The 72,089-nt window shown below is 46.3% G+C and overlaps 1 protein-coding gene across 1 annotated transcript; it reads left to right on the forward strand.

The window, feature by feature from the left end:
- The first annotated feature begins 17,283 nt into the window (after positions 1 to 17,283).
- On the forward strand, positions 17,284 to 59,143 carry LOC309554837 (endonuclease domain-containing 1 protein-like). The gene is made up of 2 exons (XM_082256557.1): positions 17,284 to 17,590; positions 58,481 to 59,143. Exons 1-2 carry the CDS (start codon positions 17,291 to 17,293, stop codon positions 59,018 to 59,020), a joined length of 840 nt encoding a protein of 279 aa, XP_082112683.1. The 5' UTR covers positions 17,284 to 17,290; the 3' UTR covers positions 59,021 to 59,143.
- Positions 59,144 to 72,089: the final 12,946 nt, after the last annotated feature.

The following is a 72,089-nucleotide window of genomic DNA, read 5'->3' on the forward strand; positions in this document are numbered from 1 at the left end:
CCCCTGTCAGGTTAGGACCTGCGGCTGTGTTCATACAGATCCCCGTACACCTGCACCCCCATGTCTGTCAGATTAGGACCTGCGGCTGTGTTCATACAGATCCCGTACACCTGCAGCCCACACCTGTCAGATTAGGACCTGCGGCTGTGTTCATACAGATCCCTGTACACCTGCACCCCCACGTCTGTCAGATTAGGACCTGCGGCTGTGTTCATACAGATCCCCGTACACCTGCACCCCCACCCCTGTCAGATTAGGACCTGCAGCTGTGTTCATACAGATCCCCGTACACCTGCACCCCCACCCCTGTCAGATTAGGACCTGCGGCTGTGTTCATACAGATCCCCGTACACCTGCACCCCCACGTCTGTCAGATTAGGACCTGCGGCTGTGTTCATACAGATCCCCGTACACCTGCACCCCCACCCCTGTCAGGTTAGGACCTGCGGCTGTGTTCATACAGATCCCAGTACACCTGCAGCCCACACCTGTCAGATTAGGACCTGTGGCTGTGTTCATACAGATCTCCATACACCTGCACCCCCACCCCTGTCAGGTTAGGACCTGCGGCTGTGTTCATACAGATCCCCGTACACCTGCACCCCCATGTCTGTCAGATTAGGACCTGCGGCTGTGTTCATACAGATCCCCGTATACCTGCACCCCCACCCCTGTCAGATTAGGACCTGCGGCTGTGTTCATACAGATCCCCGTACACCTGCACCCCCACCCCTGTCAGATTAGGACCTGCGGCTGTGTTCATACAGATCCCTGTACACCTGCACCCCCACCCCTGTCAGATTAGGACCTGCAGCTGTGTTCATACAGATCCCCGTATACCTGCACCCCCACCCCTGTCAGATTAGGACCTGCGGCTGTGTTCATACAGATCCCCGTATACCTGCACCCCCACCCCTGTCAGGTTAGGACCTGCGGCTGTGTTCATACAGATCCCCGTATACCTGCACCCCCACCCCTGTCAGGTTAGGACCTGCGGCTGTGTTCATACAGATCCCTGTACACCTGCACCCCCACCCCTGTCAGATTAGGACCTGCGGCTGTGTTCATACAGATCCCCGTACACCTGCACCCCCACCCCTGTCAGATTAGGACCTGCAGCTGTGTTCATACAGATCCCCGTATACCTGCACCCCACACCTGTCAGATTAGGACCTGTGGCTGTGTTCATACAGATCTCAATACACCTGCACCCCCACCCCTGTCAGATTAGGACCTGCGGCTGTGTTCATACAGATCCCTGTACACCTGCACCCCACACCTGTCAGATTAGGACCTGCGGCTGTGTTCATACAGATCCCCGTACACCTGCACCCCCACGCCTGTCAGATTAGGACCTGCGGCTGTGTTTGTACAGATCCAGGGGGCTCAAACCACATAAATGTACCACTGAGTTGAGACCACAGCACCCATGTGCATGACCCCAACCCCTCCCCCTCACACAGAGTTTTATTTATCAATTCAGTGTCATCTTTTAGATTTAGCAGGGATTCTGTGATTTATGTTGCCTTTGTGTCTGCTAATAATGATTTAATGTATTTTTATTGAAATATAGCTTTAATGTTTTCTTGGTAAGAGGGGCCCTGTCAGGCAGTCTGTGCGGGGCCCCGCAATTTCTATCAGCAGCCCTGATCACCACATGGCAAATGACGACTCTGCTTGTCCACAGCTTCTATTTACAGATACTTCCCAACAGCGCCATCTAGTGGATTTTAAACAGAATGTTTTTACTTTCAGATTGAAGAAATCCCTCCCTCTCCCCATTTTCAGCGTTACCCATTCTATATTTGTACCACTTTTATCACCTTCTAAATGATAATTCCTGTGAGTCACCATTAAAGGTCTACACACATCTATTACCAAATCACTATATAGATCATTTGCAGATGCAATCAAGAACTATTCTCCCACAAGGTAGGTAAAACCTTCATTTATTCCCTGTGGGGTCGGTGATCCCAACCGAAAGATCCATTTACTTCTTATTTTAGTATATTCTTATCTGGATCTCCTTTCCTCTGACCCAATTTCATTTCTTGGACCACCCAGAAGGACCGCCCACCAGCTTTTCCATCATCCTTTTGTATCACATGTCTTGCTATTGGTCTGTCCTTTATATATACCGCATCATTGATGTGTTCCAGAACCCTGCGTCTCAGTTGGCGGAACGTCTTACCAACATAGAGAAGGGGGTGGGGCATTCGGCTACATAGATTGCACCCTCCATACAGTTATAGAAAGGTGTAACATCAATTGTTTCTCCATTGTTTGGATTGATGAAGTTTCTGACTGTTGGTTTATATCTTCAGGCTTTACAGTGACCACATTTATACCTTCCTTTAGGTTTTTCTGGTGTAGCACCCTCCTAGGTTGGTGCCAGAAGAGAGAGTATAGCTTTGGGTCCAGTCTACTTACCAGAGAGACTGCAGGTAAATCTATATTGTTCTTTGCCTACCAGAGAGCGGGATCTGCTAGTGAGGTCTTCTTATGGGGCTCAGGAGCAACTCAGTTTGTCTGAATGTCTCACATGGTCCAATACAGAGGCATGTTGGACAGTGGGAGGAAACCTGACAAATGAGTCCACAGGCATTTAGTACAGCACTGGTGATTGGCAGAGGAAAGTGCATCGGTGCATGCTGGGATACTGTATAAATGCCAAGGGTATTTGTGCTTGGGGTCTTTCAGCAGGAGTGCGGGGTCCTGGAGGGAGGGGGCAGCTGCCCCTCCTCTATAGAAGCTGCTATGCAGCCTCAAGTGGCAGAGGTGTAACTAGAACCTTCAGGGCCCCGGTGCAAGAAACCATGAAGGGCCCTCCGGACCCCTGGCTGGGGCCCTTTCCTTCACGCCTGGGGCTCTTCCCACTGATCCCGGGGCCCTTTGCTCTCGTTGCGGTACCCTTTATTACTGTCCTGCAGTGGGACCCTTTCACAAGTTCTGCAGTGGGCTCTCTTCCTGCCATCTTGGGGCCTCCGCACGGTGATGGAACGCCAGGGCCCGGTTGCAAGTGTGACCTTTGCGATCCTGGAAGTTCACCCACTGATGTCAGAAGTTTTTATTTTTTGGTATTTTAATTGTATTATATTTTATAATTTTATTTTATTTTTTTACAATGTCACTGACTATGACTCTGAATGATTGATGATTGAGGAGATCCAAAGGAAAGAGCCTATAGAAACATCCGGTTACAGAGATATCCTAACCATACCGCCCAAAATATGGAGAGAGTAAATCCCACCTTGCCGCAGAGTGTCTCCAATGTATGCTGTCTCGCTAAGCCACTGTGCGGCAAGGTGGGATTTACTCTCTCCATATTTTGGGCGGTATGGTTAGGATATCTCTGTAACCGGATGTTTCTATAGGCTCTTTCCTTTGGATCTCATGGCTCCATGGATGCAGTAGTGTGAGGCAACAGAGTCTTTGGTGGATGATATACTTATATCCTTAACCGGTTGCCGACCGCCACACGACTATATACTGCGGCGGTCAGCCCCGGCCAGGCAGAGTGACGTATGGGTACGTCACTCGCCTGTCACTGACTTGAGAGCCAATTGCGGGCGGGCGTGCGCCCGCCGCGGCTCGTTCACTGACAAGTCAGTGCGTGTGACCTGCGGACCCGATCGTCTGCCGGTCACACTACGATCGCTCCTGTGAAGGGAGAAAGGCGGAGCTGCTTATGTCAACAAACCGCCCGTCATTCTCCCTGGTGTAAAAATGAAGATCAGACGGTTCTACTATGTAGGACCATTGATCTCTGTTTTTACACCAATAGGCATGTCCCTTTACAGTTAGAAACACGCCCCTAGGACACACTTAACCCCTCCCTCTCCAATACAGTTAACCCCTTCCCTGCCAGTGTCATTTTTACAGTAACAGTGCATATTTATAGCACTGATTACTGTAGTAATGTCACTGGTCCCCCCAAAAGTGTCAAAAATGTCAGTCAAGGGTCCGATCTGTCCGCCGCAATGTCGCAGTCCCGCAAAAAAATGGCAGATCGCCGCCATTACGCGTTAAAAAAAAAACACCAAAAATGACAAAAATCTTTCCCTTTGTTAGTAAACGTGATAACTTTTGCGCAAACCAATCAAAATACGCTTTTTGTGATTTTTTTTACCAAACATAGGTAGCAGAAAACAAATTGGCCGAAAATGTTAAAACATTTTGATTTTTAAATTTTTTTTGGGGGGAATTTCATATAAAAAAAAGTGAAAAATATTGTTATTTTTGCAAAATTGACGCTCTTTTTTTGTTTATAGCGCATGATCAAAAAATCGCACAGGGGATAAAATACCACCAAAAGAAAGCTCTGTTTGTGGGGAAAAAAGGACGTTAAATTCGTTTAGGTACAGCGTCGCACGACCGCGCAATTGTCCGTTAAAATCACGCAGTAAAAAATCGCAAAAAACCCCCTGGTCTTTTAGCAGCCAAATCCTCCGGGGCTTAAGTGGTTAATCAGGGGACTTAAGCCATTACCAACCAACAGATATTTTCGGAGATACCTAACTTTGTTACCATGTAATATAAATAGTCCCTATTTCTTGATAAGAGGCCCATGTGACCCATAAGATGAAATATACATCCCACCATCACTATTGATCCACTTAAATGGGCTCCCGATACCTGCAATATAAGTGTTCCTTCATCCCGCCTGTCTTATTCTAAGCGCAGTATCTACTCAGTCTTTGTAATGCCCTGATGAAGCATTAATTGCGAAACGCGTTGGCTTATCCAGGGACCGTTAGACTGCATTATACATTGGGATCCGTTGGTGTGGTATTTTGTTATCGATTTCAAGCAATCTTTACACACACGGACCTATGTATTACTCTTTTAGTCTTTATATGAGTGTTGTTATGTGATGTCATAATTGTTTTTTATCCTTTTGTACAATAAAATGATTATGTTTTTTACATAGTGGTGTTGCGTTTGTATCCCTACAACCATATACATGCTGATATAGTCCCGCTTTTTGGGACCTCCCTTGGTCCTTAGTCTTGTTTTGTTCGGTAATCGTAGCCGGATTAGTGCACAGAGATAAATTGAGTTCTGTCCGTGATACTTTTTTTATTTGCACTAACATACAATTTTTCAGGACAAGGTTTCGGGGGAAGTCCCCTTCTTCAAGATCTTTTCCTGCCTGGGGGTCCGAGGTTCCGGAGGAGCTGTGCGGATCAGTACTGCTTGGATCTTGAAGAAGGGGACTTCCCCTGAAAGCTTGTCCTAAAAAATTGTATGTTAGTGCAAATAAAAAAAGTATCACGGACAGAACTCAATTGTCCTTATCCATTGTGAATAGTTCCAGTTGGAGGATCCCACTATTCCCTTCCCCCATCCAACTTCCACAATAAATACCAAATCCCCTGGACTGTATATTGAGTGAGGAGCCATCGGGAGTAAGGAGGGATGTGTGACCTGTCCCGGAAGGGACCATGTGCTGGTAATCAGAGGAGGTCCTAGAAGTCATCATACAGCAAGCCCTACGGGGACAGCGCTACACCAAGTCATGGAAGCTCGTGGTCTGGGAGTTTTTTTCTCATAATGGCTGTGAGTCAGCCAATCCTGGAGGTTACTCCCTTTCCTACAGGGGATCTGAGGATCTACTGGTAAAGCTTGTGATAAATCCCTATCTTCATGTAGAACGTGCCAATATCTTTTGATAATGTTGTGGACAATTGGGTTGATCTGCTACCCTGGGCGGAGTTTGCCAGGAACTCTGCCATCAACTCGTCTTCTGGGACATCTCCATTCATGGCCATTTATAGTTACATAGTTACATAGTAGGTGAGGTTGAATAAAGACAATAGTCCATCCAGTTCAACCTGTGTAGATGTGTGTGGCTGTAATCATCTCTCATACCCCTGAATGTTCTGATCCTTGAGATGTACGTCCAAGAGTCTCTTAAAAGTAGCCATACTTCCCGCAGAAACCACCATTTGTGGTAGAGAGTTCCACAATCTTGTAGCCCTTACTGTGAAAAACCCCCTGCATAGTCTGAGGTTAAATCGCTTCTCCTCTAATCGCATTGTATGGCCTTGTGTCCTCATGCATTAGTTGCGACTGAATCGTTTTTTTTCTATGCTGAGATCACCGTTGAGGTATCTGTAAATTGCTATCATGTCCCCTCTCAGGCGTCTCCTTTCCAGGGAGAAAAGGTTCCAACCCACTGTATTGCCCGAGTCGTTCTCGCCACAGGACATCCCGGCTGTGGAGGATCATCTTCGTGCCCTCCGTTCCTCTTGGGTGCAGATTCAAGAGTTTTTACGGGTCTCTGAACAGCGCCAGAAGCTCCAAGCAGACCGAAGATGTTTATCTGCTCCTTCGTACCAGGTCGGGGGGAGGGTGTGGTTGTCGGCCCGTAATCTCAACCTCAGGGTGCCCACTCCAAAACTGGCACTCCGTTTTGTTGGGCCTTTTTGCATCCTTCGTAAGGTGAACCCCATGGCCTATGCCCTTGGTCTTCCTCCTGGCATGCCTATGTCCAATTTCTTTCACGTGTCACTTTTGAAGCCACTGGTTTGCATTTGCTATACTTCTTCACTTCCCCGCTCTCATCCCATTCCTGTGGGCAATCATGAGGGGTATGAGGTTAGCAGCATCTTGGATTCTCATCTGTTCTGAGGTCAGGTTTAATATCTGGTGCACTGGAAGGGTTTTGGTCCTGAGGAGCGCTCCTGGGTTCCCTCCGCTGATGTTCATCCTCCTGCCCTTCTCCCTGCTTTCCATGCTCGCTTTCCTCAGAAACCGTTTTTTGCTCCGCGGAGGAGGGGCCTGTTGAGAGGAGGGTACTGTCAAGGTCTTACCCTCCTGTTGGCAGCCATCTTTGACATGTGCAGACTGCTGTCTCTTATAAACTATGATTGCATCATCACTTCCTGCTGCCTGGGTGTCGCACAGTGATGATGCTGCACACCTGATTATATCTATCACCTGATGATTTTCAGTCCTTGCCCTTGTGCTCTAATGTGCATCTCTGCTAGCAGTCTTCTGTTCTCCATGCTCCTCTGTGTATGACCTGGCTTGGCTGCCGACTCTCCTGTCTCTTGACCCCGCACCAGCAGACGACCCAACATCAGCAGACGAACCAGCATCGGTAGACTACACGCTTCTGGACTTGACCCCGGCTTGGATGATTACCTGCATCTGGACTTGACCCAGGCATGTTCCTCCGTGTACGACCTGGCTTGGCTGACGACTCTCCTGTCTCTTGACCCGGCATCAGCAGACGACCCAGCATCGGTAGACTACACGCTTCTGGACTTTACCCCGGCTTGTTCCTGCTCTCACTTCCTCACACTTGTTGTGTGTTTATTGTTGTTTGCTCCAATAAACTGCTTAATTTTACTTGCACCCCTGTGTGCTCTGGTTTCCTGGCACCCTGACAGTAGCTGGACCGTATCACTTAGTGGACCCACTTGTCTTGCACCAGGGAAGTCCACGGGTCCGGAAACCAACAAAGACTTCCCCCAACCCCAGGCACAGGTGAGGGCGCACCTTCATGCAGAAGGAGCCTTGTCTTGCGGGTCTGGAGAAGCCCGCTTTGGACTTGCCAGACCAAGGTCGCTTGGATCCTCCCCAAGAGGTCTTGAAAGGCTTTGAACCCCTGTTCAGCCGACCCTGAGGGATGAAAAAACTTCCTGTTAGCCAAGAAGGATGGGCCATGTCTGCGACAAGGTTCCTTACCCTTATTAGCCTGTGGAAGAAAGGCGCTCTTCCCCCCTGTGAGACTCTTAATGATGTCATCCAGGGTAGCTCCAAACAGGCGATCCCCTTGAAAAGGAAGATGAGTTAATGCTTTTTTAAAGGTCTGGTCCGCAGACCAACATTAGAGCCACAAAACACGCCTAAGGACCACTGCCAAGACAGGCAGTCTAGAAATCAGGGGAGCCGCATCCAAAGAGGAATTACAGAAAAACTACAGCCCCTGGACCAACTGGTCCGCCAGCTCAGCAAAGGCGGGGGGGGGGGGAGCGGCTCACCCTACAGGTCATGGCGTAAAAGCTTAGCCCACTCAGAGTTTGTGACACCAGGGCAATGGTGAAGACCGGTCTGAGTGCCGAGCCGGCCACAGTGAACATACTGCAGGCCACCGCCTCCACCTTCCTGTTAGCCATTCATCTACCAGAATCATGGTTGCCTTATTCAACCTGGAAACTGGGGGATCCACCACCAGTGGAACAGTCCACTTCTTAAGGAGGAACTCTTCAAATGGTTCCCACTCTTTAGCGACAAATCTATCAAAATAGCTCTAGACGGCTTGTGGGTGCCAAAGGGAACCGGTGCCTTCACTGCAGCTTCAGCTGCGCCCTCCATTTTTAAAGTGTCATGCAAAGACACAATCAGTGCGTCCACCAGAAACTTTCGTGCGTGGCTACAAGAGTGGAGGAATCATCCTCACTATCTGAAAACTCAGGGTGGGCCCCATCCATGGTGGCTAGATCAGATTCAGGAAATGAGGAGACAGATGAATCAAGGTAAGGTGGGGGTGCTTTTTACTACCCCCACCACCCAAAATCCACCTCCACCCGGGACAGGACTCCAGGATCGCCATCAGTGCATCAATGGATGGTTGGGACCTGGAGGGCCCCGCAGGCTCTGAGAGGGGGTCAGGTGGGGAAATGTGCTACAAAGACTCTATGAGGAATAAGGGTACCCCACTAAAGTGCAAAAATACACTGCCAAAAGACACCCCCACCGCGCCGGTAACAATACCGGGTCACCAGCAACAGAGCACCTCACGATCCTGCAGCAGAGAGAGGGAGAGGATCCCACCAGATTTACCACCCCACCAGGCAGTCCCCAGCAGCACCAGGATCAAAGCACTCCATGTGCGGCATCCAGGAAAGAAAGAGACCCAGGAGTCAGAACCAGGGGATAAGGAGGGGCTCCCACAGCTAAAATCGCCATCCAGAAGTAATGGCGGCCATCGATTTCAGTGCCAGACTACCGCAAAATTGCAAAATTGCACCTGCGGCTACACAAACATGACCGCCAGCCTATACAGCATTTAGGCTACAACAAAATGGCAGCCCTGCATGGCTCCACGAGGCTCCCAGGGACCCAGGAGGGATCCCTGGGGCCAGGGCAAGACACAGATCAGGAAGGGAGGCCATGGCAGGCGAGCCCCCACCAGGAATAGCCCCCTGTCCCAGCCCCAGGAGGTAGCTAGACCACCATACAACCCCTGTACAGGTGGAGGGGGGATGGGGGTGTAGATAGGGGGAATAGATGACCCACAGAGCCATCAGACTCAAGGGGTGGCCTAAAGGGAAGGAGGGGAACTCTGAGGACCGACTGTCCCAGGGAGGGGCCCGCGTCCATCCCAAAACCCTCCAGGGGAGAAGGGGGCAGTTACTCGCCATACCAGGAACCAGGCGGGCTGTCGGCCAGGAGGAATGCTGTGACACAGGCCGAGACCCGGTTGTATGCAACCTCGCGAGGCGTTAAACTCGCAGGCCAGCCCCCGTCCAGTGAGGCTATGTCGCAGGGACCCAGCGCAGACCTAAGGTCTCGCTGGCCAGACTGGGGTGACCACTGTATCAAGATTATCCAGCCCGTCACCCTTCTTTTTGTCAATCAATTTCTTTTTAACAACATACACCAATGGATATGAATACAGACTAAATAGGGAATATATATTTATTCACAATAAAGTCTTAGATTGGTGACAAAAACAAAATCTTACAGAAAATACAAACCTAATTATAACACTAATTATTGGGTTTTGCTCAGCAATATAAAGGAAATGAAAGCATTAATTTCTCCCAGAATAAGTAAAAAACATTTAATAAATAATAAATTATCAGACCAAAGTGTCTGCGATTTGCGTAGCCAACAGTTATTCCTTTGCAGTTGGAGTGAAGGTTAAACTACATAGAATGTGAAACTGGTTCACTAATATAGCGCCAAACAAAGATGGTAAAATTTAGAAAAATGAAAATAAAGTTATAGGAAAATCTAGGATGGTTGTTACATCTGGGGAATATAATCGAAATATTCTGAGCACTCAATATCCAGTATACCAATAAAAATTAAGGGCGGCGGCGGGACTCGGGAGAGGGGGACTGAGTAGGGAAACAAGCGTCAGGGCGCCCCTAGATGGCAGTGCACCCTAGGCGGCTGCCTAATCTGTCTTACTAGTAGCACCGGCCCTGCTTGTAGGTAAACCTTCCCCCAAGGTTGTCTCGTCTGGGTTAAGCAATTTAGTTGGCTGTGTTTCCAGAGTATTATATTCAAGGCTCTTCAAATACAATCTATTTGGTAACCATAGAATATAGCCGTCCTTGGCTTTTATCTCCAGTTTCAGCAAACAGCCAGTTTACAACCCTTCAATATGATGATAAAACACAAGATTTTCTGTCTGAAGACCTTTTTGAATGTCCTGAGTTTAAACCTGTTTTGGGGCTTATTTAGTCTTGAACCTCCAAATGCAATTGATGAAAATATGTCTATTTCTTCATAATAGTTCTGACATTGCTGGGGGGATGTTTTTCAGTGGCAGGAACTGGGAGACTAGTCAGGATGGAGGGAAAGATGAATGCAGCAATGTACAGAGACATCCTTGATGAAAACCTTCTCCAGAGCACTCTGGACCTCAGACTGGGGTGAAGGTTCATCTTCCAACAGGACAACGACCCTCAGCACACAGCCAAGAAAACAAAGGAGTGGCTATGGGACAACTCTGTGAATTTCTCTGAGTGGCCCAGACAGAGCCCAGACTTGAACCCTATGAAGATTTAATACCACCTTACACATTCCATGTATTCCATGCTTGGCTGTGAGAGAGACACAAAGACCGTCATTCGCAGACTTCCCTATTGTTTGTGTATTGGAAGGGAATGTGGATTGTGTTAAAGTTTACCTGTCTGTTCCATGGTTAAATACCTCACATTGTTCTGTCTGTCTACCTTAAGAGAAACTCATAGTGACGGTTAGTACCGTCACAAACCCAATTAAACATCGCTGGAGAGATCTGAATATGGCTGTTCATCGACACTCTCCATCCAACCTGATGGAGCTTGAGAGGTCCTGCAAAGAAGAATGGGAGAAACTGCCCAAAAATTGGAGAACCAAGCTTGTAGCATCATACTCAGAAATACCGGAGGCTGGAATTGGGGCCAAAGGAGCTTCACCAAAGTATTGAGCAAAGGGGGTGAATATTTTTTAAAAATTTGCAAAGATTTCAAATCTCGTATTGTCATTATGGGGGAGGGGTTTGTAGAGTTTTGAGGAAAATAATGAATTTAATCCATTTTGGAATAAGGCTGTAACATAAAATGTGGAAGAAGTGAAGCGTTTCGGGATTCACGGTATCTGCTGGCGTTTTCCATTAGGTTGTTATTTCCTGGGTGTGCAGCTATCAGAGGGTGGTAATCCATCCTGTGTTCAAATTCCTCTTTTGGTAGGACACCCCTTTCTTTTTCTTCCATAAGGATGTGTTTCAGTTCATGTAAATACTTTGAGGTGGATCTCTCTCTAGGGTCTCATATTTCCCCCATTACTGAGAATATTATAACATATCCTTATATAAAAGGGTTTGTCCATGAGGAGAATATTCCTTCCCTTATCTGCTGCTTTTATATTCAGCTCCTCATTGTTCTTTAATTCCACCAGCGCTTTCCATTCAGGATAAGTGAGATTAAATTGTTTATTTCTCTTATTCCTCCGTGTCTTATCCCACGGGGCATTACGATCGCTCTGTGACGGGAGTCACTTTGGGCGCGGGGTGACCAGGAAACTGGGGGGCACTGGGGTTGGGATGGCTCCAAATGGGGCAATAATATTCAGGAATGATGTCTCTCTTGTAATATGAAGATTTTATCCCCTGTACATTGTGGGGTCCATGACCAGGAAGTATAACTCCTAATATGGGCATTCCTGGAAGTTTAATGTGGAGTCTGACTGTCTAACGATGTTGCCTTTGTCTGAATAAGTAAATTGTGATATTCTTGTCTGAGGTGGCTTTCCATTCACCTATTGTTAAGTGTGCTAATGAACTCCCCTGTTGTCTGCTAAGGGATGTATTGACACTAAGGCCCCTTTCACACAGGCGGACCGTTCAGATCTGCCTGTCAGTTTTTTTGGCGGATCTGAGCGGTCCCCCCATGTATCCCTATGGGGCATCGGATGTCAGCGGAGACATGTCCACTGACATCCGATCCGATCTGATCCGTCAAATCTGGAAGGATGGAAACCCTATTTTCCATCCGTCCAGCGGATCGGATTGGATGAGAACGGACCGACGGTCCGTTCCCATCCGATTCCCCCATAGGGTTGTTTGGGATACTGACAGCTGTGTCTCCGCACACAGCGCGGAGACACAGGCACAGCTATCATCCGTCTGCTCAGCGGGGGATCGGCGGCTCGATCCCCCGCTGAGATAAACGCAATCCGTCCGACGGACGGACTGTATGAAAGGGGCCTCAGAGTAATGTGTATTGGGGGCTCCTTATGTAACCATTGTGTGATGTTGGGGGCTGGATTTGGGTCATTGTTCATGTAGTGACTGCATTACTTCTAACGTGTATATAAAGCGTGTATTCCTTTTCAATAAACAGTCTGATTCCATGCTTGACCCTCAATACAGAGCCTCGTCTCGTACTTGGGGGGGGGGATTATTCGTATGGGTTTCTTGTTCGGCGGAGTGGAGTGTTCGGTAGCTGCCTTTGTGTTCGGGAATGAAATGTCCTAAACGACTGTAACCCCTTTCATACCCGGGGTGTCGTTACAGGCTCTCTACCAGCTTTACACAAAGCTGTACTTGTCTACCTTGGGGATTGGAGGGCTATGATTTGATTTTGGTCTGAAGGTTGTAAAGGACCATTCATTTCTATCTCTCCTCCTTCACTTTCTTCTTGTAAAGATTCCAAGAGTCTCCACATTTCCATGTCCTTAGTGTCGGTCACTGGGCTTGTCTTTCTATTCTATTTAAGTGCTAGCTTTCTAGCAAACAAATTTATGTCCTTCACTCAAAAAGGGTTTAAATCTTGAGTGGGAACAAGGGACAAACCTTTTCTGAGAACTGCAATGTGCTCAGGGGACAGCGATGTTTTTGACAGATTAAAAATCTCCTAATCGCTGTTCTCATCTTGCACTTATTCATTCTTCAGGAGATATCTGTTATGTTTTCCCTCTCCTGGCTCCTGTATATCCCCATTGCTCCCTGTTCCTCAGTTATTAGGTAGACCCCCCATAAAATGTATTGGCTCTGCCTCTTGGGGCATTCCCTGACTTGCCTCTCCTTCCACGGCCTCTACCTTGTTGTGGTTTGGGAATTCATGTTATAAGGACTGGGACCACTCATACAAAGTCTCAGATAAGCTGACTATCTTTTTTTACCTCCAGTACAAAGCTACTACTAAAGGATGTATCCTCTTATATCCCTTTGTGTTTTGGTGGATCCTGCCCCCTCATCCCTCTATCCTGCTCAAATTTCTGCAATAAATCTACAAAAACGACATCCCTGGATGGAGCCCGTGCATGTCAGTGGCCTTGGAACTGGCGTCTGAGCCTGGCAGCCTCTAAACAGGTAAGGAGACCTCTGGGTTATTCTCAGCGGGCCCTTCGGGGGGTAAGAGCTGCACTACACTATCCAGAAAACACTGCAGAATACAGACAGTATCCAATCAGGGCTCCCCCTTTTATATTCCAGGAAACAGCTAGGACTATTGACAATATGGACAAGAAATTATTATTAAATAATTGGTATAGATGGGATCACCAGAGAGGTCCGGGCCCACTTGTGTTCCTCTCCTTTTCTTAGGATGCTCTTTATGCTATGTCCTGTGGTTGGTAAGATCTGGGGTTGGATCTGAGCTCTTCATGCAGTGTCCTGTGGTTGGTAAGATCTGGGGTTGGATCTGAGCTCTTCAGGCCATGTCCCATGGTTGGTAAGATCTGGGGTTGGATCTGAGCTCTTCAGGCCATGTCCCATGGTTGGTAAGATCTGGGGTTGGAACTTAGGTCTTAATGCCCTGTACCTGTGGTTTGTAAGATATGAGGTTGGATCTGAGCTCCTCATGCCATGTCCTATGGTTGCTAAGATCTGGGATTGGATCTGAGCTTCTCATGCTGTGTCCTGTGGTTGGTAAGGTATGGGGTTGGATCTGAACTCTTCCTGCCGTGTCCTGTGGTTGGTAGGATCTTACATAGTTACATAGTTAGTCAGGTTGAAAAAAGACACAAGTCCATCTAGCTCAACCAATAAACACTTGGTTTTGGATCTGAGTTCTTCATGCCATGTCCCGTGGTTGGTAAGATCTGGGGTTGGATCTGAGCTGCTCATGCCATGCCCTGTGGTTTGTAAGATCTGGGGTTTGGATCTGAGCTCTTCATGCAGTGTCCTGTGGTTTGTAGGAACTGGGGTTGGATCTGAGCTGCTCGTGCCATGTCCCGTGGTTGGTAAGATCTGGGGTTTGATCTGAGCTCTTCATGCAGTGTCCTGTGGTTGTAAGATCTGGGGTTGGATCTGAGCTCTTCATGCAGTGTCCCGTGGTTGTAAGATCTGGGGTTGGATCTGAGCTGCTCGTGCCATGTCCCGTGGTTGGTAAGATCTGGGGTTTGATCTGAGCTCTTCATGCAGTGTCCCGTGGTTGTAAGATCTGGGGTTGGATCTGAGCTCTTCATGCCATGTCCCGTGGTTGGTAAGATCTGGGGTTGGATCTGAGCTCTTCATGCAGTGTCCCGTGGTTGTAAGATCTGGGGTTGGATCTGAGCTCTTCATGCAGTGTCCCGTGGTTGTAAGATCTGGGGTTGGATCTGAGCTCTTCATGCCATGTCCCATGGTTGGTAAGATCTGGGGTTGGATCTGAGCTCTTCATGCAGTGTCCCGTGGTTGTAAGATCTGGGGTTGGATCTGAGCTCTTCATGCAGTGTCCCGTGGTTATAAGATCTGGGGTTGGATCTGAGCTGCTCATGCCATGTCCCGTGGTTGGTAAGATCTGGGGTTGGATCTGAGCTCTTCATGCTGTGTCCCGTGGTTGTAAGATCTGGGGTTGGATCTGAGCTCTTTATGCAGTGTCCCGTGGTTGTAAGATCTGGGGTTGGATCTGAGCTCTTCATGCCATGTCCCATGGTTGGTAAGATCTGGGGTTGGATCTGAGCTCTTCATGCTGTGTCCCGTGGTTGTAAGATCTGGGGTTGGTAACTTGTGCAATAGGCTCTGTCATGCACCTAACTGTGGAGTCCAAGATGATTTAAATGGCCTCTTCTACAATCCCTATCAAAACACCCCTGGTGGTGGAAACAGAGACTGCTAGGGCAGCAGAAGGGTGCAGGTGCCAGGAAGATGGAAAAATGAACTGGAACTTGGGAACACAGGAGTCCTTACAGTGGCAGTATGCAGTCAGGTCACAAGCTATGTTCAGCAGCAGCCATGGAAGACAGGTGCAGTGTTGTGAAAGACCCAACCAGGACAGGGGCTTTTGGAGAGGACTAGGTGCAAGCCTCCAACCCACTGATAATGGCCCATGGAGAAACCAGATCATTCTATGATAGACAACCAATTAATGGACGATGAGAGCGTGGTTTGGATTACTTCTCAAAATAAGGACAATAAAGCATCCTTGTGGAGTGGATGGAAAGGTGTAATATTAATGGTCAGAGGTAATATGGTGACCCTCCGGCAGACTAGGTTGAGGAGGTTCCCTCACTTGGGACATAAATATATATCAACAATATCCCTCAAGAAATCTAATAAAATAAATGAATTCCACCTTTTCAGACTGTTGGAAAATTGTAGGAGTTTGTCTCATAGGCTATTTCCGGATAGTCTGAGGTGGGGTGGGGTTTGTTATGTGTTTATTGTTAAGTAGGTCTTTCCCATTGTAATATTGTTTCTGTCTGATGGCTAACTCTTGGAGATATCTATGATGGGATTAGCCCTTTGTCAGCTCTACCTCGTTATCTAAACCATTGTGTGATGTTTTGGGCAGTATTTGGTTTTATTGTTCATGTGGTGACTGACCTACTTTTGAAGGGTATAAAAACTTGTATTTCTGTTCAATAAAGAGTTTTTCCTTTAGTTCCATCCCAAAATCCTGTCTGTGTACGATGATTGGGGTAAAAAGGACTGGTATTAGCTCTCGGTCTGTTCGAAACAGTTTGAAGGGCAGGGGGTAATGTTTGGCGGGAGGAAGCACCCAAGCGGGGTGCCAATGCGGTTCCATCACAAGGGTCAGGATCAAGTTCAATATCAGTAACAGGCAGAAGTCAGTAACGTGCTGGCAGAGAAGTACCAAATCAGGAGGCCGAATCGTGGTCAGAAGTCCAAGCCGAGGTTGGTAATCCAGGGGCGAACCAAGAGAGATGTCAGGTATAGCCAGGTCAGGAACAAGGTAAGAAGACTTTCAGAAACTAGTAATACAGAAACCAGAGCTGAAGACAATCCAGCACTGAGGCCAGGCAGACCAGGGTTTAAATAGGCCTCCGGGCTCCAAGACCTGTAGTTACATGCATGTGCACATTCATATCTAGGTAGGCTTCTATGCTCATGACATGTGCATGAAAATAAGCACCTGCTGCAAGGGAATGGTAATGATCACTTGCTGCATGAGATCCCTGATAGCCTCCCTATGAGTGCTATTACCATGAGTGCTATTACCAAGACGGCCTCATTGGTGACAGCCAATTGTTAGAGAGGCTCGTATCCAGCCAGGTGGAGTCAGTACCTGAGACTGGGCCAAACATGTTTTAACAATTTTAAAAAGAGCCAAATGTAAAAACCAGAGCCAGGAAAGCTGTAATCAGGAAAAAGAGGGCAGGCTCAGTACTAGAAAGTCCAAAGTCCAAAATGGCACCAACCAAGCAAACTCTGCAATGGGCAACAAGCTTGCATGGCAAAGCCGGCTCATGTCATGCCGTCATGATTGGCCACAATCCTGCTGGATACAGGAGGCCTGAGCCTATTAGGGGACGTTGATTTGGGCATGGAGACCCTGAAGGGAAGTCCTTAGTGGAGTAGAATTCAGAAGAAAAAAAGTCACCAAGCAGCAGAACCTGAGAACCGTAGCAGAGAGATTCTGAGGAGAGAAGGAAGACATTGAGGGCTGAGTGCCACGTGGCAGAACGAGAGGTCACACAGGTGAGTCCCTGAGATTGTATTTTCTGATAGATAGGACTTGTTGTGTTTTTCTCCACTGTATACACTTTGAAGGAGGTCAGTGATGGTGGGAACCATTTCTGTTTGTTCATCTGTTGTTTGACCTCCACGGCGCATTCATATATTTCCTTCACACTGTGAATGAAGTGACCACCAGACTTCGCTCCTTCACGTAGAACGATGACTTGTCTGAACCTGTCTCTGGTTCTCCTGCTCTTCTGCTGTGGGGCATCTTGTGAGGTTCTCCAGCACTTCACTGATGTACCCAGCTGCCGGAATTTCTTCTACCAGGGACAGGAGCCACTGGGGCTGTCCTCCAATGCCACTGCCAATATCTGCCAGCGCCTGGGAGGGAACTATTATTATGCCACCCTATACCATCGCTTAGCTCGAGTACCCATCTACTCAGCCTATATCCTGGAGGTCTCCACCACGTCCCGGCCTGACATCTCCTCCAGCAGCTGGTACCTGGAGCCCATGGTAAGAATGGGGACACCATAAGCAGATCGGAAGTATTGATGGGGGAGGAATGTCCACTTTTAGATGACTTTGAATGTAAGTAGAGTCAGGATAAGGTTGTCTGTAGACAGTGACAGATGGAGACCCATCCATCCATCCATCCATCCATCCTCAGAACATCTACCAGTACTCCTGGGACTTACCTCCTCTCCACAGAGACAGAAGGGAACTGTTACTCATCCATCACAAAAATCTTCCAGCATGATGGATATCTAATAAAAGAAAAGTCCAGGATACAGAATAGAGGGGGATGGAGGAGAGAGCATCTGGCTGAGGACTTCATGGACCAGTAATAGTGGGATCTAATTGTGGAGTAATAATGGGGGGCTTCATGGAAAATAGTAATAGAGGGATCTAATTGTGGAGTAATAATGGCGGGCTTCATGGAAAATAGTAATAGTGGGATCTAATTGTGGAGTAATAATGGGGGGCTTCATGGAAAATAGTAATAGGGGGATCTAATTGTGGAGTAATAATGGGGAGCTTCATGGAAAATAGTAATAGTGGGATCTAATTGTGGAGTAATAATGGCGGGCTTTATGGAAAATAGTAATAGTGGGATCTAATTGTGGAGTAATAACGGGGGGCTTCATGGAAAATAGTAATAGGGGGATCTAATTGTGGAGTAATAATGGGGGGCTTCATGGAAAATAGTAATAGGGGGATCTAATTGTGGAGTAAAAATGGGGGCTTCATTGAAAATAGTAATAGTGGGATCTAATTGTGGAGTAATAATGGGGAGCTTCATGGAAAATAGTAATAGGGGGATCTAATTGTGGAGTAATAATGGGGGGCTTCATGGAAAATAGTAATAGTGGGATCTAATTGTGGAGTAATAATGGGGGGCTTCATGGAAAATAGTAATAGAGGGATCTAATTGTGGAGTAAAATGGGGGGCTTCATGGAAAATAGTAATAGAGGGATCTAATTGTGGAGTAATAATGGGGGGCTTCATGGAAAATAGTAATAGGGGGATCTAATTGTGGAGTAATAATGGGGGGCTTCATGGAAAATAGTAATAGAGGGATCTAATTGTGGAGTAAAATGGGGGGCTTCATGGAAAATAGTAATAATGAGATCTAATTGTGGAGTAATAATGGGGGGCTTCATGGAAAATAGTGATAGTGGGATCTAATTGTGGAGTAATAATGGGGGGCTTCATGGAAAATAGTAATAGGGGGATCTAATTGTGGAGTAATAATGGGGGGCTTCATGGAAAATAGTAATAGAGGGATCTAATTGTGGAGTAATAATGGGGGGCTTCATGGAAAATAGTAATAGGGGGATCTAATTGTGGAGTAATAATGGGGGGCTTCATGGAAAATAGTAATAGAGGGATCTAATTGTGGAGTAAAATGGGGGGCTTCATGGAAAATAGTAATAATGAGATCTAATTGTGGAGTAATAATGGGGGGCTTCATGGAAAATAGTGATAGTGGGATCTAATTGTGGAGTAATAATGGGGGGCTTCATGGAAAATAGTAATAGGGGGATCTAATTGTGGAGTAATAATGGGGGGCTTCATGGAAAATAGTAATAGTGGGATCTAATTGTGGAGTAATAATGGGGGGCTTCATGGAAAATAGTAATAGAGGGATCTAATTGTGGAGTAAAATGGGGGGCTTCATGGAAAATAGTAATAGAGGGATCTAATTGTGGAGTAAAATGGGGGGCTTCATGGAAAATAGTAATAATGAGATCTAATTGTGGAGTAATAATGGGGGGCTTCATGGAAAATAGTGATAGTGGGATCTAATTGTGGAGTAATAATGGGGGGCTTCATGGAAAATAGTAATAGGGGGATCTAATTGTGGAGTAATAATGGGGGGCTTCATGGAAAATAGTAATAGTGGGATCTAATTGTGGAGTAATAATGGGGGGCTTCATGGAAAATAGTAATAGTGGGATCTAATTGTGGAGTAATAATGGGGGGCTTCATGGAAAATAGTAATAGAGGGATCTAATTGTGGAGTAATAATGGGGGGGGCTTCATGGAAAATAGTAATAGAGGGATCTAATTGTGGAGTAATAATGGGGGGCTTCATTGAAAATAGTAATAAAGGGATCTAATTGTGGAGTAATAATGGGGGGGCTTCATGGAAAATAGTAATAGTGGGATCTAATTGTGGAGTAATAATGGGGGGGGCTTCATGGAAAATAGAAATAGAGGGATCTAATTGTGGAGTAATAATGGGGGGGGGGGGGGTTATGGAAAATAGTAATAGAGGGATCTAATTGTGGAGTAATAATGGGGGGGGGGGGGGTTATGGAAAATAGTACTAGTGAGATCTAATTGTGGAGTAATAATGGGGGGGGGGCTTTATGGAAAATACTAATAGAGGTATTTATTTGGGGAGTAACAATGGCGGGCTTCATGGAAAATAGTACTAGTGAGATCTAATTGTGGAGTAATAATGGGGGGGGGGGGGGGGGGGTTATGGAAAATAGTAATAGAGGGATCTAATTGTGGAGTAATAATGGGGGGGGGTTATGGAAAATAGTACTAGTGGGATCTAATTGTGGAGTAATATTGGGGGGCTTCATGGAAAATAGTAATAGAGGGATCTAATTGTGGAGTAATAATGGGGGGGGGGGGTTATGGAAAATAGTAATAGAGGGATCTAATTGTGGAGTAATAATGGGGGGCTTCATGGAAAATAGTGATAGTGGGATCTACGGTAATTGTGGAGTAATATTGGGGGGCTTCATGGAAAATAGTGGGTGATAGTTGAATATTGTAGAATAAAAGTGGAGGACCCATAGAAAACAGTAATGGAGGGGTATTTTAGAGTAACAGAGTATTTTAGGGACAACAATGGTAACATTTTGGAAACCAGTATTAGAAATGAAATGCTGTAACAGGATTGGAGAAGGGCTCAAGGAAAGTAGTCATAGATGAGCATGGGCGTCCGGCTGTCCGCAGAATTTTTTCATGGGGGGCATCATTTTAAGGTTACCAATGCTCCGCCCCTTTTTAACAATGTCATGAAGGGGAGAGGCTTAGTCATTATACCTATTTCAAGTATTTATTTTTAAAGGGCAAAAGGCAGCATTTATTTTTTAAGCATTTGTTAACCTAAAAATAATAAATTGATCCCGTTCCCTTAAAGCATGTTATACAGCACAGTGACTTGCTGTGTAATTTGGCTCCCAGGCTGATCCTGCCTGGCTATTTCCTCCTATCTGTAAACTGACCACAGTATACGATGGCTGCTGAGTCCTGACACTGTGGTCAGTTTACGTGTCTCCGTCATCTGCAGCCCTCCTGTCCTTCTCTGTCCTCTTTCCCCCCTCCCTCCCATGCCTGTCTGCTCCTCTGTCAGTGCCCCTCCTGCTGCTGTAGTTTCATTTAAAGTTTCCCATCCTGTCTACAGTTCGTTTAATAATCCTGTGTGCCCCTGTGTCTGTGTTTTATAAACATAAGCCATTCTTTACAAGATTTCAGAGCGCCAATCACGCTCACATGACCGGCCGCCTCTCCCCTCCTCCTCCCCTCCCAACTGACAACAGCGAGGAATCCTCGGCCCCACCCACTGCAGGCAGCTGTCAGACAGGGATAGGAGAGAGCCAACGGGTCACGTGAGCGGTGCTCGGCACTCTGAAAACTGGTAAAGAACGCCTTATTTTTTTAAAACACATACACAGACACAGGAGCACACAGGATTATTAAACAGACCATGGTATAAAGTGGCTTAACAACCACTTTAAAGGGGAAGTTCAGATTCCAGGGGAGCATTTGCCCCCCCCCCCCCTTTGCCCTTACCTGCGGAGGCCCATGTAGATGAATGCAGTATTAGTGGAGGGATCATGGAAAATGGTAATGTTGAAGTATTATAGAGTAACATTGGAGGGGTTCAGGGAACCTAGTTATAGTATTAGAGGATTGTAGAGTAATAGCGGAGGAATAAGGTATACTGATAAGAATACTGCACTATTATAGAGTAATAGAGGAAGGATGAAGAATACTTGTTGTAATGATGGAGTGTGGTAGAGTAATAGGGAGGGGATCATGAATGGTGGTAGAAAGAGTATTGTGGATGTGACGGTGTTCACCACCACTGGGAGTGAAAAACAGATAATTAATGGTTTGAATTGCTTCAGATAGGACAGTAATATTTGTCAGCAATATCTTCATATAGAAATATGAAGATTTATTCCCACTTTACATTGGGAGACTTAACTGTTGTAGACCATTTCCATGAAGTCTGTGACTCCTAAATAATGTGTGTATTCCATGTCCCTCCATGTCAGACAGGCTTCCCTGTTGTTTGTGTATTGAGATAATGTGTATTCCATTGTTCTAGTGTGTCTGTCTGCCTTGAGATAAACTTATTATGGGATGTATATGTGAATGTGGATTGTGACGTCCCATTGTTAAATGTTAATGACCTCACATTGTTCTGTCCAGATGGCTAGATAATTAGTTTAGGTTAATTTTGTTCCTGTATACACTTTCATCTGCATATGATAATGTAATCAGGCAGAGGGGAGGGATTGTGTATCCATCTATCTATCTATCTATCTATCTATCTATCTATCTATCTATCTATCTATCTATCTATCTATCTATCTATCTATCTATCTATCTATCTATCTATCTATCTATCTATCTATCTATCTATCTATCTATCTATCCATCCATGAGATTTATCTATGTGTTCTTTACTAACCTTAGCCGGCATATTTTTTCCATTCCACATATCCATGACTTCAGAGGTGTGGAAGTAATGCACTCTCAGGTAAGTATAGTGAATGGGTTCCTTGGTTTTATTTTCATTCTTTGCCTCTTATATTGGATATATTTCCAGTCTATACATCTCAGAAAACACTTAGAAATATACTTTCACATACAGGAAATAAGGGGGTATATTACAGCATCCCAGAATAACAAAATACAATTCCCCAGACTTCAGAAACAATGGGAGGAAATTTACAGCAAGAATATCTCAGATACAGAGACTTTCAATACAACAAAAAATGAGGTTTAACGTGGAGAAGTGTAAGGTTTTGCACTTGGGGATTAGAAACATAAAAACACAATACACGTTAGGAGGGGAACCCTTGGGGGAATCAAAAATGGAGAAAGATCTGGGAGTCTTGGTTGATGATAGATTAGGCAACAGCATGCAATGTCAAGCGGCAGCTGCCAAAGCCAGCAGAATATTAGCATGTATAAAGAAAGGGATGTATTCCAGAGATAAGACTATAATCCTTCCACTTTATAAAACTCTGGTCCGACCGCATCTGGAGTATTCTGTACAGTTCTGGTCGCCAGTCCTCAGGAGGGATGTGTTGGAGCTGGAGAGAGTCCAGAGAAGGGCAACTAAACTAATTAGGGGATTGGAGGACCTAAATTATGAGGAACGTCTGCAATCGCTCAATTTATTCTCCCTGGAGAAGAGACGTCTGAGGGGGGACATGATAGCAATTTTTAAATATCTTAATGGGGATCTCAGCTTAAAAAAAAAGCTTTTCAGTCGCAGGGACTGCATGAGGACTCGAGGACATACAATGCGATTAGAGGAGAAGCGTTTTAACCTCAGGCAACGCGGGGGGTTCTTTACTGTTAGGGCTACAAGATTGTGGAATTCTCTACCACAAGAGGTGGTTTCTGCGGGTAGTATGGTGGCTTTCAAAAGACTCTTAGACGTACATCTCAAGGATCAGAACATTCAGGGGTATGAGAGATGATTACGGCCACACACACCTACACAGGGGGAACTCCGCCCACACACACCTACACAGGGGGAACTCCGCCCACACACATCTACACAGGGGGAACTCCGCCCACACACACCTACACAGGTTTAACTGGATGGACTATTGTCTTTATTCAACCTCACCTACTATGTAACTATGTAACTATATGTAACTATGTAACTGTCCGTAACTATATAACTATATAACTATATAACTATGTAACTATGTAGCTTATTGGGATTTTTTTTTTACCAAAAATATGTAGCAGAAAACAAATTGGCCTAAAATGTTAAAACATTTTTTTGGGGAATGTTATAGAGCAGAAAGTGAAAAATATTGTTTTTTTTTTTTTTCAGAATTGTTGCTCTTTTTTTGTTTATAGCGCAAAAAAATAAAAATGGCAGAAGTGATGAAATATCACCAAAAGAAATCTCTGTTTGTGGGAAAAAAAGGACATCAATTTCATTTAGGTACAGCGTCGCACGACCGCGCAATTGTCTGTTAAAGTGAAGTTCCACCCTAAAATGATACTTACCTCCATCTTCTCGCTCCGGGTCACCTGAGAAACAAATAGATAATCGCATTTTTTTTTTTACTTACCTCGTAGAGAAGAAGAAGATATACTTACCTTACTTCCTCTTCCTCCCCTCTGCGGCCGTGGCGATTCCTCACTTCCTGGCATGCAATGATTTCTGGGAGCTGAACGTCATCGCTCCCTGGAATCAATGCGCCTGCCCCGCCCCCGACGTCAGTTCCGGGGTGCGCGTGTCATTCCCTTCTAAACAACTTCTGGGCACGCCCACTGTGCAGGGATGACGCTGCGGCACCGGAAGTGAGGGCGGGGCGGTGCAGTGCATCGTGGGACCGAAGAAGAAGGAAGAGGACACAGAAGAGGACGCTCCGGCTTCAGCTGCCCACACCTGAGATGGCAGCACTGGACAATACATTTCCAAGGTAAGTATTTCTCCTAAAAGGTAAGTGCAACCCGGGACAGATCAGAGGCTATCCATTGTGGAATGTACTAACCCTGACTGTCCCGGGGGGATTTTTATTAAAAAAAAACTTTCCCAGGGTGGAACTCCGCTTTAAAGTCACGCAGTGCCGAATCACAAAATAAGGCCTGGTCATTAAGGGGGTAAATCTTCCGGTCCAGAAGTGGTTAAACATGACCCAGACCTATGTTGGATGCAATATAACATTATCTTACAGGATTGTATGAAATCAAGGATCCCTCCAGTCTGTAATCACCTCTCATTCCTTCATTCATTTACAGATTCCATAAAGCATTGTTTATGAATGTCTTACATTCTTCACCATATATTACATACATACAGTATCTGACAAAAGTAAGTACACCCCCTCCCATGTGACAACACTGAAGAAATGAGACTTTGCTACAATGTAAAGTAGTGAGTGTACAGCTTGTATAACAGTGTAAATTTACTGTACCCTCAAAATAACTCAACACACAGCCATTAATGTCTAAACCGCTGGCAACAAAAGTCAGTACACCCCTAAGTGACAATCTCCAAATTAGGCCCAAAGTGTCAATATTTTGTGTGGCCGCCATTATTTTCCAGCACTGCCTTAACCCTCTTGGGCATGGAGGTCACCAGAGCTTCACAGGTTGCCACTGGAGTCCTCTTCCCCTCCTCCATGATGACATCACAGAGCTGGTGGATGTTAGAGACCTTCCCCTCCTCCACCTTCTGTTTGAGGATCCCCCACAGATGCTTAATAGGGTTTAGGTCTGGAGATGCTTGGCCAGTCCATCACCTTTACCCTCAGCTTCTTTAGCCAGGCAGCGGTCATCTTGGAGGTGTTTGGGGTCGTTATGTTGGAATATTGCCCTGCCCCCCAGTCTCTGAAGGGAGGGGATCATGCTCTGCTTCAGTATGTCACAGTACATGTTGGCATTCATGGTTCCCTCAATGATCTGTAGCTCCCCAGTGCCGGCAGCACTCATGCAGCCCCAGACCATGACACTCCCACCACCATGCCTGACTGTAGGAAGACACACTTGTCTTTGTACTCCTCACCAACAGGACTGAAAACCATCATGAAGGGTAAGACGGCATAACATTCTGTAAAAGTATACACAAACCGTAGGAAGGCAGGACCGTATAATTATATCCCTTGAACATGAATAATTAGTACTTTATATTGTTAGCATGCAAAACATTAGCAGGAAAGAAAAAAAAATAACCCTCCAAATAACACCGCATATACTATAGAAGAAACCATTAAAAATGATCCAAACCTCTCATACTAAACTGGTGGTGTAAGAAGAGATAAAGCAATATCTGCAAGGGTAATAACAAGCATTGGAAAGAAAAGAAAAAGAGACATAATACCAACATGTCACTAGGGATGATCGAACTTTTGAAAAGTTCGGTTAGACAAGAACACCCGAACTTCCCGAAAGTTCGGCCCGGATTTCAGAACCCCATTGAAATCAATGGGACCCGAACTTCAGTAATCAAAAAACACCATTTTGAAGCCCTAAAACCCAATAAATGCCCCTAAAAAGTGCCTAGGGTTCTGGGTCATACCCCAGGGACTATTAATCACACAAAAAAAGTTCTTAAAAATTGTCATTTTTGATAGAGAGCCAATTATTGAAAAAAAAAAAACATGAGATTTTTTTGGATTTAGTGTCTGTGGGGTCTAAAAAGTGTCCCTGTGAAGTTTCAGCTTTGTAGCATGTCCAGAACCAGAAAGAAAGTTTGTTTGTATTAGAATTAATATAGAACAGGGATATGGATCCGCTATTTTCACACCTTGCTGGTTTTGTAGCAGGCGTTTTTTTGGGCATTTTTTGGGGGGTTATTGGAGGCAGGTATAACATCAGAACTTCTGTGTAGGGGTATATATACACACACACTTATATGTATATATACACATACACATATATAGGTGTGAAACTAGCAGAACACTATGCTTGCGCTAATGAAATAATTAACACTAATATGGCTCCGCTCCCATCACACCTATATGTGTGTATGTGTATGTGTATATATACATATAAGTGTGTGTGTATATATACCCCTATACAGAAGTTCAGATGTTTTGCCTGCCTCCAAAGACCCACAAAAAATGCCCAAAAAATGGGTCTTTGGAGGCAGGCAAAACATCTGAACTTCTTTATAGGGATATATATACACACACGCACACACACACACACACACACACTTATATGTATTTATACACTTACACATATATTATAGGTGTGATAGGAGCGGAGACATATTGGTGTTAATTATTTCATTAGCGCAAGCATAGTGTTCTGCTACTTTCACACCTATATATGTCTAGGTGTATATATACATATAAGTTTGTGTGTATATATACCCCTACACAGAAGTTCAGATGTTTTGCCTGCCTCCAAAGACCCCAAAAAAATGCCCAAAAAAAACGTCTGCGCCAAAAAAAAATGCCCAGGTGTGTTATTGCAGGCGTTTTTTTTTGGGCATTTTTTTGGAGTATTTGGAGGCAGGTTCTGTTCACCTTCCCCTGCGATCCCCCGCCTTCCTCCCCCGCCGTCCTCCAGCAGTCCTCCCCCGCTGTCCTCGAGCCATCCTCCCCCGCTGTCCTCCCCCGCCGTCCTCCCCCGCCATCCTCCCCCGCTGTCCTCCCCCGCTGTCCTCCCGCGCCATCCTCCAGCCATCCTCCCCCGCCGTCCTCCCACCGCTGTCCTCCTCCGCTGTCCTCCCCTGCCGTCCTCCCCCGATGTCCTCCCCCGCTGTCCTCCCCCCCGAGGTCCCCCCTGCCGTCCTCCCCCGCCGTCCTCCCCTGCCGTCCTCCAGCCATCCTCCCCGCCGTCCTCCCCTGCCGTCCTCCAGCCATCCTCCCCCACCGTCCTCCCCTGCTGTCCTCCTCCGCTGTCCTCCCACTGTCCTCCCAGCCGATGCCGGCACCTGTCTTCCGGCTCCCTTCCCTGCGAGCGTTGCGACGCAGGGGGGGTGGAACTGGCGGCAATTTAAAAATTGTAAATCCACCAAATGAGATGATAGCAAGCTGTGATTGGATTACACTGTATCATCCCATCTCACCACAGGATTTCACCTGGAGACTTTTCCAGTGCCCTGCCTGTGCTTTTCCAGTTCTTTGTGCCTGGAAAATAGAGAACAACCATGGAGTCCAAAAACCGTTCTTTTTGCGCAAAAGCGCTTTTAGACAAACTGGAAAACAGCGACAGCAAAACGGAGTTACTTGAAGAACTGAGCGATAGCGATTGGTGGGAAAATTGGTCATCAGGCACGGAAAGTGAGTACAGCAACGATTCTCTTTCTGGCACATCGCTCCGTTGGAAATTCTGAAGAATCATTTGATAAATTTCCCAAATTCCACAACTATGTGCCAGAAAGAGACATCAGAATCGTCGCGGTCGTCACTTCCTGTACCTGATGACCAATTTTCATTCTAGGGGGGTTAAAGGCTCTAGGACTTAACGGATATCAATAGCCTCCAGTATATGGAAGTGATCCTCATCTATCAGGGTTTGGGGTACTTGTAGAAGTCCCTTTTTGTCAAGAACCTTAGATTATTGAGGTGAGGCACAAATCGGGCTGTGATACTGCGGAGCACTGAAATTTGGAGACAAAAGCCAACGAGAAGTAGGATAAGATGAACAATTACGCTGCACAGGTTCCAGCATTGTTAGCTGGTGAGGGACATATGCAGTATTCCCAAACTCAACACCATCTAAATTTAGTGAGGGGGCAACAAAACTTCCCATGCCTGGAGTGATGGGTAAATCAGCCTGGGGTAAATTCACAAAAGTAGGTGGGAGGGCTTCTAATTTGTCAAAGTATCCTTTACACTGGGCAAGGGTGTCCCTGATTGCATTCATGGTGACAACTTTTAATCTGTCTATCTATCTATCTATCTATCTATCTATCTATCTATCTATCTATCTATCTATCTATCTATCTATCTATCTATCTATCTATCTATCTATCTATCTATCTATCTATCTATCTATCTTATTCTATCTATCTATCTATCTATCTATCTATCTATCTATCTATCTATCTATCTATCTATCTATCTATCTATCTATCTATCTATCTATCTATCTATCTATCTATCTATCTATCTATCTATCTATCTATCTATCTATCTATCTATCTATCTTATTCTATCTATCTATCTATCTATCTATCTATCTATCTATCTATCTATCTATCTATCTATCTATCTATCTATCTATCTATCTATCTATCTATCTATCTATCTATCTATCTATCTATCTATCTATCTATCTATCTATCTATCTATCTATCTATCTATCTATCTATCTATCAGATTTATCTATGTGTTCTTTACTAACCTTAGCCAGCATATTTTTTCCATTCCATATATCCATGACTTCAAAGGTGTGGAAGTAAAGCACTCTCAGGTAAATATAGTGAATGGGTTCCTTGGTTTTATTTCCATTCTTTGCGTCCTTTATTGGATATATTTCCAGTCTATACACCTCAGAAAACACTTACAAATATACTTTCACATACAGTGTGACAGTATTCACCATCACTGGAAGTTAAAAACAGATAAGTAATGGATTGGATTGCTTCATATTTGCCAGCAATATCTCCATATAGAAATATAAAGATTTATTCCCATTTGCCATGAAATCTGTAATTCCTAAATGCTGTGTATTTTACATATCTTTCAATGTCAGACAGGTTTTCCTTTTGTTGTGTATTGGGAGGGAATGTGGATTGCCCTGTCTCATTGTTAAGTGTTAATGACCTCCCATTGTTCTGTCTGTCTGCCTTAAGAGAAACTTATTATGGGATGTATATAGGAATGTGGATTGGATGCTAAGGGGGGGGGGGGGATTGTCCCACATTTTATATTTTTATGTACACTGTATGAGAGAGTAAAGCTCTGTTCCTATTGGATGGTGAATGTTACCTCCAGTCCACCTAGGCGGTAACCTTGTGGGTGAAAACTGTATATAAGTCGGTTTCTTGTTCAATAAAGTTGTTTTAGAGTTACTTCACCCTCAATCTAGAGTCCTGTCTCTCATTGGGGGAATCGGCTACAAGGGATTGCTATGGTCTTCCATACTCCCATGGATAATCACTAAGCTCTTGTAAGAGCTTGTGTAAGAGCTTGTTCTGCTACACTCTCTGGGGAAAGAGAGGTTCACCCACAGGAACCTGGAGCCTTATCGTAGGTCCAGGGTGGGTAGGAGATTGCAAAACCCTAACCAAGCTGTGGCGGTTCGTGGGGTCTGAAGTGGTTACGGTGTCTGGTGGAGTGCTTGGAGCCCTCGGGAAGCACTAGGAGCATCTGTCAATGGAGGTACCCGGTCAGGGGTGCCCTGTTCGGTTACATTGGTGGCAAGCGGTGGGATGGCGTCCTAGTGTGAGGAGAAGCAGCTCGGAGACACCGGTAACGTTATGGAGCGAGCTAACACCCGTGCAGCGTCCCCATATGAGGAGGAGTTTATCTGGAGGTTACAGCAACACTTGGTCCAACAGGATGGGCCTGTATCAGAGGAAGCCATACTGGACTGGAGAGATTTCACCTCAAAAGGAAATGTGGTATGAGGCCTTAGAGGATGTGCAGTGGAGGCGGAGAGAGAACCTTCCCAGCGAAGAACAGCGGTTCCAGGTATACGTTGCCCTGCGGTTACCTTTCCTTGGAGAGAAACCCCTGGATGAGTGGGTGACGGAGCTGTGGAACCTAAATTTGGAAGACGTTGTGGCTGGATGAAGCTTACTGGGCACTAAAGTGGTACGCCACCCGGCACGACCATTGGATGGCTGATGACAATATGCCGGAAGGTGAGGACTATAGTGGCCCGGGCTTGCTGTGGGAGGCCTTTGAGGAGAGGGACTTTGGATGTTCAGCAGAGTTTCGGTGCTGGGAAATCCAGGACACCCGGGAAGCCCTACTGGGTCTCCCCAAAGCAAAAGACCTGGGGTCAGACCTGATTCATCTGGCCAGAATGGAGTGGGAACTGGAGCAGGACTACCAACGCCTACTCTGCTCCATTCCACCCCAATCTACCCTGCAAGGAGTCCTGGGTGGCAGATCCAGACCCGCAACCCTTCAGTTGGAGAGACATTACAGACCGGTGGTACTGTGAAGACCCACCAATGGCAGGTGGAGATGAGACCGAGGTCTCTCTACCGGCCCTACAGGGAGACTGGGCAGCCGGCCCAGATCCCCAGCTACAGAAGGAGTTACAGGTAGCTGAAGGTGTCGTCCTTCCTTCCCAGCAGCAGTGTACCTTCCAGGGAGAGGAGACAACTAATCCTTCTCCCCAACCACAGGGAGACAACAGACCTGACCCCAATGATTTTTTTTTTTCTGTTCAAAGACTGTGATTTGATTGTGACTTAAGACTGTGACTGAGGGTGTAGGGTAGTACTTGAGAGTCAGTGAGTATTGTATTGTGTAGCTGAGTATCAGTGGGTGCTGTACGACTGGCTGTGCGACTGTGCTGTGGGACTGACGTGCTCTGCGACTGTCTGTGTGACTGACGTGCTCTGCGACTGTCTGTGTGACTGACGTGCTCTGCGACTGTCTGTGCGACTGACGTGCTCTGCGACTGTCTGTGCGACTGACGTACTCTGCGACTGTCTGTGCGACTGACGTGCTCTGCGACTGTCTGTGCGACTGACGCGCTCTGCGACTGACGTGCCCTGCGACTGTCTGTGTGACTGACATGCTCTGCAACTGACGTGCTCTACGACTGTCTGTGCGACTGACGTGCTCTGCGACTGTGCGACTGACGTGCTCTGCGACTGTCTGTGCGACTGACGTGCTCTGCGACTGACGTGCTCTGTGACTGTCTGTCTGTGCGACTGACGTGCTCTGCGACTGTCTGCCTGTGCGACTGATGTGCTCTGCGACTGTCTGTCTGTGCGACTGATGTGCTTTGCGACTGACTGTCTGTGCGACTGACGTGCTCTGTGACTGTCTGTGAAACTGACGTGCACTGCGACTGACGTGCCCTGCGACTGTCTGTGCGACTGACATGCCCTGCGACTGCCTGTGCGACTGACGTGCTCTGCGACTGATGTGCTCTGCGACTGCCTGTGCGACTGACGTGCTCTGTGACTAACGTGCTCTGCCACTGTCTGTGCGACTGACGTGCTCTGCGACTGACGTGCCATGCGACTGTCTGTGCGACTGATGTGCCCTGCGACTGTCTGTGCGACTGACGTGCTCTGCGACTGACGTGCCCTGCGACTAACGTGCTCTGCGACTGACGTGCTCTGCGACTGACTGTACTGTGAAACTGACTGTGCTGTGCGACTGACGTGCTCTGCGACTGACTGTACTGTGCGACTGACGTGCCCTGCGACTGACGTGCCCTGCGACTGACCGTGCTCTGCGACCGTGAGTGTCAGTAAGTATTGGTGAGTAAACAGAGTACCAGAGGGTGCAAAAGCAGAGCTAGGAAGCTAGGAAACAGCCACACAGGACAGACTTAAATCGCTGAATCCCCATTAGATTAGATAGTAGGTACAATGCCCGGCGGGTGTGGAGATGCGACTCGGTGTACATCTTGTGATATGTATGCGTTCCTCAGACATGTGATCGAGGGCGAATACAAATGCGCAAAGTGTAAGCACGTTGTTTCCCTGGAAGCTCAGGTCCTGAATCTAGGGAAGCAGCTGGCAACACTGAGACGAATGTCCATACCAGAGGAGAGCCAGGATTGTACCAATCAGGTGCAGGCAGGGGTCTGCACAGAGGTGGGCGGAGTATCGGAGGGGCAGGCATCAGAGCAGAGTAGAGGGGTGACAGTTAGGAGGGGTAGAAGGGGACAAGGCAAGGAGGCTGATCCTGGGCTGGAGCACCCCAATAGATACGCCCCGTTGTGTGATGTTGGGGAAACCAGTCAGGGACCAGCATTGCTGGAGCAGAGCGACGCCCCTAGCTGCCAGGGGAAGAACTCCTCCAGTGAGGCCGGGAGAAAGGGAAAGGAAAGACAGGTGCTGGTGGTAGGGGACTCAATTATTAGAAGGGCAGACAGTGTAATCTGTGACAAAGACCGTGTGTGCCGAACAGTCTGTTGTTTGCCGGGCGCTCGGGTTCGGCACATCGCGGATCGGGTGAACAGATTATTGGGTGGGGCTGGGGAAGACCCAGCTGTCATGGTACACGTGGGTACCAATGACATAGGCAGAGGAAGATGGAGAGTCCTAAATGATTTCAGGGACTTAGGCACTAAGTTGAGGACTAGGACCTCCAAGGTAGTATTTTCCGAAATACTACCTGTACCTCGAGCCACACCAGAGAGGCAGCGGGAGATTAGGGAAGTTAACGAGTGGCTGAGGAGCTGGTGTAGTAAGGAGGGTTTCGGGTTCCTGGAGAACTGGGCCGACTTCTCAGTCGGCCACCGGCTCTTTGGTAGGGACGGATTGCACCTAAATGGGGTGGGTGCAGCCGTACTGGGTGAGAAGATGGCCGAAAAGTTAGAGGGGCTTTTAAACTAGGGAATGGGGGGGAGGGTACAGATGTAGAATTAGCCAGTGGAAAGCAAGTTTCAGAGGGCAGAAATGGGGGCATTAGCGGTAGGGTGTTCGGAGCTCCTATACCCAGGGTGGGTACGGGGAAAAATCAAGAGAGCAGCCTAAAAACATCAAAATTACGAGGTTTGTATACCAATGCCAGAAGCCTGGCCAACAAGATGGGAGAGCTGGAGCTGCTGATGTTTGAGGAGGACTTAGATTTTGTGGGGATAACTGAGACTTGGTTTGACAGCTCTCATGACTGGATGGCGACCATTCAGGGGTATTCCCTTTATCGCAGAGATAGAGAAGGTAAAAAAGGGGGAGGGGTATGTTTGTATATTAAGAACAGTATACAGGTAAATATGAGGGATGATATTAATAATGGAGCTATGGACGAGGCAGAATCCCTATGGGGTAGAGCTTCAAAGGGAAGGCACGGTGGGGAAGGTAATATTGGGCGTATGCTTTAGGCCCCCCAACCAGAGGGAGGAGGGGGAGGCGGACCTCATGTTACAGATAGGATTGGCAGCAAGGACGGGAAACGTCATTATAATGGGGGACTTTAATTATCCAGATATAGACTGGGCAGAAGGAACCGCGCACTCAGCCAAGGCTCAGCAGTTCCTAAATGTTTTGCAGGACAATTTCATGGGTCAGATGGTGAATGCACCGACAAGAAACAATGCGGTACTTGACCTACTGATTACCAACAATACAGACCTGATCACGGATATAGAAATACGGGACAACTTAGGAAACCGTGACCATAGGTCAATAAGTTTCAGTATTAATCATAGTAATAGGAAACACAAGGGTAATATAAGGACACTGAATTTCAAAAGAGCCAATTTCCCAAAACTGCGCTCACTGCTAGAAAATATCAATTGGGATAGAACCCTGGGAACAAAGAACACGGAGGAAAAATGGGAGTGCTTCAAGAGCATACTAAACAAGGGGGTGGGCCAGTGCATTCCACAGGGAAATAAATTTAACCACTTGCCTTCTGTGCACTTAAACACCCTTCCCATCCAGGCCAATTTTCAGCTTTCAGCGCTGTCACACTTTGAATGACAATTGCGCGGTCATGCTACACTGTACCCATATGAAATTTTTATCATTTTTTTCACACAAATAGAGCTTTCTTTTGGTGGTATTTAATCATCTCTGGGTTTTTTATTTTTTACAAAAAAAAAGAATAAAGACAAAAAATTTTGAAAAAAAAAAAAAGTTTTTCTTATTTTCTGCGAGTAAATTTTGAAAATAAATTTTTCTCCTTCACTGATGTGCGCTGATGAGGCGGCACTGATGGGCACTGATAGGCTGCACTGATGGGCACTGATGAGGTGGCACTTATGGGCACTGATGAGGTGGCACTTATGGGCACTGATGAGGAGGTACTAATATGCCGCACTGATGAGCACTGAGAGGCGGCACTGAGAGGCAGCACTGAGAGGCGGCACTGATGAGCACTGATAGGCGGCACTGCTGGGCACTGATAGGCGGCACTGCTGGGCACTGATAGGCGGCACTGCTGGGCACTGAGAGGCGGCACTGCTGGGCACTGAGAGGCGGCACTGCTGGGCACTGACAGGTGGCACTGCTGGGCACTGAGAGGCGGCACTGATGGGCACTGATAGGCAGCACTGATGGGCACTGGCGGATGGCACTGGACACTGACGGGTGGCACTGATGAGCGGCACTGATGGGCAGCACCATCAGTGCCCACACTCAGTGTCCATAGTGCTGCCAGTCAGTGCTCATCAGTGCCTAGATGAGCAGGCACTGATGGGCACTGACTAGCAGCACTATGGGCACTGATTGTGGGCATTGATGGGGGGCACTGATGGCGGGCACTGTGGGCACTGATGTGGGGGCACTGTGTGTGTGTTTTTACCTTTTAGTAATCAGGGCACTGGTGATCGGTGCCCTGATTACATTGCTGTGTGTCCCCAGCGGCTGTCGGCTCCCCCTCCTTCCTCACACTGCAGGCTCCGTGTGAGGAAGGAGCGCCGGCGATGAGAGATGATCTCATATGTTTACATATGAGATCATCGCTCATTGGACGGCCAGATCACGTGGTGAATGGCCGCTGTGATTGGCCATTCACCACGATCTGTGATCGGCCGTGTCCAAGGGACACGGCCGACACAGATTTTCCCCGCAGCGCGCTCGCGGGAGCGCGCTGGGGGCGTGTCACTGGGAGGCTGTTTAAAAACGGCCTCCCGAAAATTCGAGTCCGCGCTGCAGCCGTATATAGGCTGTAGCGCGGACGGGGGGAGGTTAAAAGAGCAAAACTAAACCCTGGGTGGCTAAACTCCAACATAAAAATGTATATTAGTGCTAAGGAAAAGGCCTTCAAAAAATACAAGACTGAGGGGTCATTGGCAGCATTTAAGCATTACAAAGAGTGTAATAAGAAATGTAAAGATGAAATCAGTGCGGCTAAAATAGAACACGAGAGACATATAGCGGAGGAGAGTAAAAAGAACCCCAAGAAGTTCTTTAAGTATATAAACAGTAAGAAAGCGAGGCCAGAACACATTGGCCCCGTAAAAGATGATAAAGGAAATATGGCCACTGAGGACAGAGAAAAGGCGGAAGTGTTAAATAATTTCTTCTCTTCAGTCTTCACAAAAGAATCGGGGGGCTACACGAACCCAGCTTGTAAGGCCGAACTAAATAATACACCTCAGGAAGTGCCGCCATGGCTAACAGAAGATAGACTTAGAGCTAAACTAGAGAAACTTAACATAAATAAATCCCCGGGACCGGATGGCTTGCACCCGAGGGTTCTTAAAGAGCTCAGCCAGGTGATTGCCAGACCATTATTCTTGATCTTTAAGGATAGTTTACAGACAGGTATGGTGCCAGCTGATTGGAAAAAAGCCAACGTGGTACCAATATTTAAGAAGGGGCCGAGATATATCCCGGGTAACTATAGGCCGGTCAGCCTAACATCTGTAGTCTGCAAAATTTTGGAGGGGATGATAAGGGACCACATACAAGACTTTAGTAATGGAAACGGTATTATTAGTAGTAATCAGCATGGATTCATGAAAAATCGTTCTTGCCAAACCAATCTATTAACCTTCTACGATGAAGTGAGCTGCCACCTAGATAAAGGAAAGCCTGTGGATGTGGTGTATCTGGATAAAGGAAGGTCTGTGGATGTGGTGTATCTGGATAAAGGAAGGTCTGTGGATGTGGTGTATCTGGATAAAGGAAGGTCTGTGGATGTGGTGTATCTGGATAAAGGAAAGCCTGTGGATGTGGTGTATCTGGATAAAGGAAGGTCTGTGGATGTGGTGTATCTGGATAAAGGAAGGCCTGTGGATGTGGTGTATCTGGATAAAGGAAGGCCTGTGGATGTGGTGTATCTGGATAAAGGAAGGTCTGTGGATGTGGTGTATCTGGATAAAGGAAGGTCTGTAGATGTGGTGTATCTGGATAAAGGAAGGCCTGTGGATGTGGTGTATCTGGATAAAGGAAGGTCTGTGGATGTGGTGTATCTGGATGAAGGAAGGCCTGTGGATGTGGTGTATCTGGATAAAGGAAGGCCTGTGGATGTGGTGTATCTGGATAAAGGAAGGTCTGTGGATGTGGTGTATCTGGATGAAGGAAGGTCTGTGGATGTGGTGTATCTGGATAAAGGAAGGCCTGTGGATGTGGTGTATCTGGATAAAGGAAGGCCTGTGGATGTGGTGTATCTGGATAAAGGAAGGCCTGTGGATGTGGTGTATCTGGATAAAGGAAGGTCTGTGGATGTGGTGTATCTGGATAAAGGAAGGCCTGTGGATGTGGTGTATCTGGATAAAGGAAAGCATGTGGATGTGGTGTATCTGGATAAAGGAAGGTCTGTGGATGTGGTGTATCTGGATAAAGGAAGGTCTGTGGATGTGGTGTATCTGGATAAAGGTAAGCCTGTGGATGTGGTGTATCTGGATAAAGGAAGGTCTGTGGATGTGGTGTATCTGGATAAAGGAAGGTCTGTGGATGAGGTGTATCTGGATAAAGGAAGGTCTGTGGATGTGGTGTATCTGGATAAAGGAAGGTCTGTGGATGGGGTGTATCTGGATAAAGGAAGGTCTGTGGATGTGGTGTATCTGGATAAAGGAAGGTCTGTGGATGTGGTGTATCTGGATAAAGGAAGGTCTGTGGATGGGGTGTATCTGGATAAAGGAAGGCCTATGGATGTGGTGTATCTGGATAAAGGAAGGCCTGTGGATGTGGTGTATCTGGATAAAGGAAGGTCTGTGGATGTGGTGTATCTGGATAAAGGAAGGCATGTGGATGTGGTGTATCTGGATAAAGGAAGGCCTGTGGATGTGGTGTATCTGGATAAAGGAAGGTCTGTGGATGTGGTGTATCTGGATAAAGGAAGGCCTGTGGATGTGGTGTATCTGGATATAGGAAGGTCTGTGGATGTGGTGTATCTGGATAAAGGAAGGTCAGTGGATGTGGTGTATCTGGATAAAGGAAGGCCTGTGGATGTGGTGTATCTGGATAAAGGAAGGCCTGTGGATGTGGTGTATCTGGATAAAGGAAGGCCTGTGGATGTGGTGTATCTGGATAAAGGAAGGCCTGTGGATGTGGTGTATCTGGATAAAGGAAGGATGGATGTGGTGTATCTGGATAAAGGAAGGTCTGTGGATGTGGTGTATCTGGATAAAGGAAGGTCTGTGGATGTGGTGTATCTGGATAAAGGAAGGTCTGTGGATGTGGTGTATCTGGATAAAGGAAGGCCTGTGGATGTGGTGTATCTGGATAAAGGAAGGTCTGTGGATGTGGTGTATCTGGATGAAGGAAGGCCTGTGGATGGGGTGTATCTGGATAAAGGAAGGTCTGTGGATGTGGTGTATCTGGATATAGGAAGGTCTGTGGATGTGGTGTATCTGTATAAAGGAAAGCCTGTGGATGGGGTGTATCTGGATAAAGGAAGGCCTGTGGATGTGGTGTATCTGGATAAAGGAAGGTCTGTGGATGTGGTGTATCTGGATAAAGGAAGGTCTGTGGATGTGGTGTATCTGTATAAAGGAAAGCCTGTGGATGGGGTGTATCTGGATAAAGGAAGGCCTGTGGATGTGGTGTATCTGGATAAAGGAAGGTCTGTGGATGTGGTCTATCTGGATAAAGGAAGGCCTGTGGATGTGGTGTATCTGGATAAAGGAAGGTCTGTGGATGTGGTGTATCTGGATGAAGGAAGGTCTGTGGATGTGGTGTATCTGGATAAAGGAAGGTCTGTGGATGTGGTGTATCTGGATAAAGGTAAGCCTGTGGATATGGTGTATCTGGATAAAGGAAGGTCTGTGGATGTGGTGTATCTGGATAAAGGAAGGCCTGTGGATGTGGTGTATCTGGATAAAGGAAGGTCTGTGGATGTGGTGTATCTGGATAAAGGATGGTCTGTGGATGTGGTGTATCTGGATAAAGGAAGGCCTGTGGATGTGGTGTATCTGGATAAAGGAAGGTCTGTGGATGTGGTGTATCTGGATAAAGGAAGGTCTGTGGATGGGGTGTATCTGGATAAAGGAAGGTCTGTGGATGTGGTGTATCTGGATAAAGGAAGGCCTGTGGATGTGGTGTATCTGGATAAAGGAAGGTCTGTGGATGTGGTGTATCTGGATAAAGGAAGGTCTGTGGATGGGGTGTATCTGGATAAAGGAAGGTCTGTGGATGTGGTGTATCTGGATAAAGGAAGGCCTGTGGATGTGGTGTATCTGGATAAAGGAAGGTCTGTGGATGTGGTGTATCTGGATAAAGGAAGGTCTGTGGATGTGGTGTATCTGGATAAAGGAAGGTCTGTGGATGGGGTGTATCTGGATAAAGGAAGGTCTGTGGATGTGGTGTATCTGGATAAAGGAAGGCCTGTGGATGCGGTGTATCTGGATAAAGAAAGACCTGTGGATGTGGTGTATCTGGATAAAGGAAGACCTGTGGATGTGGTGTATCTGGATAAAGGAAGGTCTGTGGATGTGGTGTATCTGGATAAAGAAAGACCTGTGGATGTGGTGTATCTGGATAAAGGAAGGTCTGTGGATGTGGTGTATCTGGATAAAGAAAGACCTGTGGATGGGGTGTATCTGGATAAAGGAAGGTCTGTGGATGTGGCGTATCTGGATAAAGGAAGGTCTGTGGATGTGGTGTATCTGGATAAAGGAAGGTCTGTGGATGTGGTGTATCTGGATAAAGGAAGGTCTGTGGATGTGGTGTATCTGGATAAAGGAAGGGCTGTGGATGCGGTGTATCTGGATAAAGGAAGGCCCGTGGATGTGGTGTATCTAGATAAAGGAAGGCCCGTGGATGTGGTGTATCTGGATGAAGGAAGGCCTGTGGATGCGGTGTATCTGGATAAAGGAAGGCCTGTGGATGTGGTGTATCTGGATAAAGGAAGGTCTGTGGATGTGGTGTATCTGGATAAAGGAAGGTCTGTGGATGTGGTGTATCTGGATAAAGGAAGGTCTGTGGATGTGGTGTATCTGGATAAAGGAAGGTCTGTGGATGTGGTGTATCTGGATAAAGGAAGGTCTGTGGATGCGGTGTATCTGGATAAAGGAAGGTCTGTGGATGTGGTGTATCTGGATAAAGGAAGGTCTGTGGATGTGGTGTATCTGGATAAAGGAAGGCCTGTGGATGTGGTGTATCTGGACTTTGCAAAGGCCTTTGACACCGTTCCCCACAAACGCTTACTGTACAAACTAAGGAAGGTAGGTATGGACCATAAGGTGAGTACCTGGATAGAGAACTGGCTCCAGGGGAGAGTACAGAGGGTGATGATTAATGGGGAGTACTCGGATTGGGCAGTGTGACGGAACAGGACACCACCGACTGGGTATCTCCGCCAGTAACCTGCTTCCTAAGCTCTGGAACACGGGATCCGTGATTCTGGCTATAGTTACCCAATAACTCGACAGTACAAGTTTTGGAGTCAAACCAGAATGAACTGTTTATTGAACCAACTTTCAGACTTTTATATACACTTTGAGAATACAACATGATTTAATTACACAGATCCACCCCCCACATCACACAATGGTTTCTATACGATCCCCAATGCACATTACTCTGTGTAATTAAATCCCCTAGCAGTCAGACAGGTGGGCTCATTACCACACTTAACAATAGGTGAATGGAAAAACTGTCTCAGACCCTATTTTAGACAAAAGCAGTTCAATGATTAGCAGACATGGTGTCTCTCCTAGTTCCTGGACACCCAAATTAGGAGCTGCACTTCCTGTGCCTGACAGTGTAAAGAAATAAGATAGATCTCCATACTTCCTGAGAGATATTGTTAATGCATATTATTGTCCCATTTGAAGTAGTCCAAACCATATTCTCAGTGTTCACTACCCTCTTGGTCACCCTGCATCCATAATAGACGCAGGGTGACTTAAACATAAGAGAGCCCCATAAGGCTGGGCATGGTGCCCCCCAACCTCTCTAAAGGAATTTGGGGTCCACAACCCCCATGCTCAAAGTGACTGCTGTCACAGGTGGGTGTGGAAAGTGGGGTCCCCCAGGGTTCTGTCCTGGGGCCAATCCTGTTTAATTTATTCATAAATGATCTAGAGGAGGGGATATCTAGTACAATCTCAGTATTTGCGGATGATACTAAACTAAGCATGCCAATATCTTCTATGCAGGATGTGGAAACCTTACAAGCAGATCTGAACAAAATAACGGGGTGGGCAACTACATGGCAGATGAGGTTTAATGTTGAAAAATGTAAAGTAATGCACTTGGGGGCCAGAAACCAGAAAGCAAGCTACTCACTAGGGGGGGAACCTCTGGGTGAGTCTAGGATGGAAAGGGACCTGGGGGTACTGGTAGACAACAGGCTTGGCAGTGGCATGCAATGCCAATCCGCTGCAAGCAAAGCCAACAGAATACTGGGATGTATAAAAAAGGGGATTCACTCCAGAAATAAAGAGATTATTCTTCCTCTCTACAAGACTCTGGTCCGGCCACATCTGGAGTATGCTGTCCAGTTCTGGGCACCGGTCCTCAGGAAGGATATGCTGGAACTGGAGAGAGTCCAGAGAAGGGCAACAAAAATATAATTAGGGGAATGGAGGACATCAGCTATGAGGAAAGACTACAAGCACTGAACCTATTCTCTCTGGAGAAGAGACGATTGAGGGGGGATATGATATCAATGTACAAATACTGTACTGGTGACCCGAGCATAAGGAACAAACTATTCAGAGTAAGGGAATACAATAAGACACGTGGCCACTCACTAAAACTAGAGGAAAGGCGGTTTAACCTTAAAGTGCGTAAGGGGTTCTTCACTGTCAGAGCGGTAAGGATGTGGAATTCTCTTCCACAAGCAGTGGTATCAGCGGGGAGCATCGATAGTTTCAAAAAAATATTAGATGGGCACCTTAGAGACCACAACATACAGGGGTATACAATGTACAACATACAGGGGGTATACAATGTACAACATACAGAGGTATACAATGTACAACATACAGGGGGTATACAATGTACAACATACAGGGGGTATACAATATACAACATACAGGGGGTATACAATGTACAACATACAGGGGGTATACAATGTACATCATACAGGGGGTATAAAATGTACAACATACAGGGGGTATACAATGTACAACATACAGGGGTATACAATGTACAACATACAGGGGTATACAATGTACATCATACAGGGGGTATACAATGTACAACATACAGGGGGTATACAATGTACAACATACAGTGGTATACAATGTACAACATACAGGGGTATACAATGTACATCATACAGGGGGTATACAATGTACAACATACAGGGATATACAATGTACAACATACAGGGGGTATACAATGTACAACATACAGGGGTATACAATGTACATCATACAGGGGGTATACAATGTACAACATACAGGGATATACAATGTACATCATACAGGGGTATACAATGTACAACATACAGGGGGTATACAATGTACAACATACAGGGGTATACAATGTACAACATACAGGGGTATACAATGTACAACATACAGGGGGTATACAATGTACAACATACAGGGGTATACAATGTACAACATGCAGGGGTATACAATGTACAACATACAGGGGGTATACAATGTACAACATACAGGGGTATACAATGTACAACATACAGGGGTATACAATGTACAACATACAGGGGGCATACAATGTACAACATACAGGGGGTATACAATGTACAACATACAGGGGGTATACAATGTACAACATACAGGGGTATACAATGTACAACATACAGGGGGTATACAATGTACAACATACAGGGGTATACAATGTACAACATACAGGGGTATACAATGTACAACATACAGGGGGTATACAATGTACAACATACAGGGGTATACAATGTACAACATACAGGGGTATACAATGTATAACATACAGGGGTATACAATGTACAACATACAGGGGTATACAATGTATAACATACAGGGGTATACAATGTACAACATACAGGGGTATACAATGTACAACATACAGAGGTATACAATGTACAACATACAGGGGTATACAATGTACAACATACAGGGATATACAATGTACATCATACAGGGGGTATACAATGTACAACATACAGGGGTATACAATGTACAACATACAGGGGGTATACAATGTACAACATACAGGGGTATACAATGTACAACATACAGGGGTATACAATGTACAACATACAGGGGTATACAATGTACAACATACAGGGGGTATACAATGTACAACATACAGGGGTATACAATGTACAACATGCAGGGGTATACAATGTACAACATACAGGGGGTATACAATGTACAACATACAGGGGTATACAATGTACAACATACAGGGGTATACAATGTACAACATACAGGGGGTATACAATGTACAACATACAGGGGGTATACAATGTACAACATACAGGGGGTATACAATGTACAACATACAGGGGTATACAATGTACAACATACAGGGGGTATACAATGTACAACATACAGGGGTATACAATGTACAACATACAGGGGGTATACAATGTACAACATACAGGGGTATACAACGTACAACATACAGGGGTATACAATGTATAACATACAGAGGTATACAATGTACAACATACAGGGGTATACAATGTATAACATACAGGGGTATACAATGTACAACATACAGGGGGTATACAATGTACAACATACAGGGGTATACAATATACAACATACAGGGGTATACAATGTATAACATACAGGGGTATACAATGTACATCATACAGGGGTATACAATGTACAACATACAGGGGTATACAATGTACAACATACAGGGGTATACAATATACAACATACAGGGGTATACAATGTATAACATACAGGGGTATACAATGTACAACATACAGGGGTATACAATGTACAACATACAGGGGTATACAATGTACAACATACAGGGGTATACGATGTACAACACACAGGGGTATACAATGTACAACATACAGGGGTATACAATGTACAACATACAGGAGTATACAATGTACAACATACAGGGGGTATACAATGTATAACATACAGGGGTATACAATGTACAACATACAGGGGGTATACAATGTACAACATACAGGGGTATACAATGTACAACATACAGGGGTATACAATGTACGGTTAGCAGCAAACACACACACATCATAGGTTGAACTGGATGGACTGATGTCTTTTTTCAACCTCACTAACTATGTAACTATGTAACTAAGACCTACAGGGATGCTGGACGGTTGGTCCGGGTCCCCAACCTACCCCGCAGGAATACCAGGAGGAGGAAGTAGGCGATCCCTCCTCTCTACAGTAGACCCCCAACCAGGTTCTGGGGGTAGTATTCACCAACCTAGCAGAAGCGCTGGCGACAGGGCAGAGTGCTACCAACCACTGCCCAGCACCCGCAAAAGCTACAGTCTTCATCTGTACACCCCAGGGATGCTGGACAGTCGGCCCAGATTCCCAACAGCCTGACGAAGTGACCCCACCACCCTGTCTTCTCTCCAGCGACTGAAAGGACTTCCAGGAGAAGGGCCAGTCCACACTTATCCCCAGCAGCGGGTATGTTCTGCAAGAGGGGCAGAGGTTGGCTGGGTGAGTAACACTGTTTTCCGGACAATTTGTTTGGGGTACTGGGTGGGTGCAGACATTGGGAGGGCCTGTGGAACACAGCCTACCTTAGAGAGGTTGGAAAGTTCTTCTCTCAGCCTACTAGGCTCCTCTTATGTCTAAATCACCCTGTGTCTTTTAGGGACACAGGGTGCCCAAGAAGCCCAGTCTGGCCTGCCCAAACCAGACTTTCACAGACTGATTGGCTATGAGAGCTCCATGCGCCTTGCCAAGACAAACTTACAAACTATGTGGAACTTTGTCAAGGAAGCTGCCATGATGGATGGACTCTTTGGGACTTGTTACCCGACTAACTCAGGCACAGACCGATTGGAGGTCTGGTACCTGGTTCGTCTACCTTTGGGGGGAAGGTATGTGACAGTATTCACCGTCACTGGAATTTAAAGACAGATAAGTAATGGTTTGGATTGCTTCATATTTGCCAGCAATATCTCCATATAGAAATATAAAGATTTATTCCCATTTGCCATGAAATCTGTAATTCCTAAATGCTGTGTATATTACATATCTTTCAATGTCAGACAGGTTTTCCTTTTGTTGTGTATTGGGAGGGAATGTGGATTGCCCTGTCTCATTGTTAAGTGTTAATGACCTCCCATTGTTCTGTCTGCCTTAAGAGAAACTTATTATGGGATGTATAAAGGAATGTGGATTGAATGCTAAGGGGGAGGGGGGATTGTCCCACATTGTATATTTTGTACACTGTATGAGAGTGTAAAACTCTGTTCCTATTGGATGGTGAATGTTACGTCCAGTCTTCAACAAGGTCCACCTGGGCGGTAACCTTGTGGGTGAAAACTGTATATAAGTTTGTTCAATAAAGTTGTTCTAGAGTTACTTCACCCTCAATCTAGAGTCCTGTCTCTCATTGGGGGAATCTGCTGCAAGGGATTGCTATGTCCTCCATACTCCCTTGGATAATCACTGAGCTCTTGTAAGAGCTTGTGTAGAGCTTGTTCTGCTGCACTCTCTGGGGAAAGAGAGGTTCACCCACAGGAACCTGGAGCCTTGTCATAGGTCCAGGGTGGGTAGGAGATTGCAAGACCCCAACCAAGCTGTGGTGGTTCGTGGGGTCTGAAGTGGTTATGGTGTCTGGTGGAGTACTTGGAGCCCCTCGGGAAGCACTAGGAGCATCTGTCAACGGAGGCACCCGGTCAGGGGTGTAGTGTTCCGTTACATACAGAAACATAGAAACATAGAATGTGTCGGCAGATAAGAACCATTTGGCCCATCTAGTCTGCCCAATATATCTGAATCCTATGAATAGTCCCTGGCCCTATCTTATATGAAGGATAGCCTTATGCCTATCCCATGCATGCTTAAACTCCTTCACTGTATTTGCAGCTACCACTTCTGCAGGAAGGTTATTCCATGCATCCACTACTCCCTCAGTAAAGTAATACTTCCTCATATTACTTTTAAACCTTTGCCCCTCTAATTTAAAACTGTGTCCTCTTGTGGTAGTTTTTCTTCTTTTAAATATGCTCTCCTCCTTTACCGAGTTGATTCCCTTTATGTATTTAAAAGTTTCTATCATATCCCCTCTGTCTCTTCTTTCTTCCAAGCTATACATGTTAAGGTCCTTTAACCTTTCCTGGTAAGTTTTTTCCTGCAATCCATGTACTAGTTTAGTAGCTCTTCTCTGAACTCTCTCTAGAGTATCTATATCCTTCTGGAGATATGGCCTCCAGTACTGCGCACAATACTCCAAGTGAGGTCTCACCAGTGTTCTGTACAGCGGCATAAGCACTTCTCTCTTTCTACTGCTTATACCTCTCCCTATACATCCAAGCATTCTGCTGGCATTTCGTGCTGCTCTATTACATTGTCTTCCCACCTTTAAGTCTTCTGAAATAATTACTCCTAAATCCCTTTCCTCAGATACTGAGGTCAGGACTGTGTCAAATATTCTATATTCTGTCCTTGGGTTTTTACGTCCCAGGTGCATTATCTTGCACTTATCCACATTAAATTTCAGTTGCCAGAGTTCTGACCATTCTTCTAGTTTTCCTAAATCCTTTTCCATTTGGCGTTTCCCTCCAGGAACATCAACCCTGTTACATATCTTTGTGTCATCAGCAAAAAGACAAACCTTACCATCGAGGCCTTTTGTAATATCACTTATGAAGATATTAAACAAAATTGGTCCCAGTACAGATCCCTGAGGTACCCCACTGGTAACATGACCTTGTTCTGAATGTTCTCCATTGACTACAACCCTCTGTTGTCTGTCACTCAGCCACTGCCTAATCCACTCAACAATATGGGAGTCCATGCTCAATGACTGCAGTTTATTGATAAGTCTTCTATGTGGGACAGTGTCAAAAGCCTTACTAAAATCTAGATATGCAATGTCTACTGCACCTCCACCGTCTATTATTTTAGTCACCCAGTCAAAAAAATCTATAAGATTTGTTTGACATGATCTCCCTGAAGTAAACCCATGTTGTTTTTCATCTTGCAATCCATGGGATTTAAGATGTTCCACAATCCTATCATTTAATAGGGTTTCCATTAATTTGCCTACAGGAAATAAGGGGGTATATTACAACATCCCAGAATAACAAAATACTATTCCCCGGACTTCAGAAACAATGGGAGGAAATTACAGTAAGAATATCTCAGATACAGAGACTTTCAATACAACAAGTTTAAAGTAGAACTCCGATCATTCAAATAAGCATGAACATAACATTTAAATAAAACATGATACTATCAGGCAGGATAGGCTTCTCTGAAGAGAAGGGTTTTTCAGGGATCCTTTAAAAGTAATTGATAGGCAAACAGATTGGGGTAGAGAGTTCCATAGGATGGGAGAGGCTCCGGAGAAGTCCTGGAGGTGAGCATGGGAGGAGGTGACAGGGGAGATAGAGAGCAGGAGGTCTTGGCAGGAACGAGGAGAACATTTTGGTTGGTATTTTCAGACCAGGTTAGTGATGTAGCTCAGGGCCGAGTTGTGGATGGCTTTGAAAAATGTCAGTATTTTGAATTCAATTTGTTGTGTGAGCGGAAGCCAGTGGAGGGATTGGCAGAGAGGGGTGGAGGACACTGAATTGAGGCCAGTGTAGGAATTGGCAACAAAGGGATGGAGGGCATTGAATTGAGGCCAGTGGAGATATTGGTAGAGAGGGGTGGAGGACACTGAATAGAGGCCAGTGGAGGGATTGGCAGAGAGGGGTGGAGGACACTGAATGTAGGCCAGTGTAGGGATTGGCAGAGAGGGGTGCAGGACACTGAAAAGAGGCCAGTGGAGGGATTGGCAGAGAGGGGTGGAGGACACTGAATGGAGGCCAGTGGAGGGATTGGCAGAGAGGGGTGTAGGACACTGAAAAGAGGCCAGTGGAGGGATTGGCAGAGAGGGGCGGAGGACACTGAATAGAGACCAGTGGAGGGATTCGCAGAGAGGGGTGGAGGACAATGAATGTAGGCCAGTGTAGGGATTGGCAGAGACGGGTGTAAGACACTGAATTAAGGCCAGTGTAGCAATTGGTAGAGAGGGGTGGAGGACACTAAATGGAGGCCACTGGAGGAATTGGCAGAGAGGGGTGGAGGACACTGAATGGAGGCCAGTGGAGGGATTGGCAGAGAGGAGTGAAGGACACTGAATGAAGGCCAATGGAGGAATTGGTAGAGAGGGGTGGAGGACACTGAATAGAGACCAGTGGAGGGATTGGTAGAGAGGGTTGGAGGACACTGAATGTAGGCCAGTATAGGGATTGACAGAGAGGGGTGGAGGACACATAATTGAGGCCAGTGGAGGGATTGGCAGAGAGGGGTGGAGGACACTGACTGGAGGCCAGTGGAAAGATTGGCAGAGAATGGTGGAGGACACTGAATGGAGGCCAGTGGAGGGATTGGCAGAGAATGGTGGAGGACACTGAATGGAGGCCAGTGGAGGGATTGGCAGAGAGGGGTGGAGGCCAGTGGAAGGATTGACAGAGAGGGGTGGAGGACACTGAATTGAGGCCAGTGGAGGGATTGGCAGAGAGGGGTGGAGGACACTGAATGTAGGCCAGTGGAGGGATTGGCAGAGAGGGGGTGGAGGACACTGAATTGAGGCCAGTGGAGGGATTGGCAGAGAGGGGGTGGAGGACACTGAATTGAGGCCAGTGGAGGGATTGGCAGAGAGGGGGTGGAGGACACTGAATTGAGGCCAGTGGAGGGATTGGCAGAGAGGGGTGGAGGACACTGAATGGAGGCCAGTGGAAAAATTGGCAGAGAATGGTGGAGGACACTGAATGGAGGCCAGTGGAGGGATTGGCAGAGAGGGGTGGAGGCCAGTGAAAAGGATTGACAGAGAGGGGTGGAGGACACTGAATTGAGGCCGGGGGGAGGGATTGGCAGAGAGGGGTGGAGGACACTGAATTGAGGCCGGGTGGAGGGATTGGCAGAGAGGGGTGGACACTGAATGAAGGCCAGTGGAAGGATTGGCAGAGAGGGGTGGAGGAAACTGAATGGAGGCCAGTGGAGGGATTGGTAGAGAGGGGTGGAGGACACTGAATTGAGGCCAGTGGAGGGATTGGCAGAGAGGGGTGGACACTGAATGGAGGCCAGTGGAAGGATTGGCCAGTAGTTGAGGCAAGGGATGACCAGGGAGTGGATTAGAAGCTTTGTGGTGTCGTTGGTTAGGAAGGGGCGTAGTTTGGAGATGTTGCGGAGGTTGAGGTGGCATGATTTGGACCATGATTGGATGTGGAAAGGAGAGGTCAGAGTTCAGGATTACACCTAGCAACCTGGCATGTGCCATCAATCTTGGAGGACCCCGATGGAGAAAGGAAGAGGAGAGGAGGAAGAAAAATTGTAAGTGACACTGAAGGTGCGGTGGGATAAGTAGGATGAAACCAGCGTAGAGTACAGTCATGGAGACCAAGGCATGGAGTTTTTTGAGGAGGAAGGCATGGTCCACTGTGTGAGAGGCAGCAGAGAGGTCCAGGAGTCGGAGGGCAGAATGGTGTTCATTGGATTTAGCTGTTAGCTGATCATTTGTGAGTTTTAGGAGAGCCGTTTCTGTGGAGTGTTGAGGATGAAATCCAGACTGAAGGGGATCAAGAAGGTTATTCTCGGCGAGGTGGTCGCTCAGTTGGTTGTTCAAGGAGTTCGGAGGAAAAGGAGAGTAAGGAGATGGGGCGTAGGTTGTTGAGATTGGTGGAGTCCAGTGAGACCTTTTAAAGTATGGGGCTGACTAGTGCATGTTTTAGAGAGTTGGGGAAGAAGCAGGAAGAGAAGGAGCGATTGAAGATGTGAGTTAGAGAATATATGATGGAGTCAGAGGGTGAACGTAGCATTTGCAAGGGAACAGGGTCCAGGGGGCAGGAGGTTAGGTGGGCATTAGAAATATGTTTAGTAGCCTCGTCTATAATGGTGGGGTTGAATGAGGGAAGTAATGATTATACCTCTGGACATGGGGTGTTAAGTGGGGATATTTGTGCACTGGACATCTCCTCACAAATTGCTTCAATGAAGTGATTGGCGATCTCCTGGGCAGTGATTGAGTTGGTGGGTGGACGCAGTGGAGGATGAAGTAGAGAGGTAAAGGTAGAGAAGAGTTGATGGGAACTGGATGAGAACGTGTTAATGAGAGTGATAACGTAGGTCTTGGCAGTGAGGAGGCCGGAATTGTATTTTTGGAGGGCAGATTTATATTGGTTGAAATCTGTCTGAGACTAAGGTTTATGCCACAGGCAAAGAAGACAGAAGAGCACGGCTAAGTGTTTTTAGACTTCTGGTGTCATCTGTTTGCTAGGGTTGTAGGGGTCGGACCTAAATCTGTGTATAGTAAGGTGTGTGTCCAGGGAGGATGACAGTGAAATGTTGCAGACAGAAGTGGCTAGATTGGGGCATGACAGGGGTGAGATTTTGTCATAGAGGTGGTCAATGGCAGAGTAGAGAAGAGATGGTTTGAGGTGGCAAAGGTTTCTATGGGTAATTGTTAGGCAAAATTGTTAAGAAAGTGTTAGAAAGAGGAGGTGGTGGAAGACAGGGAGAGAGTGAAACGAATACGGTGGTGATCCGAGAGAGGAAAAGGATTGTTGGAGAGGTTGCACAGAGCACATTAGTAGGAAAATACAAGGTCAAGGGTGTTGCCATCAGAGTGAGTAGAAGCGTGTATCCATTGTGTATCTATTGTGTGTCCATTGTTTATCCATTGTGTATTCATTGTGTATCCTCTGTGTATCCATTGTGTATCCTCTGTGTGTCCATTGTTTATCCATTGTGTACCCATTGCTTCAGGTCAAAGAAGGAGGTTAAAAGTAGCAGGATTGTTGCTATTATCAGTGATGTTGAGGTCACAGAGAATGATTGTGGAGATTTCAGAAGAGAGAAAGTAGGGTAGCCAGGCAAAGAAGTCATCAAGAAAGACTGATGCTGGTCCAGGGGGCGGGAGATCAATGCTATCCTTAGAGAAACGGGAGAGAAAAGACAAATGCAATGTGCCTCAAATGATGAAGGGATTGGGAGGGAGGTGGGTAAAGTACCGCAAAGGTTCTCTCTGGGGATAGAAAGATTTCCACTCCACCTACTTTCCATTCACTGGATCTGGGGGAGTGAGTCCAGAGAAGGCCACCATGGGGGAAGGAAGTAGAAGAAGCAGTGTCAGATTCATGAAGCCAGGTTTCAGGAACGGCGAGCAGGTTAAATGAGTTAGTGAAAAAGAGGTAATGGAGGGAGGTGAGTTTGTTGCAGACAGAGTGGGCATTCCAGAGGGTACAAGAGAAGGGGAGTCTGGTTTTAGGAAGAAGGGGAATGGAAACTAAATTGTGTGGATTGTGGCTGCAGCCAGAGGTACAGGTAAATAAAGAAGGCCCAGGGTTTGGGGGTATATCTCCAGAGGTTGGTGTGATGCAACCGACCCACACTGTGCTTTAGTGCTTCCGTCAGTATACCGCTTCCTCCAGTCTTAAACATAGATATTACATATTATAGCCACCAATTGCAACCAAGAACTAGGCAAATCTTGTTTTAGCTGCAAATCTGGAACTCTTTATTGAATAAGAATACAGGTTTTTTTTATACACTTGAAAAGTTTGTCAGTGACCACCCAAATATTTACCCAAAACATCACACAATGGTTTAGATAATGAGGTAGGGCTTACTTATGGCTAATCCCCCTCTAGCAACTACTAACTGACTGTGATGGTACTCACCATCACTGAGAGTGAAAGACAGATACTCAATGGACACTGAGAATATGGATTGGATTGCTTCAAATGGGAGAGTGATATTTGCCAACCATATTATCTCAAGAAACATGTGAAGACTGCTTCACACAGTCAGACTCATAGCGGATGCTAATATCATCAGCTCACCCACCTGTCTTCCACACATCGTTGAATATGCTGATTTACTCACCTGTTATCTACTGGAGGTTCTGTGTTTACACTTATTATAATATGTATTGTATTTCAGGAGCTCGAGGACGGCTGTCTGCTGGTTAATTGGCTCAGGTTGATTGGATCATTGTCATCTGTTAGTTGCTGAGTGGAAATAGTATACTCCTTGTGTTGGTCGTTCTGTAGATATGTTAATTATATTCCAGTATACAATTTTTTAAGCATATGATAATGTAATCAGGCATGTGACCTGATGGGGTAATTTGATGCTGTATATAAATTTTGTGTGACTGTTCAATAAAGGAGAAGGTTCCTTAACTTGTACAAGCTAAGTTGTCGGCTAGTTTTGTATGGGAGGCGGCTGGGAAAATCTGATATCTATGTTCAAGACTGGGAATAAGCAGTATACCGAGGGAAGTCCACAAGTACGGTGAAGGGTCACGGTTCCGTTACACTGACAATGATAAAATGAACATGCTATGTAACTCAGCACTTAAACCAGCCTAGGTGGAGTACACATAATTCTAGCAGGCAAACAGTAGGTGACACAATTACCAATTAACCACCTGGGCAATCAGGGATCTAATTCCAGGTCAGACTTCCCGATATCGATCTCTCAAAGTACAATACACATTATTACAAGTGTAAACACACCCCCCACAGGTTTGCTAGCAGACAATAGGTGTGTTGATTAGCACAATTAACAATGCAAACAGTTATCTCCCTCTCCTCAGACTAGTAGGCAACAGACTATAGCTGGAGACCAACTTACAATAAACACATTATGGCCGGGGACCCCAGTGGTTTGATCGGGTTACACTAACATCTACAGTCATTGCTGGTTTGAGGCATACAGGCCCCAAATGGATGTGGAACCTTCAGTTCCCAGTCTGTGTGTTTTGGGGAGGCATGAACTTGAATCCAAAACAAGACCACTCTCCGGATCCCCCAGGCATACACCTTCCAAAGAGTAGTGTTCCCCTAAAAGCAAGAGCCCATAGTCAGTAGGCAGGAGGCTAGCCTGCAGTCCCCTCCAAAAGCCTCTGTCCGGGGTGAGTCTATCACAGTAGGAGAAGGGTGAAGGAGGGAATGTGGGGTGTGATTTATATGAAGGGACATGCCCCAGCGTCCTGGAGATTTTATTAGCGTGTGGGTTCAGAATAGGCAAGAGTTGGCGGGTGCAGTATTCAGGGCTGGGACAAGGGGTGGGCAGAAAGAGGGTTGCCCTGGGTGCAATGGTTTATTGCAGGGATGGGAGGGCGCCTTGACCTTAATCCTAAGGGAAGGGGGGCGCAGTTTGGCATCCTTGCCCTGGGTGCTGGGTGACCTTGTCCCGGCACTGGCAGTAACAGGGAAGAGAGAAGGGAGGGTGATATATATAAGCTGTGGGGTGGAGAAGAGAGAAGGGAGGGTGATATATATAAGCTGTGGGGTGGAGAAGAGAGAAGGGAGGGTGATATATATAAGCTGTGGGGTGGAGAAGAGAGAAGAGAGGGTGATATATATAAGCAGTGGGTGGAGAAGAGAGAATGGAGGGGGATATATATAAGCAGTGGGTGGAGAAGAGAGAATGGAGGGGGATATATATAAGCTGTGGGGTGGCGAAGAGGGGTGAAGGAGAGAGAGTTTGAGGAGAGAGGACTCGGCTGTCGGGAGGAGTGGTAGGGAGCGAATGTTACAGAGAGGAAGGAGAGCCAATGGGGGAAACGAGGTCAGCTGAGGTCTGATTGGTTTTTTTAAAGTATTTTCCTGAGTATTGACGCTTCGTGCAATCACTGAAGTGCAGAGCTTGAAGTGCTCCCACCTAAATAAAGAACCCCCCACTTCTAAAACGAACCCCAGCAGTAAAATGTGCCCCCCATAAAGGTGATTATGTTTTATACTGTTAGAGATGGGGTTGGTTGCTAGGCATATTAACTAATCAGGAGTTAATAAAGGATACCTGGCTGCCACTACATACAGCTCACTGACCTCCCCGCCAATACATACCGCTCACTGACCTCCCTCCCCCTACATACCACTCACTGACCTCCCTCCCCCTACATACCACTCACTGACCTCCCTCCCCCTTCATACCACTCACTGACCTCCCCGCCAATACATACCACTCACTGACCTCCCACCCCCTACATACCACTCACTGACCTCCCTCCCCCTTCATACCACTCACTGACCTCCCTCCCCCTACATACCACTCACTGACCTCCCTGCCAATACATACCACTCACTGACCTCCCACCCCCTACATACCACTCACTGACCTCCCTCCCCCTTCATACCACTCACTGACCTCCCTCCCCCTTCATACCACTCACTGACCTCCCTCCCCCTACATACCACTCACTGACCTCCCTGCCAATACATACCACTCACTGACCTCCCACCCCCTACATACCACTCACTGACCTCCCTCCCCCTTCATACCACTCACTGACCTCCCTCCCCCTACATACCACTCACTGACCTCCCTCCCCCTTCATACCACTCACTGACCTCCCTGCCAATACATACCGCTCACTGACCTCCCTCCCCCTACATACCACTCACTGACCTCCCTCCCCCTTCATACCACTCACTGACCTTCCTGCCACTACATACCGCTCACTGACCTCCCCGCCAATACATACCGCTCACTGACCTCCCTCCCCCTACATACCACTCACTGACCTCCCTCCCCCTTCATACCACTCACTGACCTCCCTGCCAATACATACCACTCACTGACCTCCCTCCCCCTACATACCACTCACTGACCTCCCTCCCCCTTCATACCACTCACTGACCTCCCTGCCAATACATACCACTCACTGACCTTCCTGCCACTACATATCGCTCACTGACCTCCCTCCCCCTACATACCACTCACTGACCTCCCTCCCCCTACATACCACTCACTGACCTCCCTCCCCCTTCATACCACTCACTGACCTCCCTGCCACTACATACCGCTCACTGACCTCCCTCCCCCTACATACCGCTCACTGACCTCCCTCCCCCTTCATACCACTCACTGACCTTCCTGCCACTACATACCACTCACTGACCTCCCTGCCACTACATACCACTCACTGACAGTTCTACCACTACATACCACTTACTGACCACCCCACCACTACATACTGCTCACTGACCTCCCCGCCAATACATACCGCTCACTGACCTCCCTGCCACTACATACCGCTCACTGACCTCCCTGCCAATACATACCGCTCACTAACCTCCACGCCACTACATACCACTCACTGACCTCCCTGCCAATACATACTGCTCACTAACCTCCACGCCACTACATACCACTCACTGACCTCCCTGCCAATACATACCGCTCACTGACCTCCACGCCACTACATACCGCTCACTGACCTCCCTGCCACTACATATCGCTTACTGACCTCCCCGCCACTACATACCGCTCACTGACCTCCCTGCCACTACATATCGCTTACTGACCTCCCCGCCACTACATACTGCTCACTGACCTCCCTGCCACTACATACCGCTCACTAACCTCCCTGCCACTACATACCGCTCACTGACCTCCACGCTACTACATACTGCTCACTGACCTCCCCGCCACTACATACTGCTCACTGACCTTCCCGCCAATACATACCGCTCACTGACCTCCCCGCCACTACATACCGCTCACTGACCTCCCCGCCACTACATACCGCTCACTGACCTCCCCGCCACTACATACCGCTCACTGACCTCCCTGCCACTACATACCGCTCACTGACCTCCACGCTACTACATACTGCTCACTGACCTCCCGCCACTACATACCGCTCACTGACCTCCGCGCTACTACATATCGCTCACTGACCTCCCCGCCACTACATACTGCTCACTGACCTCCCCGCCACTACATACTGCTCACTGACCTTCCCGCCAATACATACTGCTGACTGACCTCCCCGCCACTACATACCGCTCACTGACCTCCCCGCCACTGCATAACGCTCACTGACCTCCCTGCCACTACATACCGCTCACTGACCTCCCTGCCAATACATACCGCTCACTGACCTCCCTGCCACTACATACCGCTCACTGACCACCCTGCCACTACATACTGCTCACTGACCACCCTGCCACTACATACCTGTCACTGACCTCCCTGCCACTACATACTGCTCACTGACCTCCCTGCCACTACATACCGCTCACTGAACTCCCTGCCACTACATTCCGCTCACTGACCTCCACGCTACTACATACTGCTCACTGACCTCCCGCCACTACATACCGCTCACTGACCTCCGCGCTACTACATATCGCTCACTGACCTCCCCGCCACTACATACTGCTCACTGACCTCCCCACCACTACATACCGCTCACTGACCACCCTGCCACTACATACCTGTCACTGACCTCCCTGCCATTACATACTGCTCACTGACCTCCCTGCCACTACATACCGCTCACTGACCTCCCTGCCACTACATATCGCTCACTGACCTCCACGCTACTACATACTGCTCACTGACCTCCCGCCACTACATACCGCTCACTGACCTCCGTGCTACTACATATCGCTCACTGACCTCCCCGCCACTACATACTGCTCACTGACCTCCCCACCACTACATACCGCTCACTGACCTCCCTGCCACTACATACCGCTCACTGACCTCCCTGCCACTACATATCGCTCACTGACCTTCCCGCCAATACATACTGCTCACTGACCTCCCCGCCACTACATACCGCTCACTGACCTCCCTGCCACTACATACCGCTCACTGACCTCCCTGCCACTACATACCGCTCACTGACCTCCCTGCCACTACATACCGCTCACTGACCTCCCTGCCAATACATACCGCTCACTGACCTCCCTGCAACTACATACCGCTCACTGACCACCCTGCCACTACATACCTGTCACTGACCTCCCTGCCACTACATACCGCTCACTGACCACCCTGCCACTACATACCTGTCACTGACCTCCCTGCCATTACATACTGCTCACTGACCTCCCTGCCACTACATACCACTCACTGACCTCCCCGCCACTACATACCGCTCACTGACCTCCACGCCACTACATACCGCTCACTGACCTCCACGCCGCTACATACCGCTCACTGACCTCCCTGCCAAAATATACCGCTCACTGACCACCCTGCAACTACATACAGCTCACTGACCACCTTGCCACTACATACTGCTCACTGACCACCTTGCCACTACATACCACTCACTGACCTCCCCGCCACTACATACCGCTTACTGAACTCCCTGCCACTACATTCCGCTCACTGAACTCCACGCTACTACATACTGCTCACTGACCTCCACGCCGCTACATACCGCTCACTGACCTCCCTGCCAAAATATACCGCTCACTGACCACCCTGCAACTACATACCACTCACTGACCTCCCTGCCACTACATATCGCTCACTGACCTCCCTGCCAATACATACCGCTCACTGACCTCCATGCCAATACATACCGCTCACTGACCTCCACGCCACTACATACCGCTCACTGACCTCCCTGCCACTACATTCCACTCACTGACCTCCCCGCCACTACATACCGCTCAGTGACCTCCCCGCCACTACATACCGCTCACTGATCTCCCTGCCACTACATAATGCTCACTGACCTCCTCGCCACAACATATCACTCCCTGACCTCCCTGCCTCTACATACCACTCACTGTCCTCCCTACCACTACATACCACTCACTGACCTCCCCGCCAATACATACCGTTCACTGACCTCCCCGCCAATACATACCGCTCACTGACCTCCCTGCCACTACATATCGCTCACTGACCTCCCTGCCACTACATACTGCTCACTGACCTCCCTGCCACTGCATACCGCTCACCTGACCTCCCTTCCACTACATGTTGCTCACTGACCTCCCTGCCACTACATACCGATCACTGACCTCCCCGCCTCTACATACCGCTCACTGACCTCTCCGCCAATACATACCGCTTACTGACCTCCCTGCCACTACATATAGCTCACTGACCTCCCTTCCACTACATGTCGCTCACTGACCTCCCTGCCACTACATACCGCTCACTGACCTCCCTGCCACTACATACCGCTCACTGACCTACCTGCCACTACATACCACTCTCTGACCTCCCTGCCACTACATACCGCTCACTGACCTCCCCGCCACTACATACCGCTCACTGACCTCCCCGCCAATGCATACCGCTTACTGACCTCCCTGCCACTACATATAGCTCACTGACCTCCCTTCCACTACATGTCGCTCACTGACCTCCCTGCCACTACATACCGCTCACTGACCTCCCTGCCACTACATACAGCACATTGACCTCCCTGCCACTACATACCACTCTCTGACCTCCCTGCCACTACATACCACTCACTGACCTCCCTGCCACTACATACCGATCACTGACCTCCCCGCCACTACATACCGCTCACTGACCTCCCCGCCAATACATACCGCTTACTGACCTCCCTGCCACTACATATAGCTCACTGACCTCCCTTCCACTACATACCGCTCACTGACCTCCCTGCCACTACATACCGCTCACTGACCTCCCTGCCACTACATACCGCTCACTGACCTACCTGCCACTACATACCACTCTCTGACCTCCCTGCCACTACATACCGCTCACTGACCTCCCCGCCACTACATACCGCTCACTGACCTCCCCGCCAATGCATACCGCTTACTGACCTCCCTGCCACTACATATAGCTCACTGACCTCCCTTCCACTACATGTCGCTCACTGACCTCCCTGCCACTACATACCGCTCACTGACCTCCCTGCCACTACATACAGCACATTGACCTCCCTGCCACTACATACCACTCTCTGACCTCCCTGCCACTACATACCACTCACTGACCTCCCTGCCACTACATACCGATCACTGACCTCCCCGCCACTACATACCGCTCACTGACCTCCCCGCCAATACATACCGCTTACTGACCTCCCTGCCACTACATATAGCTCACTGACCTCCCTTCCACTACATGTCGCTCACTGACCTCCCTGCCACTACATACCGCTCACTGACCTCCCTGCCACTACATACCACTCTCTGACCTCCCTGCCACTTCATACCGCTCACTGACCTCCCTGCCACCAAATACCGTTGTTGGTTGGTTGGATGTCATGTTGATTCTCCATCATTCATTGGTTGGACTTCATAATCATCCTGTTCTTCTCCCCACAGCTGGCAGGAATTTCCCAGAAGGACATGCTGCAGCCATCAAATTCTGCAATGAGTATCAGGATAGAGGACGTGATAGAGAGTCAGGCTGTAAATGATGATTACAGGAACTCTGGTCTCAGCCGCGGACACGTCAATCCCAGCATGCACCACAGCTCTAGTTCCCAGCTCTCCACATTCACCTACACCAATATGGCGCCCCAAGACGCCACCTTTAATAGCGGGACCTGGAACAGTTACGAGACCTTCCTACGAGACAAGATCCTGTCCACATGCAGCCAGACACACATCCTTAGTGGTGTCATCGTATCTGGATTCAATCCAACTAAAGGAAAGTGGCTGAGGAACCGCGTCAATGTGCCAGACTTTTTCTGGAGTGCGTTTTGCTGCGTGCGGGGAGACGGCACGAAGAGAGCAGAAGGAAGACTGGGCCGTAATACCAGTCCATTTGATATGGTGACCAAAACCCTCCCAGAACTGGAGGAGATTCTGAACAAAACCTATGGAGGACCCGTGATACTGTTCAAAAATGGCTGCCAGTGATCCTTCCATGTGGGAAGGTGCAAAGGGGAGGGGTGTTCTCTATGATATAACCCATTATACAATGTGCTGACTCCACCTATGAGGATTCCCTTTGTGTTCTGTCATCATCTCTAATAAATTCCTTCTAAGCATCCAGTTATTCTTTCGTGGTGTTCCCTCCAAATTATGTGTTAAAGGGCCACTCCACCCAGAACTGTCATTGTAAGGCAGCTGCTGCACTCCAGATGGAGGAAATGGGGAGCTCCACTGATAACATTCTATGTACATGGAGGTAACAGAGTACTGTGCAAAAGTCTTAGGCAGGTGTGAAGAAATGCTGTAAAGTAAGAATGCTTTCAGAAATCTATATTTTAATTGTTTTTTAATTGATTTACAAAACGCAAAGCAAGCGAACAGAAGAAAAACCCAAATCCAATCAGTATTTGGGTTGACTTTCCTTTGGTGTCTGTTACAACACCCCAAAGTATGAAAGGGGTTACAGTCGTCTAGGATAATCCACTCCCAAACACCCGGACAGCTATCGACCACTCCAATCCGCCATACATGAAGCACATCAATAATTCCCCCCCAAGTACGAGACAAGGCTCTGTAGTGAGGTTCGATCAAGAGTAACTCTCTTCTCTTTTATTGCAAGAAACACAACACTTATATATACTTTGAGAATACCAAATGAACAATGACTGTGTAATTACAGCCAGGTGAGCTCATTAACATGCTTATCAATAGTCTCAGACCCTATTAACATACTGTCCTATTTTAGACAAAAGCACTGAGTTAATCAGTAGACATTCTTTAGGAGGGGGCTGCTGGAAACAATCCCCCCCCCCCAATCTGCAGCTAATACACATTGAATTTGCAGACATAGTGACAACCTCTTTAAAGGAATTTGGAGCGTAGCAGCTAAAACATAGGGGAACAAAGGAGGGCTGTACGGGCCGTGGAACAGCCGAACAAACAAACGATAGGAGGCAGCAACAATATAATACAAAGTCAGATGGTTCTGTCACAGTGTCAATTCTTACACTTGCACACAGTCAGGCAAGATTGGAGTTAGGTGTATGATTACCCAATTATACCAAGCAGGTGCTAATGATCATCAATTTCATAGGCAGGTTGAAACACAGTCCTTAACTGAAACAGAACCAGCTTTGTAGAAGGCTTAACACTGGGTGAAGAACAGCCAAACTCTGCTACTAAGGTGAGGATTCATGTCACAGGTCATACACTATGGCAAGACTGAGCACAGAAACAAGACACAAGGGAGGTATACTGTGTGACTGAACCGTCCAGCACCCAGATTGAGGACTTCCGTCAGTATACAGCTTCCTCCAGTCTGGACATAGGAAACAGATATCACAGAGGACAATACAGGACTAGCCGACAATAGCTTGTATGAGAACTGGAACTGTTTATTGAAAACTCACACAGAATATATAGTACCCCACAATGAGGTGAGCCTGATCACATTATCATATGCAGGGCTTTTTTTCTCAGAAAATAGGTACAGGTACTGAACCATGACCCCCCAAAACCCACCCCCCTACCACACACGCACCCTCCAAACCACATAAAATAGCAGGTGTGGTCAAATTTCACTAACAGTGAGAGGGTCTCAAAGAGGTATTTAACTACTTAAGCCCCGGAGGATTTTGCTGCTCAAAGACCAGGGCCTATTTTTGGCAGTACGTGACTTTACGTGACTTTAACGGACAATTGCGCGGTCGTGTGATGCTGTACCTAAACGAAATTGACATCCTTTTTTTCCCACACACAGAGCTTTCTTTTGGTGATATTTGATCACCTCTGCGATTTTTATTTTTTGCGTTATAAACAAAAAAAGAGCGACAATTTTGAAAAAATAACAATATAACGGAGCTCCAATACCCAGCCTAGGTATCTCCGCTGTATCATCCTTGGAGCTAAGGAAGTAATAAAATATCCAAGGCAAAATCCCCCCCAGTAACTGGACGACACACAGTTCTGGGAGTCAAACTAGAATGCCTTGTTTATTGAAAACACAAACACAAGGGATCTACACTCTGCCGAAACCCCTCCCTCTTCGAGCCATTCCACACGCAAACACTCATCCCATAATAGCTTACAAGGCAGACAGGAACAATAGGACAATGGAATGCAGGTATTCACAATAACAGACCCCACCCCACTGGCATGGGTCTATGAAACACTTCTACCATTTTCTAGCCATCTGCAATACATCCCCACACATCTCCTGAGGGACACTGTTCAGAAATATTATGGTCCCGCTACACTGCTCCCCCTTAACCACAAGCCGGCATACACAGTCTGATCCATAACGGATCGGCTTGGGGATGTCCGGGGAGTACTCACAGATCATTTTTCCAGTTCAGTTTATCACGGTAACCCGTCGGCATCGTTCTGTTTTCCGGGGCGGTAGTGAATAGTAAAGTCATACGATTGTAGCACAATTCTCCAGCACAACAACCGGCCATTGTCCCCTGCCACTCGGTTTAGCTATACCAACAGGTTGTGATCCGTGAGTAGGGTGAACTGCTGTCCGAACAAGTAGGGCTTGTTGGTGATTTCTCTTTATATTCACCCTAGATACCTTAAATGTATACTCAAAAGTTAAGTCCCTGACTTAATAGCAACGTCTAGTCTGTTCTATGCAAATAAGGCAGAGCTCTGGAGAATGTTCTATCCTGCTAAAGAAAACACGTGCAACCAGTGATCAGTCTAAAACATTCTAGTTTTATTTGCAAAGCGGGGTAACTATTATACACAGTATTGAACAGGAAATACAGTTGGGAGGGGGGAATGAGTGCTCTCAGGAAGAGTCATGTCTCACAAAAGTTTAACAATGGGTTAATACAGAATGTTCGTTAGAAATTGCAAAATATGCCTTGTCTAGACCCTAAGACTTAGTATAACTAAAGAGGAAGTTAATGTGCGATAAAGAATGTATCTTTAGCTAAGGTGTGAAAACACTGAAAAAAACATATCGGAAGATTTACTTAGGTCATTGTTCGTGTTAACTAAAGACTTAAAGTAACCTTAGGCTGAATTAAGTCATTATAAGTCAAGGCTACATTTAAAATGGTGTGACACAGGTCAAGCATTAGAAAATGGTTGCCAGCAACTAAGAAAGAGGTCCTGTCATTCTCCTTCAATCCCCTCTAGAAAATCATAATTTCACATGCATGATTTTTCTCCTTATCATTTACACGGTGTCATCAGAGGACACCAGGCCTCTCTGGGAAGGAATAGCAGGTTAGGCGACAATGTCCTTTGTTTCCTTAGTATAATCAAATAAGGACCTAAACCTGCCCACCTAAATGGTAGACTTAGCTTTCTTAGCTTTATAAAACTTTACATATTCCTGGTAATCAAAAGGGGTTTGGGTTTGTTGGATCAGAACACCTTGTCTAGCTGTTAGAACTGTGTCAACATTTTCAGCATCTCTGTTAAAGTACAAACTTACATAAGATCCCCCTCTACTAGGTGAGTCTGGGTTCTTTGTGGTTTTAGCAATTAGGCACATAATAAGCTTAAAGCATGCATATAAAAATAATAGAAAAAGTAAAATCATCACAATCATCATAGCAATGTCTTTTAACCAGGAAAACACTCCTCCAAAACCAAAACCTCCCATACCTACAAAGGGATCCCAGCTTTTAGCAATGTTATGGGCCTCTTCTTGCAACTTATTGACCTCCTTTCTGTGTTGGGCAATTATGTCATCATATCAAACCAGGCCCAAGCCAGATGTCCCTTGTTGAACAGATCTCGCTTGATTCTATAAGTCTTAAGGGATATCTTGGATGTGCACCTGCTTCAAGCACGTGCCCATTGTTGTCATTATCCACAACTCCCATAATTGGGACCACTGAAGCTAAATAGCACCATCCTGAGACATGGAGGGGGATCCAGGGGTAACATTCCTTCCCACAACATACATATATACTCTTTCCCAGTGAAAACGGTCTTTGGGAAATATATTCTTGTAGGCGTCTATTCTGTACTGCGGTCACAAGGTGGTCCAGTACTTTTTGTATGTCTCTAGAGAAATTCTGGTAATTACTCATTATGGTCTTATTTAAACTAGGACTTGATATATCAAACAGGGAACATGATTCTCCTAATGGGACTTGGCAGGAAGTAATATTAAGAATTTACTTTTTGCAAATAGAAGGGTTAACACGTGTGTTATTTCCCAGGCTGAAACACCAGTCTGGGAAATGGCTTCTACCATCTACTGGGAAGGTGATATTATTATTACTTGACACATTAGTTAAAGTAGCAGAGGTCTCTTTAAGAAACTGGGTAATATTCAAAGGGACAGCAATAAGAGGGATGCGGGCTGTTTCTGGATGGAGTTTGCTACATATCCAACATTTCTCAAAACCGGACTTCCTAGCATAAGCATATTTAAATTTTGTTAATAACATTTCACTATGAAAAGTGGGTGGATTCTCATCTACATCATTCTCAATACTCAATTCTCTCTTTGTTCTGTTATGTGTCTCATATGCAGGGTATGGTCCGCATATACTTCTCATGACACCCAAATCTTCTGGGTGATAGATGCAGTTAGTAACAGTCCATACAAGGGAAAACACTGAAAATGGAATCAGGATTATCAGCAGCCACAGTTTGCCTGAGTCCGGTGCAACTGGAAAAGTAATTTTCTACAGGGTCTGGGCGGTCTGCCCCTGTCAGTACCCCCTTTTCTTGACTCTCCTGTTCAAGGTCAGGGCAATCTGCCCCCGTTAGTACCTCTCTTGCTTCTGGATCCTCCTGTTCAAGGTCAGGGCGGTCTGCCCCCGTTAGTACCTTCTTGCTTGCTTCTGGATCCTCTGGCTCAGGTCCTGTCTGCACCAACTTCACTCTAGTGGCATGGATCCAAGTAGGGCTGTGTTTGGTCAAGACAGCGGTCCTGGTAACTGCTACCACAGTGGTCTCTGGGCCGTAGGCAAAATCCTTTTGTTTCTTTCCTTTGGGCAGCAGCTTCATCACCACTACGTCTCCTTCTCTGAAGGGATGGGTATTTTCCTGTAAAAAGAAAAGAAAAGGTGCGAGCAACTTTTCGTTCCGTTCCACTTGATTCGAAATTTCAATTACTCTTTAACTAGTTCCTGGCATATTTTTGATAAGAAGGATTTTGTGATGAAAGCTGGAGCATTATTAGGACTAATTCATAGCAGGCACCCCCATCCAGGAATAATCTCCTGATTGAGAATGCATGCCACCGTGTGGGCATCTCCCTTTTTGTGGTCCTAAAAGCTTCCACTCATCTGCTGAACACGTCCACTATTTGACTAAAAAGAACTCTTATTTCTTCCCTGCTTTGGGCCTATATGTGAAATCTATTTGTAGATGTGTGAATGGGTTTGATGGGTATTGGAGATGCTCATGTTTGGATTGTTTGTTCCTAATACAGGTGATGCACCTAGCAACATATGCTTGCACTAAACTGTCAGTAATACTTCATATGTTCTTTCCCACCCCCTGTGTCCTATTCCATAATAATAGGCAATAAACAGTGGGGCGCTAGCTGCGAGGATACACACAAGAGCTCCCCTCTTTTAGAAAAAGGCTACTCTCAACTTTTTCTAAAACATTACCCTAAAACCTGTTCTGTAGTATGCGTTTGTAGCTTCAATAATGTGTGATCTTTTGGCTTGGAGCAGGAAATTAACTAATTAACTAAAACATCCTCTGCTCCCTCTATGGCTGCCTATATATCATGTTGTGGTGTAACACACCCTTTAATACCAGTAGCCCATTTAAAACTGGGGCCTACCTAGGGTAAATGATGTGGCCATCCCTATTACCATCTCACAAGATGCTATGTGCTATGTTCAGAGTCACTTCAGGCATGCCTTTAGGCCTGGACTGCGACCATCTTTGGACAAAAACTATAGGGCAAAGATTACCACCATACTCCTGGGCAAGTACACCTGTCATGGTCTTACAATTGTCCCTTGCATAAACACAAAACATTTTTCCATGATTTGGGAGGCCCAGTGCAGGCGCTACAACCATAGCATTTTTCAGATATATAAACGCATTTAACATTTCTTGTGATATTTCTGGACCTGTGATTTGTCTCAAAACGTTATTATAGATAGGAGCAGTCCGGATCCATAACAAGCAATGATCCTGTGGGCGGGCAAGACCCACTGTGGGCTGGCAAGACCCACTTCTTATATGACTGACTCTACTATCACCTGTGAGAACAAAACCAAGGTAAACAACACTTTCCTGACACTACTGTCATAATTCCTGTGACACTTTGTGTCCACATACATGTACATTTCTTCAATAAACTCACTCGCTCTGACTGGCCTCCACAGAGTGACTACATATGTCATATACATATTGTAGCGGGACTGACCCATGAGCAGGTGTCCATCCCCTCTTGCATGGTCTGGAGAACTATAGAGCGGACAATTGAATTGTCTGCTTGGCCCTAAGGCATTTCTACACCAGGTAAGTTACCTGGACTGAAAAATAAGAAACAAAGATGTCTGTGTCTCCTCGTCCAATAGGACGCTTGAAAAAAAACACACTACTTAAACCAATCACTGTACAGTGGGTAGCATCGGATGGTATGGTTGTCAGTAGAGATGGCACATCAGATACCACTTGCATGCTATGATCAGATAAAGAACTAAAAACTTTTTGGCTTAGTGCCAATTTTCCAAAAAACTTTTTTTTTTTTCTCAGATTCTAACAAAAATCTGGCCAGAGGTTCCCCTCTTTTAATAGAGGATACACATAAAATATCATTTAAAAACTATAATCAGATAAAAAGTTAATCTGATTTGAAACTTTTGGCTCTGTGCCAACAGGGTCCAATGGTCACACTAATTGCGGTAACTCTTTCTGTCCAAAAATAAATTCCATAATTATAACAGGAATAAAGATATGACATGTTAACGCTTTCTTGGCAAGTAGCCAATTTTCAAAATTTTGCAGGAAGGCTCCCCTTCACATAGGGGATCATTTGCCAAATATAATTTTTCATTATCTATAATTCTATAAAAAATAACTTCAAAATATCCTGCCGACAACGGCAATTTATATTTTTTCCTAGTAAAATAGTGTTTTTATTCATTATTACTACGCTCATACAAGATGGGCACAAATGTATAAATGGCAAAACTTCTAAAAAATTCTATAAAAATAATTGCATATGTATGGGAATGCTGAGATCGTTTGTTCTACGACTGTTCTGAATTAGGGAACTAATGCAGAAGTGCATTTGCAGAAGTGACCCCCCCTCTTTTCCCCTCGTGTAAGGAAATGTAGTAGTTTTAAATGTATCTGACACATAAACATTTTCTGCTCGTCTGACATACGAAGAAAACTACACCTGCCTTGGAGAATGAAACCGTGGGGTGCAGGTGTGGTCAGGGGCATTTGTAAGGTAATATTATTATTATAGGGGGACCTATGTCCTACTCTTTGATTTGCCTCTTCTGATAAGGTCCTTGGAAATGCGCCCTGACAGGCTGCTTTTCTTTAGACAGATCAAAAGAGCCAGCCACATCGCTCTCTGTTATGGCTTTTTTGAAAACCTTACAAAGTTTTAGTAGCCCAATCAGAAACTTGCTGTTTTACAATTAACATGTACTGTGACTTTAAATTAACGGCAAATGTTTGAATTCTAAGACTGTGCTACTCAGCAATGACTCTTCACAGCCCAAAAACGCCAAATTCTCACCCGTCTTCTGTCTATAGGCAATCGCTGTGGTCTATATCTACGTATTTAAAGACTTTCACTTTCACTTCTAATAGCTCTACGTAGTTTTTTTTTTTTTTTTAAATTGTACTAATACGGGGCATAAATAAACCAATTCTCCCTGCTTTTTCCATGTACTTTTATCAACTCAATTAAACATTTACTAAAAGATTTACTTGTATCCTAATATCTCTAAGGCTGGCCATACATGTCCGGACAACTCTTTATCGTACAATTTTCTGTTAGATCCACCACAAACCACATAAGAGGTCAAAATTAAACACATTCATTTGTATCCAATTAGGCAGACGTTTGTACTACATAGCTGAAGTTAAATTTCAAGAAAAACTGTACTGAAAATTGTAAGAAAATTGTATCATGTATGGCCAGCATCAGACCTAAACCTTCAGTATAATTTCACAAAACCATAAACAAAACATGTCTCTAAGATTTACACATTCACAAAATCACTTAAATGTATCTGGGTCCTTAGACCCTCTTTATGGTTAAAAACCCTCCTGAAAAGCCATTTGGTGTATGTATATTACACCTTATACTCCCAGGTATAGTGGCTATCAAGAAGGCTTTCCCACCATTATAGACAAACAAACCATACACATAATAAACATTTATCTTGATTTGTCTGATAACCTACGATCGGTCAGTCAATTTTTACAGTAATAATGAAACTGTCGCTATCAGTGTTATATTAACAGTCAGCAGGCGCAATTTTTACAAGTCATATATAATTATAGACACAGTTTCCATATATGTCAAACCAGCAATATAATACTCCAATACAATATGACAATATTTTCAAATGAAATAACAAAATAATCACGTGATGAACGAACTTATCTACTTACTAAATAAGCTTTTTAGATCAAATAAACAAATTATCTTATACTCTAAATCTTACAGTTTCTATGCGATAGAAAGATAGAAGCAAGAAAAGGAAAGTATTTGTTTTCTACACAGAACAGACTGACATCTATTTATTATTCACTAAAGGAACGGGGTTTTCCTAAAACCCCCTGGGCTTCCCTGAAACCCAAAGAAAAAAACTGTCTTTGTTGAAGACAGCTTCAACGCCTCCCAGAGACGTTTTATTTGTCCCTCCCAGAGGAACGGGATTCTTCCCGAGGAAAAAATCCCCTGGGCTTCCCAGAAGCCCCGGATATTGTCTTTCCTTATAAATGACAAATCCTGTGTCTCCCAGAGACACTGTCTCGATACGTTCCCGGAACGTATTCAGGTTCAACAACCTAACATATAATATCTTTCCCTGAAAAATATTATTCTGCCTTCCCTGAAGCCTCCTTATATATATATTAGTATGCAAGCTTCCCTGAAGCTTCTCTAAAGATATATATATGTAAAAATCCAGAGCGTCTCCCAGAGCTGCTCTACTATCCAACACGCTCCCTGAGCGTTTGGTGTCTATGGCTCAAAGAACGGAACCAGGGCCAAACGGCCAAGTCCCACCGGACAGGCAAACAGATAAAATAAAATATCTCCTTACCCAGACCGGTGAATCCTTGGACCCGTGATGGCCGCTCTCTCTCCGTCCCAGACGTAGCCCCCAATCTGTTGGTGATTTCTCTTTATATTCACCCTAGATACCTTAAATGTATACTCAAAAGTTAAGTCCCTGACTTAATAGCAACGTCTAGTCTGTTCTATGCAAATAAGGCAGAGCTCTGGAGAATGTTCTATCCTGCTAAAGAAAACACGTGCAACCAGTGATCAGTCTAAAACATTCTAGTTTTATTTGCAAAGCGGGGTAACTATTATACACAGTATTGAACAGGAAATACAGTTGGGAGGGGGGAATGAGTGCTCTCAGGAAGAGTCATGTCTCACAAAAGTTTAACAATGGGTTAATACAGAATGTTCGTTAGAAATTGCAAAATATGCCTTGTCTAGACCCTAAGACTTAGTATAACTAAAGAGGAAGTTAATGTGCGATAAAGAATGTATCTTTAGCTAAGGTGTGAAAACACTGAAAAAACATATCGGAAGATTTTCTTAGGTCATTGTTCGTGTTTAACTAAAGACTTAAAGTAACCTTAGGCTGAATTAAGTCATTATAAGTCAAGGCTACATTTAAAATGGTGTGACACAGGTCAAGCATTAGAAAATGGTTGCCAGCAACTAAGAAAGAGGTCCTGTCATTCTCCTTTAGGGCTGAAGCTCAATTCCCTGGGAGAAGCTCTCTGATCAAGTAGGTTACGGGTTGTTCTCTGCCATCTTCTCTAACCTGGCTCAATACTGTTCTTAATCCAAACATTGAAGCGTCTGGACCTCAGAAGGCCATTAGGTCTCCGGGATATTGGCCGGGGATCTGGACTGGCAGGATCGCTGAGGGCAACTGGCCTAGATCGTTCCCCAGTAATAGGTCGGTGCGGAGCTCCCGTATCAACCCCACATCAATCAGACCTGACCTGGCACCCCAATTCAAGTGGACCCTCGCAGTGGGTAGTCGGTGTACTGCTCCCCCTGCCATCCGTACCACTGCTGAGCCTCCGGTTTGGGCGGCATCTGGGACCAGGTGTCGCTTGACCAAGGTGAGAGTGGCTCCCGTGTCTCGGAGACCTTGAGCGGGCATTCCATTTAACTGGACCGATTGTAGAAGGTGCTGTTGGTTCTCCGTAGCGGCTTGCACCGGGTCAGCTTCATGAAGGGTACCCAATTGCTCCTCGGTGGGTTTGAACCTGGGTACGACTGGGGAAACCTCTGCGGGATAGTACGGGACCGTTGTCCGTGCTGAAGGGGGTGACCCTGGTCAGATCCATGAAGCTTGGTTCCTGCTCTGGGTACAGTCTCGTCGATAGTGCCCAAACTGCTTGCACCTGTGGCACTGTACCCCACTGCGGGACGTGTATCTGGGTGTCTGGTGTTTGGAGGAGTTTAGCCCCCTCTGTGGTAGTGGGGGTCCTGTTCGAAACCATGAAGCGTGGTTCCGGTTCTGGGTGCAGTCTCTCTGATAGTGCCCAAATTTCTTGCACAAATGGCACTGCACTCCATTGTGCTCGTGGTACCGCTTTGCTGGGGGGTTAGGGATTAGTCCTGATCTTTGTGGTGCTGGTGACCCTGGGTTATTGTTCAGCAGTCTGGGGTTTGGTCTGAAGCTAATCTGTGATTGCCTGCGGGCATCCTGATATTCATCGGCCTGCCTGGCCCGCTTCAGGGAGAGTGGTAGGTTTGCGGTCCCTTACCCACTCCTGTACCCCTGGGTTTAGTTCATTATAGAATTGTTCCAGCAAAATCAGCTGGGTGATTGCTTCTGCTGTGGTTGCCTGACTGGCTTGTAGCCAGGCTTGGGCTGCCCTCTGCATATGGCAAGCCCATTCAGTGTGGGAGTCCTTCTCCTGTTTCTTGGTTTCCCTGAAGCGTCTCCTGCACGCTTCTGGGGTGATGGCATATCTTGCCAAAATCACTTCCTTTACCCGGCTATAGCTTGAGATTTCCTCTTCTGGCACGGCTCTGTAGGCTTCTGCTGCACGGCCTGACAGTTTACCAGCTAGGATCCGTACCCAGTCTGTTAGTGGTACTTGGTATAACCTGCATTGCCTTTCAAAATCTTGCAGGAAGCCATCAATCTCTTCCTCTGCTTCCACAAACTTTTTAAAGGCATCATGTGGTACCTTTATTCTTGACTCTGGTGCCTGTGATGTAGTTGGCCGTCTCTCTCCAAGGCACGCTGCTCTGCCAGCCGGAGTTGGTTCTCCCGGTCCTCTTTTGCCGTGATAAAGGCATCCACTTGGGCTAACGTTGCCTGTACCAGCTCTATTGAGGGGTTTTCTCCATAAAACGCTAGCCTGCGTTTCACTTCTTTGTCAAATTCTTTTGGTTTTATTGCTGGCTATCTTCCCTCTCGCTTCCAGAAAATCCTTTAACGTGGCTCTTTTTAATCCAGCATAGTTCGTCTCCATTCACACTTCCATTCGTATAACCAAATTTGTAGAAACTGCTTCCTCTTGCTGCAAGGCTTGTATCCCACCGCTTGCCACCAAATGTAGCGGAGCTCCAATACCCAGCCTAGGTATCTCCACTGTATAATCCTTGAAGCTGAGGAAGTACTAAAATATCCAAGGCAAAATCCCCCCCCCCCCCCCAGTAACTGGATGACACACAGTTCTGGGAGTCAAACTGGAATGCCTTGTTTATTGAAAACACAAGGGATCTACACTCTGCCAAAACCCCTCCCTCTTCGAGCCATTCCACACACATTCACATCCCATAATAGCTTACAGGGCAGACAGGAACAATAGGACAATGGAATGCAGGTATTCACAATAACAGACCCCACCCCACTGGCATGGGTCTATGAAACACTTCTACCATTTTCTAGCCATCTGCAATACATCCCCACCCATCTCCTGAGGGACACTGCTCAGAAATATGATAGTCCCAAGTGAAAGAGTTCTCACTCTCTCCACACAAACCACACTCTCAGTGTCCCTTCTGCTACAGTCGGTATATAGATGAGGAGTATATACAGTATATACATGGGTCATATATAGATGAGAGGTATATACAGTATATAGATGGGTTGGTATATAGATGAGGAGTATATACAGTATATAGATGAGAGGTATATACAGTATATAGATGAGAGGTATATACAGTATATAGATGAGGAGTATATACAGTATACAGATGAGGAGTATATACAATAGTTACATAGTTACATAGTTACATAGTTAGTAAGGTTGAAAAAAGACATCAGTCCATCCAGTTCAACCTATGAATGCGTGTGTATGTTTGCTTTTAATCGTACATTGTATACCCCTGTATGTTGTACATTGTATACCCCCTGTATGTTGTACATTGTATACCCCTGTATGTTGTACATTGTATACCCCTGTATGTTGTACATTGTATACCCCTGTATGTTGTACATTGTATACCCCCTGTATGTTGTACATTGTATACCCCTGTATGTTGTACATTGTATACCCCTGTATGTTGTACATTGTATACCCCTGTATGTTGTACATTGTATACCCCCTGTATGTTGTACATTGTATACCCCTGTATGTTGTACATTGTATACCCCCTGTATGTTGTACATTGTATACCCCTGTATGTTGTGGTCTTTAAGGTGTCCATCTACTAGTTTCTTGAAACTATCGATGCTCCCCGCTGATACGACTGCCTGTGGAAGAGAATTCCACATCCTTACTGCTCTTACAGTGAAGAACCCCTTACGCACTTTAAGGTTAAACCGCCTTTCCTCTAGTTTTAGTGAGTGGCCACGTGTCTTATTGTATCTCCTTTCTCTGAATAGTTTGTTCCTTATGCTCAGGTCACCAGTACAGTATTTGTACATTGATATCA

The sequence above is a fragment of the Pelophylax lessonae genome (assembly GCF_965119305.1).
Source record: "Pelophylax lessonae genome assembly, chromosome: 1".
NCBI lineage: Eukaryota > Metazoa > Chordata > Amphibia > Anura > Ranidae > Pelophylax > Pelophylax lessonae.

Excerpts from the sequence above, each read along its gene's own strand:
- LOC309554837 (XM_082256557.1), top strand. The coding sequence starts at position 17,291 with ATGACTTGTCTGAACCTGTCTCTGGTTCTCCTGCTCTTCTGCTGTGGG. Across the intron at positions 17,591-58,480 it reads GCTGGTACCTGGAGCCCATG|CTGGCAGGAATTTCCCAGAA; the intron begins GTAAGAATGGGG and ends TTCTCCCCACAG.